This window comes from Polyodon spathula, chromosome 3, assembly GCF_017654505.1.
Source record: "Polyodon spathula isolate WHYD16114869_AA chromosome 3, ASM1765450v1, whole genome shotgun sequence".
In the NCBI taxonomy this organism is placed as follows: Eukaryota; Metazoa; Chordata; class Actinopteri; order Acipenseriformes; family Polyodontidae; genus Polyodon; species Polyodon spathula.
Window position 1 is genome coordinate 60,688,120 of NC_054536.1, and position 72,089 is coordinate 60,760,208.

General features: G+C 36.5%; 2 protein-coding genes across 3 annotated transcripts; one reads left to right on the forward strand and one right to left on the reverse strand.

Annotated features, from left to right (window-relative positions):
• Nucleotides 1-6,738: 6,738 nt before the first annotated feature.
• LOC121313272 (receptor-binding cancer antigen expressed on SiSo cells-like) lies at nt 6,739-19,339 on the forward strand. Its single transcript, XM_041245639.1, has 7 exons — nt 6,739-7,031; nt 8,642-8,738; nt 8,889-8,964; nt 9,055-9,213; nt 10,766-10,873; nt 11,232-11,323; nt 17,793-19,339. The coding sequence occupies exons 2-7, from the start codon at nt 8,656-8,658 to the stop codon at nt 17,908-17,910; spliced, it is 636 nt and encodes a 211-aa protein (XP_041101573.1). The 5' UTR covers nt 6,739-7,031; nt 8,642-8,655; the 3' UTR covers nt 17,911-19,339.
• Nucleotides 19,340-29,348: 10,009 nt separating this feature from the next.
• LOC121313273 (syntabulin-like) lies at nt 29,349-47,722 on the reverse strand. Of its 2 annotated transcripts, none has more exons than XM_041245641.1 (7): nt 47,249-47,722; nt 41,787-41,844; nt 41,161-41,323; nt 37,373-37,564; nt 33,283-33,385; nt 31,653-31,808; nt 29,349-31,161 (listed from the first exon to the last, which is right to left on the reverse strand). In XM_041245641.1, the coding sequence occupies exons 2-7, from the start codon at nt 41,808-41,810 to the stop codon at nt 30,027-30,029; spliced, it is 1,773 nt and encodes a 590-aa protein (XP_041101575.1). In that variant the 5' UTR covers nt 41,811-41,844; nt 47,249-47,722; the 3' UTR covers nt 29,349-30,026. The 2 variants fall into 2 exon arrangements, with proteins under 2 accessions (XP_041101575.1, XP_041101574.1); XM_041245640.1 differs by having other exon boundaries at nt 29,352-31,161; nt 41,161-41,329; nt 47,249-47,719.
• Nucleotides 47,723-72,089: the final 24,367 nt, after the last annotated feature.

Consider the following 72,089-nt stretch of genomic DNA (forward strand, 5'->3'; position numbering starts at 1 on the left):
CACAAGCAGGATCCCTGTTACAAGGGGTTTAACAAAGGACCTGCTGAGAAGTATTTTTCACAGGTCAGAGAACAGAACCCGTGGCCATGGATGGAAGCTGAAGAGCATATTCAGAACCGAGGGGAGAAGGAGCTTTTTCACGGAAAGGGTGGTGAACCACTGGAATAGAATAGACTGGATGCTGTCATGAACAATACTATATAACTCTCTCTGTGACCATAATAAGACTGTTGGCTAGCCACCTGGAGGAAGGGCAGTCCGTTTAGCCACGGATTCCCAGAGGTTTCATTTCCCCTACTAACTGGTTCAGGTTTTTTTTTTTTTTCCCCTCTCCTGAGTGCTAACAGATCAAGCTTGCACATAAGCAAGCGAGCATAGTTGGGCTGAATGGCCTTTCTTGTTCTAGAATTTCTTATGTTCTTATATTATCTGAATAGCAAGTATATAATGTGTTGTGAATAGATGTTTACCTAATATGTATTCAACATGAATTTAGTATGGAATTGTATGTGTTCATATTTAATTACATTTCATTAAGCAATATGTATCATAGTGTCACTTTGTATTAATGTTTTCTCTATTTCGATGTACACTTTTAAAATCAGAATTACTGCTGTTGCTTCTGAATTGGTTTCCGTTCGTTTGACCAAAAGGAACAAAGGGTTGTTGTGCTTCTATGCCTAAAATACATTAAGCAAACCATTTATTTAAAGTAGCATGAAAAATCTAAAGCACAACACTCTTGAATCATTATGCACATTGTTCTGCTTTTTGTATTATTTTATTAAGCATTTTTCTAAATATAATACTGTCAATTATGTGTGTGTTGTTTTGGTTTTGTAAAAATTTCACATTCTTTTTAAACCTGAAGCAACTTAACTGTGTGTGTGTGTTTGTGTGTATGGATGGATGGATGGAAATTATTCATTTATACTGAATCACACAATTCTACTTTTATAATTATTTGAATTCCACAGTTTGATTAATGAAAGATGATTCTTAGCAGATGATAGATGATTACATTTGTTTACATTCGTTGGTTATTCAAGACACAGAAAGACCACAATTATTGCAACCCATTCTTCTAGTGTAATAATGGTAGTCACCTAAATTGCAGTTACCTTCAACTGGGAACACCCTTTCAGAACAGGTCCATCGGTCCATTTCAACCTGAGCAATTCAAATGAGTGTACTTTCCTTTAAGCTTTTACAGAGTTGCATTTAATTTTGCTCTGAACATGCAATCTTAATCCTGCAGAATCCATACTCTAAAACATCTGGTTTTGGTTTACATCTGTTTCAGATTATCTGATACAGCACTGTTCACATAGCATAACCTATACAACGGAGACCATTTTCTCTGTTCTAACCATGGATACCTTTATGTCCCTGCCGTAGAAAACTTACATACACCCTAATACCAGACTCACATTGGACTCCTTCCAAATGCATATGTCTAAACAGAATAGAATATTACATGTTTATTTTAAACCTTACACCTATTTTAGGATGAAAACACCTAAATATAATATAACTATAAAATGTAAAAGTATTCTATTCTGTCTCTACCCATACACAATGTTATTAGTTGTAACCTTGAAATATTACTATAAAGTACCTATAGTATTAGTAATAGTACTTTCCAGAAAACCTCATTATACTGCAGTCAACTTATAACAACAATTATCCTTATGTTTGTGGTTTGCCCATGACAAGCTCACCTAGAAATACAGACAGAAATCACCAATAGTAAATGCCATCAGCATTAGACCTATACTACTGTTTTTTAAAAAAAAGCTGACAGGTGTATGACAGTCCCCTTTTCTATCTTATGGATGGCTGAATGCTTTTCTATAGTATGTGTCACACAGTACAGAATATTATTAATGGCCCATCTCAGGTGGGTCAACATAGCCTTCGTATTCACCTGCAGCATGTCATTACCATGTAATTACATGATATAAACATATGTAAAACTCCCTTACAGTTTCAATGCATATATAAATAGGAGGATAGGAAATTGTAGGCAATGAATGAGAGGTCTTTGAAAATAATAGGCACTAGCTTGCTGAGGTAAGTGTTTTTAACTTGTACATGCAGTTTTGGAGTTTCACCTTAAGCAATACAATTAAAAATGTTTGTTAAATGACTAATTAAGAAGAAAAGAAGAAGAATTTGTATTTATTTATTTATTTATTTATTGTGAATGATAAAGGTGTGCTGGACATGCCTGTCAGTAAAGGATCTCTTTGTTCCATAGCATTGTGGCAACAAATAAGTCTTACGCCGTTTATTTCACTAGCACCAGCCCTCAGAACCTTTGTTTAATGTTACTCAATGCTGATAGCAACAAGGTAAGTTACAAGTTAATGCAACCTGTTACCTCGTCACTATGCCAGGTGCCTCTGAATCTGTCCACTGTGCATCACCATGTTTGTTACTGTGATAGAGATTTCTGATTTGTATATCATTGTATGTTTGCGATCTGTGTCTCCTGTAGTTTTGTTTTTCAAAAAAAAACATTTGACACCTGTAAAGCTCATATTTTCATGGATTTGGTACTTTTGAGAAATATTACACAACTGGTAATGAATAATTCGATAGTGCTTAAAAGTGGGACTTATTTTATGAAGAATTTTTCGAGTTGTCCCTAAAATATGACCAAGTGAATGGTACAGTACACTGTTTATGAATCCAGAATGGCAAGGGAACCCCCTTCTGGCTCTTCATAAAAAAAATAAAAATAAAATAAGAGTGTGACAACACAGTGCATGGGAAGAGATGAGAGAGAGAGAGAACATGCTGTTCTGGCTTGCTAATATGACCTTATCCTTAACACATTCAGGAATGCACGACTTAGGGAATGAATGGGGAAAGCACAAATTATCTGAAGTAGACAAAATTAAAAGATTTAAATGTACATCAGTGATGCACAAATCAGGCCATGAAGGGCTGGTGTCCCTCCTGTTTTTGTTCTAACCATATGCTAAATTAGGTAATTGGATCAATTAAGCTTCTAATAAAGTACTTTAGGATGCAGTTGGAATAAAAACCTGCAGTGACACCAGCCCTCCAGGACCGAGTTGTGCACCACTGATGTACATGAAGACAAAAATGTAATTGAATTAATTTGTATTAATTGGGCATCTGTCTGTTACTGGAAAACTTAGCCATGCCATTTGGGTTCAATCTGTAGCGATTTCCAAGCCCATACCTTCAACCATTGACCCACAGTCGAGCCAGATATGAAGTTTATCAAAATTACACCAACTTTAAGTAGGGAGTAGGGAACTAACATATCAATGGGGATATATAAGTCTATAGATAATATATATATAGATAGTATATATATATATATATATATATATATATATGATTATAATCGCGCAGAAAGTTTTAGGCAGGTGTGAAAAAATGCTGTAAAGTAAGAATGCTTTCAAAAATAGACATGCTTAATAGTTTATATTTATCAATTAACTAAATTGAGATCAGGCAAAGTGAGTGAACAGAAGAAAAATCTACATCAAATCAATATTTGGTGTGACCACCCTTTGCCTTCAAAACAGCATCAATTATTCTAGGTACACTTGCAAACAGTTTTTGAAAGAACTCAGCAGGTAGGTTGGCCCAAACATCTTGGAGAACTAACCACAGTTCTTCTGTGGATTTAGGCAGCCTCAGTTGCTTCTCTCTCTTCATGTAATCCCAGACAGACTCAATGATGTTGAGATCAGGGCTCTGTGGGGGCCATACCATCACTTCCAGGACTCCTTGTTCTTCTTTAAGCTGAAGATAGTTCTTAATGACTTTTGCTGTATGTTTGGGGTCGTTCTCATGCTGCAGAATAAATTTGGGGCCAATCAGATGCCTCCCTGATGGTATTGCATGATGGATAAGTATCTGCCTGTACTTCTCAGCACTAAAGAGACCATTAATTCTGACCAAATCCCCAACTCCATTTGCAGAAATGCAGCCCCAAACTTGCAAGGAACCTCCACCATGCTTCACTGTTGCCTGCAGACACTCATTCGTATACCGCTCTCCAGCCCTTCGGTGAACAAACTGCCTTCTGATACAGCCAAATATTTCAAATTTTGACTCATCAGTCCAGAGCACCTGCTGCCATTTCTCTGCACCCCAGTTCCTGTGTTTTCGTGCATAGTTGAGTCGCTTGGCCTTGTTTCCACGCCGGAGGTATCACTTTTTGGCCGCAAGTCTTCCATGAAGGCCACTTCTGACCAGACTTCTCCGGACAGTAGATGGGTGTGCCAGGGTCCCACTGTTTTCTGCCAATTCTGAGCTGATGGCATTGCTGGACATCTTCCGATTGCGAAGGGTACGCTTCCCTGCTGGACATCTTCCGATTGCAAAGGGAAGTAAGCATGATGTGTCTTTCATCTGCTGCAGTAAGTTTCCTTGGCCGACCACTGCGTCTACCGTCCTCAACGTTGCCCGTTTTTTTGTGCTTCTTCAAAAGAGTTTGGACAGCACATCTGGAAACCCCTGTCTGCCTTGAAATTTCTGCCTGGGAGAGACCTTGCTGATGCAGTATAACTACCTTGTGTCTTGTTGCTGTGCTCAGTCTTGCCACGGTGTATGACTTTTGACAGTAAACTGTTTTCAGCTACCTCACCTTCTTAGCTGAGTTTGGCTGTTCCTCACCCAGTTTTATTCCTCCTACACAGCTGTTTCTGTTTCAGTTAATGATTGTGTTTCAACCTACATATTGAATTGATGATCATTAGCACCTGTCTGGTATAATTGTTTAATCATACACTTGAATATATGCCTACAAAATCCCTGACTTTGTGCAAGTGTACCTAGAAGAACTGATGCTGTTTTGAAGGCAAAGGGTGGTCACACCAAATATGGATTTGATGTAGATTTTTCTTCTGTTCACTCACTTTGCATTTTGTTAATTGATAAACATAAACTATTAACATGTCTATTTTTGAAAGCATTCTTACTTTACAGCATTTTTCACACCTGCCTAAAACTTTTGCACAGTACTGTATATATATATATATATAGATATATATATATATATATATATATATAATATATATATACTATAAATATGACACAACTGTTAAACCATCTGATACTTGTCACAGAGCAGGTAGCTGTGCAGAAAGGACAGACCTTTACCCAAAGCCATCCATAATGGCTGTGGATGCTAATGTAAGTTATACTGTATATCCCTATGATTTGTGATGTATAATTTATCTAGATGATGATCTTTTACAACCTTCATTTAAACCTAAAATTGAATACTGATTATAAAACAGGTAATAAGGTTTTTTTTTTTTTTTTATGCTGTAATCTAGTGAGTTTCTGGATTTTGGAATAATTTTTTGAATAATAAGTATCATAAGCATAAAACAATGACATGACAAGGTACTTTTAGTGTGGTACAGATTACGATCAGTACTCCAAACAGATCACTAATCATAACAAGGGTTGGTTTGTAAGACACACTAAAGGGTTTAACTGTTTTACCCATTTATTTTAAGACTGAAGATAACAATGCTATTATCATGCTATTTCCTTATTTATATGGGGAATTGTGTGTCTGTAGGTGTTACTACACTCACCCTTACAGCAAAACTACACACCTAGAAAACCAGTATATTTCAGAACTAAATGGAACAACCACTGTCCCCTTCAGTGGCTGCTGGGCTAATTACACAGACCTATTCCTTAGTGTCAGTGGTAAGTACACTATGGTTGTTTTCAAACACCCACTGATTTCATGACTGTAACCATCAGCCACCACATCAAGTGTGTATCCAATGTTATGTTATGATGCCCCCCCTTCACAAATTATTGAAAGATAATTTTTCTATTTTTATTAAATATATACATTTGTATATTAATGAAACTGGTGTTAAAGAACCGACAACATCTTCCTGAAGATCAAACTGTATTCTTACTGGATCATCAAAACATATTTAAAAATATACTGATATATATATTTAAATAGCTTTGTCTTCTAACTTTTGGTACTATTTTATTAGCTGCAACAGTGCCAGGGAGGGATTACAAAACAAGCATTGGTACATGCGCTGTAAAACTAGCTTTGAGTTTAACCTGCATACATTTACTTCTGTGTATTGCAAAGATTTCAGACAGGTATCTAGGATCGAGAACTTTTCCAGCAGTGTTAAAATATTTAATCAAAATCATTCTTTATTACATCAGTCTGGCGCGGCAGTGGGTTCCATATGTAGAGATTATCGGACACAAGAAAATCAACACTAAACCGCGAATTTAAATTAAACTTTTCGCTTTTTTACAAAAGTATTATTATTCTTTTTAATATAACGGTGTTGATCAAATAGAGCAGCGAGCTCAATTGCTTGGTACCATATTCTCCACCAAGTATGCCATCAGGGGAATAACATTTAAATAACCAGAGTGCACCCTAAACCCAACCTACTCGAACTAATCCTGCACCCGTTCTGCAATTGAAACAGCCATTTGAGCAATTTTTGACCAGATGTGCCATTGATTAACTTCGAATGAGGTTCTTTCCTGAAGTCGTCTTGCATGTATGCCTTTTATTTAATTACTTAATTAAGACATTAAACTGTTTTGTACCGAACATATATAACGTAATTGTACACACCCGTTTAACTGATAAATGTATATTTTTATTAATATAGCATGTGGCCTGCATGTGTGGAGTACCCAATTTCAGGCACAGAAATAGTGCTCAAAAGAGGGTCCTACGCTTGATCGCGCTTCCACTTCCTGAAATCGTAAGGATGGCAGTTGCTAGTCAGAGAATTTTGGTTTTCCAGTGAAAACAAATTGGAAATAAAACAAGTTAGCAGAATTATAAATACATGGGTGCAGATTTCTCACGTTACAGACATGAAACTGCCTAGACAGTGTTTAATTTTTGGAGCGGACAAAGAGTGGAAATCAGTTGGCTTTGCTGGCAGCTTGTGAATTGAATTCAGAGAGCCACGTCTGGTGGGTAAATAAATATATTTAGGACAGTGCACTACACAAGTGCGATATTAATGGTAAGTATCCCCATGTGACACTGAAACTGGCCCTTGATTAATTTCGGTGTTAATTGTCGTATAGATATGTTATACAATGCAAATTAAATATATATATAAAATATTGCATGCGAGAATATTTATATTTTGTGCTTCACGATGTTACTGCAATGTGTGCTAGGAAACGTTTCTAAATTTAATTGTTCAATAACTAAATTATGGACGTTTTTAATGCAATATGCTAAGTGATTAGGAAAGTTTCTGCTAATTACATAAATTAACCTGAAGCTTATTTGCACGTTTAATTGTAGTGCTTTTGTCTTTGGAGCCATCATTATAATTAATTAGTTAAGATTTTTTTGTTTTTTTGCAGATTTGTGTAAGTGTGTTTATGGTAAATACAGCTATCTAATAATATTTAAAGATAATGTTTCTGTTCACGTGTACAGCATTAAAGTTGTCATAATAAATCCCTTCCAAAACAGAAAATAACATTATACCACTACGCACTGCCATTGCATTTTGTGTGACATTTAGTTGTCTTTGAACAAACTATCTTATTGTTTGACTTTGGTTCTGACACATTTCTACTCGAAAGTGAAAAATACTGAGTACACTAGCAGTGTGAATGCAGTTACAATGCAGTTACAAAATTACTGTTCTGGGCAAATGCGGTGTGTATTTAATAGTTCAGTTTTTTTGATAATCCCACAGAAAATGTGGTAAGAGAGTCAGTGTAATTCAAAATGTAAGTACACAAATAAACCCCCTAGGTATGGACAGTTGGTAAGGGTGAGATCGTGTGCAACACACAAACATTTAATGTATTGTTTAGTTTTTAAGCTGAATTTATAGAACAGTACTCGCACACGTTTGGTCACCATCACAACTGTTACATGAAACTAGGGTTATCGTATTCTGCTAGTACTAGTACAGCACCTAATTTGTATTGGATGAGGGTGTTACCATTGTTACTGCACTCCAATTTCAAACGTACTATGCAGGCTTTTTTTTTTTTTTAAACACTTTGCAGAGCAATGTTATTGCTCAGTCATAAATATTGATTATAAGGAGAGGCAGATTTTTAGCGACCCCCCCCCCCCAATAAACAATAAATAAATAAATAAAATAAAATAATTCTCAAGCCCTGGACCAAGGAATACAATGCATTTTTTTGCCAGTAATTATTTTTATGTGCCTGGTGGCTTACTGGATAAGCAGTGTTTTTATGCTTTAGGTAATGGATTATCTTATACTGGGCAGAATCTCCAACGAACATGATACTGTATGCTGAAGGAAATAAACTTTTCAAAACAAAATGTGATTTTTTTAGGTGTGCTCTGTTGTTGGTGAGGCAGGAAAACTTTAGCTTTGTTGTGGTATTCAAAAAGAAAAACAAGTAGCTATTGTTTGCATCAGTGCCTTAGCCAAATCCTATTAGTTCTTCACTATTGCCTGGTCCATTTCTGTCTGCTGCACTTTCTAAAATCTTTAGTTCCCCATCTTCGGGGCATCCGTGAAAAAAAGATTCTGAATCGCTTACTACATTTTTCAGTATCACAAAAGACCCATAAAGGTTTTATGGATGAGCAAATATCTTTTTAACATTTATATTTTTGTCTTTACCACAGGTGTATGATCCGCTATGGCTGTCACCCAATTCCGTTTATTCAAAATTTGCACTTGCCTTGCAACAGTGCTCTCTTTCTTTAAAAGATTGATATGCAGGTAAATGTGTGTAGTTGGATTTATCTAACTTTTTTCCATCCTTTTTGTTAGTGTGCGCTTTAGAGTTTTTTTTTTGTTTTTTGTTTTGTTTTTTTTTCCTTTAAATTTGTGTTGCATGTGTGAATATAGTCCTCTCTGATTTACCTTCAGGTCTGGAAGACTAAGAAAGCTAAGTGGAGATCAGATAACCCTTCCAACTACGGTGGATTATTCTGCTCCCAAACAGGTGACATTTTACTAAGCTTAAAAAAAAATAAAAAATACAAATAATTTAATAATTTTATAGTGAACATTTTCTGGTATTATGTATTTGCAGCCAGAGGTGGAAGAATGGAGTTCTTGGGATGAAGAAGCTCCCACAAGTATTAAGATTGAAGGAGGCAATGGTAGTGTAGTCTCTCAGCAAAATGGTGCCGAATCAGATGAGCCTGATTATTTCAAAGACATGACACCAACAATCAGGAAAACACAAAAAGTAAGTTTGTTGAAATGTTAGTAGTGGTTGTTTGAGTACTGTGAAATGCTAACCAGTGATACACAAGCCATTTTTGTCAATTTGACCTGGCAATCAAAAAATGGCATCTTAATTAATTTTGCTAAACATGCCACACCACACTGGGATTTCAAAGAAATCTGTTTGCTGTAAACATTTTCAGCAGTTGTTGTAATCACATTTATTAGTCGTAGTTAGTTATTAATCTTCAGAATATGAACACGTCACAGCTATACTGCTTCACTGTTAAAACAATAGCTGTCCATCTCTATGAATTTCCTTATTCCCACCCTCCCGAGCCATTGACTTGTCAACATTCAGACTGAACCTGCTCCTGGGAACCCATAACAAACGGCTTTTGGTCAGAAAGCTGAGTAAACTTATGAAGTCTTGCATTCATTGTAACTGCACTGCAATGAGTTATTAATAAGGACAGTCAGACAACAAACAAAATTGTTTTCCTCAAACTCAGTCTCAAAAATGGGGGATCAACTTTTATGCCAGTGTGACCTATAAAACGATTTTTATGGTAGATGTAAAAAAGAAAAAAAAAATAACCTGGGCTGAAAGTGATTGCAACACAGAAATGGACCTGAAATATATCATGTGTTGATGCAAGAACTCCGTTTTGGAGGATCCTGATGATTTTCAAGAATTGTGTCCCTGTTGGCTTTGTTGGAAAACAAAAGACTAACAACACTACCCAGTTGTAAAAGTGCAGTAAAAGACATTTCATGATTGGAGAGTGATGGAGATACATACTGTAAGTGAACTTCTTACTGTATCGTGGATTGGTCAAATCATTTAAAAATGTGATTACATTTGCTACATTTTAACTTTTTACCGCATTTAAAAACAAGTTTGCTTGATGTGATGAGTGTGTGTGTGTGTGTGTATGTATGTGTAATATATATATATATATATATATATATATATATATATATATATATATATATATATATATATAATATTAGTGCCTTGCAAAAGTATTCAGGCCCCTGACCAATTCTCTCATATTACTGAATTACAAATGTTACATTGAAACTTCGTTCTGTTTTGATATTTTATTTTTAAACAATGAAACTCAGAATCAGTTATTGTAAGGTGACATTGGTTTTATTTTGGGAAATATTTTTAAGAAAAATAAAAAACTGAAATATCTTGCTTGCAAAAGTATTCAACCCCCACACATTAATATTTGGTAGAGCCACCTTTCGCTGCAATAACAGCTTTACGTCTTTTGGGGTAAGTATGTACCAGCTTTGCACACAGTGTCTGAGTGATTCTGGCCCATTCTTCTTGGCAGATTTGCTCCAGGTTGTTCAGGTTGGTTGGACAACGCTTGTGGACCGCAATTTTGAAATAGTGCCACAGTGAACGAAGTTTCAATGTACCATTTGTAATTCAGTAATATGAGAGAATTGGTCAGGGGTGTGTGTGTATGTGTGTGTATGTGTATATATATATATATATATATATATATATATATATATATCTATATATATATATTTTTGTTTTTTTTTTCCCCTTCCAGATTGTCCTCAAGAAGAGGGAACCATTAAATTTCACTTTACCAGATGGCAATACAGGGTTCTCTAGCAGACTCGCTGTTACACAGGATATTCCTTTTAATGCACCATCTGTAAGTGTCAGAATTCATTTACAAAAACTAGTATGTTGAAAGATGCTTTTTTTTTTTTTTTTTTTTTTTTTTTTTTTTTAACTCAAAACTCCAGATCACTCTGTACAGTAGTGTAAGCGAACGCCCCTTGTGGGCAAGCAAAGTTATATGACATGACTTTCTCGATAGCATTCCTGAACATTGTATCTCGCCAAATTATTCAGCTGTCAGATAATATACATATAGTGGCAAAAATAAATCTAAACCACTAAATAAATAAATCAAGGTTTAATTAAATTTTTTATGTTAATGGAAGACTGCTTTCTGAGTGTGGGATGATGCTAATTGGATTATTGGTTTGTGTTTTTTTGCTCTGTAGGCAGAGCTGGGGGATTTAGTTAATTGGAAAGAAAATTTAAATGCCTGGGAAGATGAATCTAACGCTACTTGGGAAGCTGAAGATGTATTAAGGTATTTTATATTTTCCTTTCATGATTTTGTTCTGGAAGTTCATCCATAACTTTAAACCAGGGCTGCAGAATAATTTGCTAATGCTCAATTGTAAATACTGTTTTTAATGTACAATTCCAACAATGTTAATCTGCTAGTTTTATCTGATGCATAATGGCGATTGACTCCTGTACCTCTCCTCCATTTCTAATGTTTAAATAGTTAGTCACATTTTGTTTATCATATTTAGTTTTCTCCCTGGTATTGTTTTTTTATACAATGGGATAAATGCTTTTGGCATTGGAGTAATGTGCCTATGTTAAAACAAAATAAACTGTAGTAATAGTGTAGTAAGTCCTAATGAGGCACAGTCAGTGATTTTTTTAAAATAAGTTTGTTGTATGATCATTATAGGTGTAAAAATCTATAAACTGCAGTATTTGTTAGTTATTTTTTTGCACACCTAATCAATTCTCTTATCAGATTTAAGTGATATAAAAATGTTAAGCCCATCATATGCATTTTGTTAATTATATATGTATACATATTTGGTTGGGTTAAATAGCCAAGATAGTTCCTTTATGAAGTTACAGTAACGTTATTTGCTCATTTAGGGCTTATTTGCTTAGAAAATACTAACCAAGGCAAGCCCTTCAAATTTCCGTAACATTTAGTATGTGCCCAAAGATTTGACGTTCTGCTACCCAGCTTTGAACACTCCTTAATTACTTGGCACCAACTATGTTAATTCAGCAAAGTAACCAAAAGAGGAGTCTACTCTTTGGTAAGCGGCAAACAGATCTAGGGAACCACTAATGTGGGGTGTTTGGAGGCAGCTGTCCACCTATCTGTGTGTCAGACATGACGATTTACTTTTGTGCGTTTTTTTGTGTGCTCTAATAAATGGCCTTAGGTGGGGGATGTTTGTCACTGACATACTTGCTTGATTTTTTTTTTACAAGTTTTCAGTCCAGGTACAATGATAGATTCTGACAATATATTGCAACTTATAAGATGTAATGACATAAAATGGTCAACAGATGGCATTTAAGTGTTAATAAAATGCAAGCAGGTATGTGGGTATGGTAGTGACATGTTTATTCATCAGTAGTGCTGTTCTGATCTGTGTCCTCAGCTCTCTTAATGTTTTCTACTTGATTAGAAAACAATTAAGCGGAGTAGGAAGAAGTTTTTGCTTAAACAAGACCTGGTAAAAATGTAAGTGCATTTAGAAATGAAAAATTATATTTATACAGTACTGTGCAGAAGTTTTAGGCAGGTATGAAAAAATGCTGTAAAGAAAGAATGCTTTTCAAAAATAGACATGTTAATAGTTTATATTTATCAATTAACAAAATGCAAAGTGAGTAAACAGAAGAAAAATCTACATCAAATCCATATTTGTTGTGACCACCCTTTGCCTTCAAAACAGCATCAATTCGTCTATTTTAAATCATTCTTACTTTACAGCATTTTTTCACACCTGCCTAAAACTTTTGCACAGTACTGTGTGTGTATATATATATATATATATATATATATATATATATATATATATATATATATATATATATATATATATATTTTCTAGTTAACATCATTAAGTACTTAAGACTAGTAATTAGAAAATATTTTTTTTCTGTTTTGATAGGTATATTATGACTAGCTGAGATGGGGGTACCCGGTAGACTCAGTTTTTTGGAAAGGGGTACGGGGCCTAAAAAGTTTGAAAACCACTGCTCTAAACAAAGGAAGTCACGTTAGGAAGTATTTTGAGGAACCGAATGAGAGAACCGTGGTATGTAAATAATTATGCCAAACAATATTACAGTACCACAAAAACACCAGTTCAGTGCTTCGCAGTTTGAAATGAAATATTCAGAATTATTGTGAATGGGGTTGCTGATGGCAATAAAAAGCAAACATCCATAACATTTGCTATAGATCTGGGCATGATCACGTTATCCCCGTATGAGGACATTGCGTGTGAATCGTTAATGCAGAAGTTTTTAAATCGATGTAAGATTATCCCAATACTGTGCCGACCCGTAAAACAATAATGCAGAGGCTGGAAAAGCTTAAAGAGAATTGTTCTGCAGCTGTTCATACAAAACTTTTAAAGGGAGAAAAAGTTGAAATTACGACTCGTGGACCTCATTCCCTAATCTTCTCATAGGTGGAAGGCTTTTTTCACTTGAAATTGTTCTGTAAGCTTTTCTATTTGTATGTTGGAACTGCCGCACTAAAATAAAGGACCACTGAGACACAGTTCAAACAGGTAGGCCAGGCATCTCTTTTTACAATTTAATGTATAGTTGTGTGGCCACATGAATTTGAATACTTCACGTTATTTAGTAACACGTGACCATATACAATTAACTGCACAAGAGAAACCTATTAATTTCTTAATATATTACTTGATTGTGTTAATTTGGCATTTAAAACAGGACTTGTGGCAATGTTTTGGAGGCTTACAGTATGTACACTTATACAATATGTAGAGAAGAGTGGCGTTTGATTAGAGTACTCAAATTGTAATGCTCGAGTACTCGTCGAGCAACAATAGATCTCAATCCCACCGCTACTATGACTGCAAACTTGTAAATCTCTGAGGCAGACTTTTTAATATCAGTCACAGTGCGCTTTAAAATTCCAAAATATTGTGCTATTTTTTCCCTGGTCCTTTTTTTTATTTTGGCTTAGCATGCAACAATAATTATTCAATTGGACGTATGCTATTAGTGTGTACGCTGTGAGACAGTGTGTTTAACTTTTAATTTTAATTTTTTTTAAACACTTTTCAAACACGTTACTGCGTTTTATAATTCTAAATGTGTTTAGGATTTAAACACCTTGTGGTGGTTATTTTGTAAATTCTAGGACGTTATTATGATTTGTAACACTTTTTAAACATTTGTACGCGTTTGTAACATGGCTGGTGTTTAAAATCTAAACATTAAACTTGGCAAAGTCTGGAACAATTGAGTTCCAAATGAGTAAACACCAGTGTTACACAATTACGTATATTAAAAAAAAAAAAAAAAAAAAAAAAAAAACTGTTGTTTAGGAATAGAGCACTTCTATTTTACTACACACACATGCCATTTTGATATTAAGTGTCACAAGTTCTTTGGTTTTACTGTAGGCTATATTGTGGTCATTTTGAGGACTTGTCTTATTTGAAAGAACTGAAAGAGTTCCTTTGCTATATTGTATTGTGACTGACTGTTCTGTGACACAGATTAGTGTGTCATTTTGAGATGTGACCTGCTGTGTTGATAGCAAACTGTATCTAAAATTACATTTTTTTAATTTTCCATTTTTCTCATTGTTTTGTCCGATTAATTGTTTTATTTCATTTTATTACAGATACACATTAATAGAATAATCAAATAGATGTATATAAATAAAAACAGTAAACCTCATGTTTTAACAATATACATTTTTTTTTTTTTAATTAAACATTGTCTGCTTTATATAAACGACCTAGCACAGAAAGAAAATGTACCATAATTTCTCATTGGTGGCAGTAATGGTTCTTTTTAATTAACTGCCTATTAACAGTAAATACTAGGGATGTGCATTTTAGTACATTTTTATGAACATTTAAATGCTATGGAGGGGTCAGTGTTTAAACCATATTTACATACATACATGCTCTATATTACATTGTGTACAGACAACCCTGGTTAGTATTTTCTAAGCAAAGAGACCCTAAATAAGCAAATAACGTTTAACATTGCATTGCCCCCGGCGGGGGCCCGCAGTGATTTTTTTAAAAAAAAAAAAAAAAAAAAAAAAAAAATGTACATACTGTAACTTCTAAAGGAACTATCTTGGCTATTTAACTTAGCAAATAAACTTATAAATAACAAAATGTATAGGTTAGGTTTAATATTTCTACAGTATTTCACTTAAATCTGATAAAACTTGTATGTGTCTTCTCTTAAACAACTGTGATGTTCTTAATGGGAATTTACAAAAAATGACATGCTGCTGTGGGGGGGGGGGGGATTTGATTTTACAGTTGTCATAGAAACCACTTGGAGCAGCACTTTAGCCAGGGAAGCTTCTGTCTGTGCGTTCTGAGGATCCAGCTGCAAACCTGTTTTCCTTCCTTGAACAGATCATCACATGCTAGAGCAAATTTTAAAGAAATTGCCTGTGGTTCATGAACCTAGACGCAGTCATTTAAAATGGTTTGTTTAACCCTTTCACACCGCAGGCAGGTGTAGCACTAAACCACAGGTCTGTGGTGTGTCCATACAATATTTGTAATGTAGTGATTTTAGTGAAAGGTACAGTTGAGGATGTATCTTTCTTTATGCAGTGCATCCAACTAGGGATGTGAATTTTGTACATTTTCATGAACGTTTAAATGCTATGCAGTGTCAATGTTTAAACTATATCTACATACACACACACTCTTTATATTCCATTCTGATGTACACTGAGAGCACTGGTTAGTATTTTCTGAGCAGAGGAACCCGAAATAAGCTAATCATGTTTTAACATTGCAAAGACTTAACTACAAAATAGACTTGTAGTCGAGTCCTCAAACCTAGAGTCTGAGCCACTATCTTTCAAGTTGACATTGAGTCAAACAAACTCAAATGAATTTTCATTAAACTAGTGGTGGTAGTGGAGGAACAGTTTTTATCTAACTGATGTTTTCTGATATCCCTCAGGAAAAATGTACAAATAATATTTGAGTTTTTCAGCTTTCAAAATAAGGGAGCTTTTGTAAACTGAAATCTTTCTGACCTGAATTGAGGTGAATATCTACATAAGACAAATGCATAGAATTATTCCACTTTTATTATTTGGTAGAATGATAGGTAGTGAGATGCTTTTTATCCTTGTTTTTTTAAAAAGGAAAGCTATCAAACAGAAAAACAACCATGATATGCTTCACAATCAAAACGAACTGTACAAGGTAACACCGCTCAGAAGTGAACATTTCATTTGTAGTTTAGAACAATAATACAGTACCGGTGTAGTGTTAGAAAGTGATGCATCGTCGGAGTACAGTAGCCATACCAAAACTTGACCTGTGTAATGTCAAAGTGGTATGTCAGATTTTACAGGTGCAATAAATTGCGATCTGATAGGTGTTTTCCTATTGTTAAGAGGTACAGTTTAACCATTTAGTTCTACATTATTTTTTTTGCAAACTTAAACTGAAAACAGTCTCCTTAAAAGAAAAAAACAATTCACGAGAAGTCCACCGCAAGGTTGCAGAAGTAAAAAATGTACAAGACCCAATGTATTGCATATGATAAGAATTTGCATACCATTTTGTTAATGGTGGAAAAAAATGATAAATTCAGTTAAAAGCTCAGCGCGCTGCATATCACTTTTTAATGCATCCTGAAAATAACACTACACTGGTACAAAATGAAGTAATAACTTATCAGCGCCTTTTCACACCTAGGTGTCTCAAGACGCTGTACAAAATTAAATCAAGCACAAATCAACATTACAAAACACAGTGAATAACAACAAATCGGTTAAATTCTATAGGTATAAAACCGATCGTTATAAATACAGTATAATCATAAGCAATTGCTTAAGGCATAAGCAATTAGGAAATAACACTTACTACCCAGGAACAAAACGGCGTTATAGATGTCAAGGATTTTTTTTTTTTTTTTTAACGAATGATTTGCGGAAAAGTGTACTAGTAAATTAAAGCCTATACATAATTTATTTACACTTATGCCTTCTCTAAATTGAAAAAAAAAAAATCCTTTTAAAATACTGTTATACGTATTCACAGGAATGTAAGGGTTAAATAAATGTCAGTCACCATCTGGAGTGTTCGGTTTATTATGGATGTTTGCTTTTTACTGCCATCAGTAGCTCCATCCACAGTAATTTCTGAATATGAATTTCGAATGGTGAAGCATTGAACTTGTTTTGTTTTTTGTGGTACGCCAGTTTTATTTGGGATAGTTTACATACTATGGTTTTCTCATCCAGTTCCTCAAAATCCTTCCAAACATTGCTTTGCCTTGTTCCTTTGTTTCAAGATGACGTTTTATTAAAAAAAAAAAATGTTTATGTTGGCTTTAATAAATTTATTAGTTAGGTATTATAGTTTTATCATTGAGATTGTAGTTGATTTGCTGGAATGGCTAATTTCTTATGATAATAGTTAGTATCAGATTCTTAATTGTCTGTGTGCATTAGTCACAGATCTTTAACTCTTGTGAAATACAGAAACCCAACAACAGTTAAGAAATGTTTGCTGAAAATAATTGACCATTTGAGGTACTGACTTTGTAATGTCATAAGTGCATGCACAGAACATATTCACGCTTAAAGGTAAACATAACCTTTTAAACAGATTTATGGTTTGTGAGACATGGTCCAAAAACTCACGGATGTCTTCATATTTAGTAAATACCTATATTATACATTGATGTTTCCAATAGCATGATACACACCCCATTCTAGTTTTTGACATTTTTTTAATACTTTGTTACAGGCAACAGAAAATGGCTGAGAGAGAGAAAAGAGCTTTGGAACAGCAAAGGAAGAAGATGGAGAAAGAAGCCCAAAGACTAACTAAAAAGGAACAGAAAATTGCTGTAAAGCTTTCATAACATTTAAGGATCCAAAAGACATGGTACATGCTTCCCCAATATGAACAGTTGTATTTCTGTAGAAAGAGTTTTATACAGTAGTTGCTGTTAATAACCTGATGTTCCTTGCAACCTGCAGTCCAGCAGCCAACTTTTATTTAAGTAATTTAAAGTTTAGTAGAAATAACTTGGTTTTAAAACATCATATACCTAGAACACAAGAACATTTTCACAACTGCAGCCATTTTCAGGAATTCCTGTAAATTTAGCACTGGATTGCTTGATCTTTTTATAATATTTGAAACATGGCAAACAAGAACTATTTTACCATGATGCAGTATTACATATTCAATTAATTTAACTGATATTCAAATTTGAATCTTAAGAATTAGAAATTTTTTTAAAATAGATTGAGCATGTGCCTTAGTAATACAAAACACTTTCTAAATGTACAAAATGTAGAGGGTTTTAACATAACCTCAGAGGCTGATAATGCCGTTGGCTTATGTAATTCTTAAAACCTCTTGTGACCTATTTTTCTTTTAGTTCTGATGTGCACATCACATCATCAGCTATTGAAATTTAAGCAAAAATATTTGGCTTTTAATTTCTACTTTTGACTGGGCTTTGGTGTTATAGCATGTCATTGCCCATTAGATTATTTTACCTATTTTATGCAAATGTATGAACTCGTCTGCTATGAAATTAGGCTCAAAGAAATGTTAAAAGGTTTAATGCAGTTATTGTACATTATACCAAAAAAGGTCAAATTGTGAAGGTTTTCTTAAAGCGGAAGTGAACTCTTTTATACAAAACAAGCTGTTAAATACACATTTGCTATCCGCTTCTATTTCCTTTCTATAAGGGGGCTGGCAATGTTAATGTGATTTTCTTTGGCTGTAATACTGTTCATTCAGGATTGTGTCCATAAGAAATATTTAATTGGTAACTTTGTACAGTAAAACCCATAACTTGGAAATGTACATTGTTTTTCATAAATTCATTTAATAAACAAACATTAAGGGCCATGTAGAATAACTCTAGCTAATGGATTTACAATGGCTACGCAAATGATTGTGTCTCGCCTAGCAAAAGCACTGCCATTTGGTGTGCAAGGTGTGGCATGCTATCATAGTTCAAATAATGTGGAGATTTCATATCCTGGGCACCTCCTTCTGAGTTGAGTTGATTTGTTCCTTAGGTTGAGATAAGAGGCAGTTGACTTGATCGTGGGAACCAAGGTCATTCTTACTAATATGTCAGTTCCTGGACTGAGGCCATGTTAAAAATCAAAACAAAAAAAATACCAAATAGCTAACATGATTTGATTGGGAAGAACAGGTGCATGCTGATCATAAATGTGTATTGATTTTATTTTTGCATTTGTGTTACACATTCGTTGATTTATCTGTTGTGAAAAAGCAATAAATGATCAATGTTGCTTACTGCAGGTATTGCATATGGAATATATAGCAGGATTATCCATTGAAGTTTGTATAATAAATGATAATTGTTTGTCAGGAGCTGCAGATGACTGGCAGCTTACAACAGAGCACACAAAATACTGACACCAGCTATGGCAGCAACAAACAACAAGACAAGAGGTTGGGATTTTATTGACCATTTTTTCTCACTCAGACCCCTTACTTACTAAATACCCTGGTATCTCTGAATAGATAATCGTCTACTCTTGAAAAACATGCTAAATATTTTAATGAGCAAGACATCTCAGTAGAATGGTAACCCGAAATGTCTTTTAAAGCGGGAAAACGTGTTGGAGTTTGTTGTCTGACTACTTGAATATCTTGTTATCCCTGAATAGAAAAGTGTCGTCGTCTTTAAAAATATGCAAGAGCTTTTAATGAACAGTCTCTCCCGGAAGAGCTGTGGTACCCCAAACATGATCCACATATTACCAATGTGAAATGACTGGGTATGACATTTTTTCTTAATTTTAACCTAAATGACTGCCAAGGACCACACTACATTGAATATTGAATATTATTCCAGTCTTGGTAGTCACCAATGGGTAAAATAGTAAATGAATCCCATTTAGGGTACCATTGAATTTGTGAAACGGATTGCTCATTAAAATCCTTCTCCTATTTTTCAAGAGGAGACAATTATCTAATCGGGGATACCAAGATATTTCGTGAGCAATCAGTCTGTGTAAAGTTATCCGGCAACAAAAACATCATCCCCAGTTGTACTGCTTTCCTTAAAAAAGGAGAACATTTTGGAGTATCGTTCTGTGAGGTTCTTGTGGGTTTTTTTGTTTTGTTTTTTTTTCATTATTTTTTAAAGAGGAGTAGTAAGAAAGGAGTCTGAGTAAGGAAAAGTGGGCATAATTGTTGCCATAATTTGTGCCAGTGCTATAAGTCTACAAGCTGCAATTCAGAGCAAGAAGATTACTGGCATCAGTTACATTTTCATCATGCATATGTATTGATGCTGTTTATGCATGTAAACAGTCTGTGCATGTGCTGGCCACATTTTACCCAGATCAAGCAACCTCCAAGCTTTTTTTTTTTCTTTTTTTCTTCCCCTGTGAACTGTTAACCTTGAATTCAGCTCTACCAATGGCAGGTAATCACACTATTTCATGAAAAGAAGATGAAAAGCTTTCATTCAAAAGGTTGACTTTTTAAGCACAAGCTTCAGTAGTCCATATGATTGTAATGGGGAGTAACAGTAAAGGGATATAGAATTATTTGGATTATTCTTTTAACACATCACTTTCCTTAGTTTTATTTCCTTGACCAAAAATGTAAGACATACATTGTAAATTGTGAAGGCACTATTGAAAACATGGGCTCTCTTGAACCTGTTAACTTTTTTAAAAAAATGTTTTATTGCTGTCCTGTACCAGGTGGAGGAACATGCCATGTATATACAACAGTGTGAATGCTGGCGCTATTAGTGTTTTAAAAAACATTTCAGGCACATTGTGCTTAGTCTTGGGACAACTGCATACAAAAATTTACAGAGGACAGCCACAGCGAAGGGGGGAGGGGGGGAGAAGACAGCAGTTCCCGTTAAAATCAAGTTCCTATCCACACAGAGTTCTTTTTTAGTTCATATCTTTTAAAACTTCACAGCAAACATAGCTAACACGTTTTGACCCATAGGTCTTCCGAGCATTGACAAGAAAGGTAAGTACATAACCTTTAAATAGTCATCATTCATTCCAAGTGAACACAAGGAAACATTAAGCAGATCACTTTTCAATTAGACACACAGGTATGTAATCCATAATGTGCTAGATTGGATATAACATTAAACATAATTAAACTTCATAGCAAGGGACAAAGATTAAACGCCTTGCTGTAAGTGTACATTTAAAATAAGAAAACACATTTCCAATAAATATGAAAACAGTCATCGGTTATCCATGAACACATTTTCTTCAATAGCAGCAACAGTATCTAATCTCTCATATCGGTGAATATAAACCTACTTTTCATATTAAGGGTAAACAAGTTCAGTTCCTTCTTAAATCCAAGTGGTCCTGATGTTTGTAATGCAAGTATCCAATATGCTTCTCTGCAATAGGAGCTTTACTAGACTTCCACCACGAGCGGGTACGTTAACCTTCTCCACACCCACAAACCATAGTGTGTGGCGAAGATCCATATTAAAAAAAATAAATAAAATTGTAGTGCTTGACAATAGAATTGTCTTGATTATTATTTCTAGTAGCTGCTTTATGTTTGGCAATACGTAATTTTAAAGCTCTGACTTAGCATATCAACATATAAATTACACCAATACTGTTGTAATTAATAAAAACCTTTATTGTTTTATTTTCGTACCAGATCTAGGATCAACATCCATATCCACATCACTTGATTAAAAATATACCAAAGCAAAGGGTATGTTTTTACACGTGCAAGAAGGAATTGCAGTACAGAATCGCAATTTGCTTATTTACCTTGATGACGTGCTGGTGCACACAAGCACATTTTCACAGACATTAAATAACTGTTTGAGAAAGTGAAGAAAGCGGCTTTAAAACTGAACCCTGCTAAATGTGAGCTGTTCAAAAAGAAGGTGGCTTATCTTGGACACGTAGTTAGTGAACAGGGTGTTGCTACAGACCTCAACAAAACAGCAGCAGTCAGCAACTAGCCTAACCCAGCAAATGTAACTGAGATACTCCACTTCTTGGTTTTATGCTCCTATTACAGGAATTTTGTTGGGTCCTTTGCAGACATTGCTAAGCCGCTGCATGTTTTGACAAAGAAGGGATAGATGTTCCATTGGAGTGAAGCATGTGAGAGTGCTTTTATTCACTTCAAGGCTTTAGGCTCTGCCCCTTTATTAGCTTACCCTCAATTTACCCTTCCATTCACCCTGGACACAGACAGCAGTGACGTGAGAGTTGGAGCTGTCCTTTCACATGTCCAGGATGGGGTGGAGAGGGTCACAGCATGCTACAGCCAGACCCTGACAGCACCGGAGAGGAACTGCTGCACCACTTGCAAAGAACTGCTAGCTGTGGTAAAAGGTGTCATGCATTTTCACCATTATTTGTATGGCTGACCTTTTGTTGTGCGTACTGACCACTCTACTTTACAATGGCTTTTCAGGTTCAAGCACCCAGAAGGCCAGATTGCAAGGTGGCTGTAACACCTGCAGAAGTATGAGTTTAAGGTGTTACACTGGCATGGGGTAAAGCATGGCAATGCTGATACTCTCTCTAGACGGCCCTGTTCTGGTACTAACTGCAGCTTCTGTTCGAGAGTAGAGCAGCGAGAGGGTAGCAATGTGGGAGGGTTACATGCTGCCACAGATAGGAAGGGCTGTGAGGGAGGTGCTGGAAAAGGGGACTCCCAGAAGGGCTAGTGTGAAAGTAATACAGTAATATAGTGTGAAAGTAACTGCAGAGCCACTGCCGTGTGCCGGTTAACACATGGAGCTGCTGCAAGGCAGACTGAGTACCTTATTGAGGGTCACAGTGCTGAAGAGCTGAGGGCTGCGCAATAAGCAGAGTCTGATTTTCATCATGTTTGGCTGGAAAGAGAAGTGTGTCATACCTCAGCTCAGACATCAAAGCATACTGGGCTATTTGGATAGTATAGAACTAAAAGACAAGGCTCCCTCGGGTGGGCACTGCAGGTATCAGCTGTTAGTTCTAGGGTCCCTGAGAAGTGCAGTGCTAACCCTGGCTCGCAGCACCCGAGCTAGTGGTCACTTTGGGGTAGACAAAACCCTGGGGAAGGTAAGGGAGAGCTTCCATTGGGTAATGTGTTGGCAGGACTGTGCAGCAAGGAAGGGTCAACGGAAGCGGGTCCATGCTCCAATGCAGCAGTATGTAGTGGGGGACCGGCTCCAGCGTGTAGCGGTCGAAATCGCTGGCCCATTTCCAAGGTCTGAGTCTGGCAATCAGTATCTGCTGGTTTCTATGGACTACCTAACTAAATGGCCAGAAGTCTTCCCCATTCATACTCAGGATGCCAACACAATGGCCCAGACACTGGTCTCTCAGCTGTTCACTCAGTTTGGCATGCCCAGTGAACTGCGTTCAGACCAGGGTAGCAATTTCAAGTCGAAGATTTTCTCCAGGGTGTGTCAGCTGATGGGTGTGTGGAAGACACACACCACACCACTGAGGCCTCAGTCTGACGGCATGGTGGACAGGTACATTCGCACTGTCAAAAACCAATTAGCCCTGTTTGTAGATCAGAATCAGTGGGATTGGGATACTTACATTCCCTTACTGTTGTTCGCCTATAGAACGGCAAAGCATGAAATGACACAGTGCACACCTGCACTAGTGATGTTTGGAGAGGAGCTCCGTTCACCAGTGAGGCTTGTTTATGGAACCCCTGACGCTTTGAGGATCCCCTGGACTATGCTGATTCCCTGCAGCAGTCTCTCGAGCAGGTAAACTGGTTTGTAAGGGAAAATTAGCTGCTAACCAGGTAAAGTGGCAGATATATGTAAGAGCTGTGGCTGACACTTACGAAATGGGAGACAAAGTGTGGTTTCATAACCCGTGCAGGTACAAGGGTAGATCACCTAAATTGCAAAAAGATTGGGAAGGGCCATACACAGTGTGTAAGAAAGTAAATTATGTGTTGTATGACATTAGAAAGATAACAGGGCCACCCCTAAAATGATTCATCAGGACCGCCGTTGGAGGTACAATGGGGAGTAGCCCTGTACGTTAAAATAAATAAATAAATCCATACAAGGGGAGCAATGCAGTGTGAATGCAATTGGTGTCATCGGGACGATTGACCCTTAAGGAGGGGGTATTGTTATACTAGTTGGGTCTAGTGTATGTGACTATCTCCTCTGTTTGTATTGTCGACTGTATGTATTGATTGTGTTTTATGTAATGAAAACCCCAAGCACTCCCTCTTCCTCAGTCTCTGAAGTTGTTACATTTGTGTGGCGGGAAGGAGCCTTTGCTACAGTACCTTGAAAAAGTTTTTGCCCCGTCTGATTTTCTGCATTTTTGCATATTTTTGACACTGAATGTTATCAGATCTTTAACCGAAATTTAATATTAGATAAAAGGGACCCTGAGTGAACAAATAACACAACATTTTGATACTTATTTCATTTATTTATTAAAGAAAGTTATGCAACACCCAATGCCCCCATGTGAAAAAGTAATCACCCCCTTAGACTCAATAACGGATGCGATCCTCCCAGTAGTACTCAAAGAAATGAAAGAAGTTATTTACAAACCGCTAACCAAGATCATGCAGCAGTCTCTTGACACAGGGGTGGTACCAACAGACTGGAAAATTGCAAACGTAATACCGATCCACAAAAAGGGAAACAAAACTGAACCAGGTACCTACAGACCAGTAAGCCTGACTTCTATTATATGCAAACTTATGGAAACTATAATAAGATCCAAAATGGAAAATTATCTATATGGTAACAGGGTACTGGGAGACAGTCAACATGGTTTTAGAAAAAGGAGATCATGTCTAACTAACTTGCTTGATTTTTTTGAGGATGCAACATCGATAATGGATAATTGCAAAGCATATGACATGGTTTATTTAGATTTCCAGAAAGCTTTTGACAAAGTCCCGCACAAAAGATTAATTCTCAAACTGAACGCAGTTGGGATTCAAGGAAACACATGTACATGGATTAGGGAGTGGTTAACATGTAGAAAACAGAAAGTACTTATTAGAGGAAAAACCTCAGAATGGAGTGTGGTAACCAGTGGTGTACCACAGGGATCAGTATTAGGTCCTCTGCTATTCCTAATCTACATTAATGATTTAGATTCTGGTATAGTAAGCAAACTTGTTAAATTTGCAGACAACACAAAAGTAGGAGGAGTGGCAAACACTGTTGCAGCAGCAAAGGTCATTCAAAATGATCTAGGCAAGATTCAGAACTGGGCAGACACATGGCAAATGAAATTTAATAGAGAAAAGTGTAAGGTACTGCACGCAGGAAATAAAAATGTACATTATAAATATCATATGGGAGATACTGAAATTGGAGAAGGAATCTATGAAAAAGACCTAGGAGTTTTTGTTGACTTAGAAATGTCTTCATCTAGACAATGTGGGGAAGCTATAAAAAAGGCTAACAAGATGCTCGGATACATTGTGAAAAGTGTTGAATTTAAATCAAGGGAAGTAAGGTTAAAACTGTACAATGCACTAGTAAGACCTCATCTTGAATATTGTGTGCAGTTCTGGTCACCTCGCTATAAAAAAGATATTGCTGCTCTAGAAAGAGTGCAAAGAAGAGCGACCAGAATTATTCCGGGCTTAAAAGGCATGTCATATGCAGACAGGCTAAAAGAATTGAATCTGTTCAGTCTTGAACAAAGAAGACTACGTGGCGACCTAATTCAAGCATTCAAAATTCTAAAAGGTATTGACAGTGTCGACCCAAGGGACTTTTTCAGCCTGAAAAAAGAAACAAGGACCAGGAGTCACAAATGGAGATTAGACAAAGGGCCATTCAGAACAGAAAACAGGAGGCACTTTTTTACACAGAGAATTGTGAGGGTCTGGAATCAACTCCCCAGTAATGTTGTTGAAGCTGACACCCTGGGATCCTTCAAGAAGCTGCTTGATGAGATTTTGGGATCAATAAGCTACTAACAACCAAACAAGAAAGATGGGCCGAATGGCCTCCTCTCGTTTGTAAACTTTCTTATGTTCTTATGTTCTTAACTGGTTACGCCACCTTTAGCAGCAATAACTGCAACCAAATGCTTCCTGTGCTTATTGATCGGTCTCTCACAACGCCTTGGAGGAATTTTGGCCCACTCCTTCAACTCAGTGACATGTGTGGGTTTTCAAGCATAAACTGCTTGTTTCGGGTCCTGCCACAATATCTCAATGGGGTTTAGGTCTGGACTTTGACTATGCCATTCCAAAACTTTAAATTTCTTGTTCTTCAACCATTCTGATGTAGACTTGCTTGTGTGTTTTGGATCATTGTCTTGCTGCATGACCCAGCTATGCTTCAGCTTGAGCTCACGGACGGATGGCCTGACATTTTCCGGTAGAATTCATGGTTCCTTCAATGATGGCAAGTCGTCCAGGTCCTGATGCAGCAAAGCATCCCCAAATCATGACACTACCGCCACCATGCTTGACTGTTGGTATAATGTTCTTACTGTGGAATGCAGTGTTTGGTTTTCGTCAGACATAACGGGCCCCATGTTGGCCATAAAGTTCCACTTTTGACTCATCTGTCCATAGAACATTGTTCCAGAACTCTTGAGGATCATCCAGGTGCTTTTGAACTTGAGATGAGCATTCATGTTCTTTTTAGGGAGCAGTGGTTTCTGCCTTGCCACTCTGTCATGAATCTATTTTGCCCAGTGTCTTTCTGATGGTGGAGTCATGAACACTGACCTTAGCCAAGGCAAGAGAGGCCTGCAGATCCATGGATGTTGTTCTAGGGTTCTTTGTGACTTCCTGGACGATTTTACGCCTTGCTCTTGGAGAGATTTTGGCAGGACAGCCACTCCTGGGAAGATTCATTACTGTCCCAAACTTTCTCCATTTGGACAATATGGCTCTGACTGTGGTTGGTGGCGCCCCAGAGCCTTAGAAATGGCTTTGTAACCCTTTCCAGACTAATATGCATCAACTTTTTTCCCGGAGGTCTTCAGGAATTTCTTTTGATCGAGTCATGATGTGCCTCTAGAACCTGTGTGCTGACAACTTCATTCTGATGGTAAGGGACAAAGTTAGTCAGATTTATATTGGGCAGCACTGGCCCAAATCAGGCCCGATTGTTAACCAAAGTATTCAAACAGCTGACCCTAATTATCCATTTAATTGGGGTGAGATAACTAGGGGGGGTAAGAACTTTTTCACACCTGAAGATTGCATGTTTGATTACCTTGCACACCAAACAAATCAAAGATGCACCAAACTTTGGTGTCATTTTTTTTCTCTCAGACTCCCTCTATGTACTACTACAACCTACAAAAAGATCTGACCAAATTCAATGTGAAAAATGTGCAAAAATGCATAAAATCAGACAGGGTGCAAATACTTTTTCACAGCACTGTATATAAACTCAGAGCGGGAGTACTCACATGCTCTGATTTCCAGCTGTGTTAGAGAGAGGTACTGCTGGACTGTGCTACTGTGGGAGTGTACGGCACGGAGGGCCTGAGTGACAGGGACAGACCCTGCAGTGCTGACTACAACCTCTGCACTGTTGCTTTGTTTTGTTAATAAACCGTACTATTGGTTTCAGTTAAACTGGCTGAATCGGTGCCTTATTTTCCGCCGCCTAATAAAGAAAGCCTTTGGTCCCCATCCACCCTCCAACGATCTGTGAGACTCGAGCAGCAACCTGCCAGGGAGTAATCTGACTGAGATGGATGGGCAGGAGGTAACAATAAGAAAGAAAATGTTTTTAAAAATTATACACAAGGTTAAAAAGATTAAAAAAAATCTTATTTTCGGGACGTTTCCTGAAGCTGTTTAAAAAGAAAAGTAAACGCAGTGCCAAAAAAGTGGGCCAGTTTTGTTAGTGAAGGGTGTTATAGCAAGAGTGTACTGTGTGTGTGTCTATATTCTATATATATGATATATAAGAAGCCCTGCAAGGATATATATTTAGATATCATAGACCAGGTTTGCTTATATAATATATATATCTTATATAGTATTATATATATCATACGGCGGGTCCTGAGGCAGGCTAGAGAGAGGGGCGGGGCCAGCGCACTGACTGACCATCACCAACCGGGGGCGTGGTCAGTGTATACTTCTCCACTGAGCGAGGTTACCAGCAGTCATACTGGGGCCCCGACCCCTCCCTTTTAGAAGGTTCTATGGAACCCTGGGCTGGGGAATTTCCCCACAGCTGCCAGCCTGGGACTTTCCAGCCAGGTGAGGTATCTAGTGCTGGTTTGGCTGGAGCAGGCACTGCTTCCCTCCAGCTCACCTATAAAAGAGAGTGGGAGCTGGATACCAAGGTGGAATTGAAAAGAAGCAGCAGTTGTGGACATGACCGTAATGCGACTTGTTAGAGAAATAAAAATGAATTTAGCCCTTGAATTTGCCTTGTGTTTTCCTTCTTGACAAAACGGCTCTGTTTTGGGCTCATTCTCTGTGATTACACCGAATGATTTGAGTACATTACTAATGCAGAAGAAATCTATGTTCATTGAATCTGTTCATTGGATCCAGTTCTTACTCAATTCCTTAAAGATGCATTTAGTTTTTTTGCGTAATGTTCCTGCTTCCTTCAAAACTGCTTTGGTTAAGCTTTTACTTAAAATATCTAACTTAGATTCTAATGACTTGAAGAATTTTAGACCCATTTCTAAGTTGCCTTTCTTTGCTAAAGTTCTTGAAAAGGTAGTAGTCAAACAACTTAATACATATCAATGTCCTTGAAATATTTCAGCCAGGGTTTCGATCTACATAGGCTGCCCTTGTCAGTGTGGTGAATGACTTATTGATTAGTGCTGACTCTAACTCCATATCCATTCTAGTTCTTTTAGACCTGCATGTGATACTGTGGATCATGTTATTTTAATTGATCGTCTGAAAAGCTGGGTTGGCCTGACAGGAACTGTTCTTGTTTTAGAATTGGTCATATCTAACTAACAGACAGTATTTTATTTCTTTAGGGGAGTCTGTATCAGGGTTATCCAATATTGCTTGTGGTGTCCCCAGGGCTCTTTTCTTTGTCCAATATTATTTTCTTTGTATATGCTGTCACTGGAGGAAATCATTCATAAACGTAATAGAAATATTTCTGTACAGCCTGGTGACTCTACTGTTATTTCAGTCTTACTACAGTGTCTTGCTGACATAAAAAGTTGGATGTCTCCATTTTTTTTGCAATTAAACTCAGATAAGATGGAAGTCCTGCTGTTAGGTTCTCAACAACTGGATGATTTGGGCAACCTGACCGCTAATATAAAATCTGATGTAAGAAACTTGGGGGTTATATTTCATTCTGGTTTGAGCTTTGATGCACATATTCAAAAAATTATAAAAGTGTCTTTTATCACCTACGTAACATTGCTAAAATGAGGTCTTTTCTTTGGCTGATGCTGAGAAACTAATTCATGCATGTCAGTACTGTAGCTTCATAAACTGTATCACAAATGTATTGTAGTAACCCTGTGTTGCAATAAGCCCATGTTTGCACTTATGAAAGAATGATACTGTACATGGTTTTAGCATGTTTTAATAACTATTTTTACATTTGATGTAAATAAAATATTGCACATGACTTGAGCACATTGACGGGTTTCATTTGTACTTTAAGCATCTTAGCATTTACATGCACAAATACAAATAGCTGAAATACACAAGCACAAGGAACTATAGAAATCAATTTCATCACCAAAAATGACAACAGCAGGGTTTGTTCATTTTTACACAAGGACATCAGAAATTCTTAAGTTAATTTGAATTAATAACAGCTATAATTAAAACATAACCATTTATCTAGTATTTGAAATCAACACACACCACAATCGGACTTATGCACATATAACTAATTTATTTGTTTTAGGTATTGCAACTTTCCAAAGCAGTTATAGTATATAAATGAAGCAGTGCAAACACTTTACAGGGTGACAGTGCCAAAAAAAAAGAAATATCCTGTATTATATAAAACTTTGCTTTAATATGTAAGTGCGCTTGATTAGCCTCGTGCATTTAGTGGGTGTTAGGGGTTTGAATGTTGGAACGATACACAGTGGAAAGAGAACGACGAAGAGTGTGCAAGCCCAAAACACAGCATCCACGCAGCAGTGCCCCAATGTTATAAACTGGATCAGTTCCTCCTCTTTGGGTTGCAAATAGCCATGCCACTGTTGGCACAACTGGAATGGCTACTGCCAGAAGATCCAGCAAGAAACTTCTGCTCCAGTATTGCCTTTCCACAACTGCTGTGGTCTGCTGTTTGCTACTAATTGACACCTCATGCAGTGAATCAAAATCAAGTTCCTTCATAATGTGGTTCTCAATGGACTCTGAACAGATGCCTGAATCCTCTGATTTTTCACAGGACGCCAAAATAGCAGAATTGGGATCACTGGGAGTTAAGTCCAGTACTTCTTTGGGGTATTCCATGAAAGAATGAGCTGCAGCTGGAGGAAATGTGGCGATATATTGCATTTTCATCAGATGCAGGAGAAGGTTTTGCATATCAGGAGCACAGGGGACAACATTGGTCTGAATGGGTTTTTCAGTCACCACCGTTTTACCTTCAGTCATGAAGACATTACCACAAGGCAGGGCAGGTATCATCTTATATGTTGCGCTTTTAACCATCTTGGAATGAGTTGCACTGAACTTTATTTGGGAGTCATCGATTGGTTCAATTGTAGAAGACATCATCATATGCTCAAAGAAATCCGTCCTGTTTGCCATCTCGTCATTCACAAGCAAGCCACTATCTGCCATCTCCTCAGTCGCTTGGTCCTCCAGAGCCACGCCCTCTTCCATCTTTGTAAAGACTGACTTGCCGGCTAAGGATTTGCCTGGCGAAGTACAAATGTAGTCAAGAGTCGGCTCATCTCCCAAAGATCCTTTCTGAGCTGACTCCATGCTGCGCAACAGAGATTCTAGCTTCTTGTTTTGAATGTTAATGTCAATGAAGTATTTCTGAATCCCTTTGTCCTTTTCCAGCAGGCTGTTCTTCATGGTTTCAACCACCTGTCTCAGCTGCTTTATTTCCTTTCTTGCTTCTTTAAGGGCCAACTGAGCTTCAACTCTATGACACTCCTCCTCAATCCAGTCGTCTCTCATGCGGCCCAGTTGCGACTTCAGTTCTTCGATCTCAGTTTCCCTTAAAAAAAATGTAAGTTGCATAATCTTAAACAGAAATAACTGAATACCACTAGTGTATCAAAAGGATACAGTAAATTAGTGATGCAATTCATATTTCAGTTTTGATTAAGAGGCCCATAAATAAACTCTGGTGGTGAACACCAGTAGGATTAAGAGTCATCACAGTGGATCTTTAAAATAACTCCATTAAATTATAAAATAGTAGATTGCAATACACATATTCCACTACATACAGGTAGCATTAAAGGGCATTGCGCCAAATTTTAGACATTTTTCTACGGCAACTAAAACTCAACTATCCAAAAATAAAATGAATCCGTTTACAGCACTGGTTACAGGTTATCGACTGGTCTTCCGTTATGCAGTGCATTAAGTTTCGCATAGAAGACTTGCAGTAGCAAATACAAGAGGTGTTGTAAGAAAGCTGACTAGAAAAAAAAAAAAACTGGCGCTCTACATTAAGTACTGCATTTAAAGAATAATAATTACTTTTCATGAAGCCTGGTCTCAGAGTCCTTCAGTTTAGTTTTAAGATGTCTAATGGCAACCTCTTTTTGTTGCAGAGGAGTCAAGTACTGCTCAGGTGCTGGTGGTTTAATGCCATGGTGGTCACCACAGGAAGCATATCTACCCGTGCTTGTTCTTCTGTAATATAAAATACACACTTTAAAACTCTGGCATGTCACGTCATTAAAGAAATGCTAAACCTGAGTTGGAGTATTCATTCCAGCATGTTCTGCACTGGGTTTATCAGTTACAGACCTGCTGTTTCCTTACTAAGATGGAGACATGTAGATATCCCATTATCCCCAATTGACTGCTGTATCCCCCCTGAAAGAAGAAACTAACAGCTTTTCTTCTGTATACATGTAACAGCATAATTAGAAGTCTGTTGTGCTACGTACAATGTGCAGAATAGCCTAGCAACAGTGCATCCTACAGCCTTTGAATATGAGTGGGCAGCCACTGAGACTTGAAAATAAACAACATGTCCAATGAAGCAGAACAGAATAGAAAGATTCATAAATCTTTTTACCTTCTCTATGCAACCATGACAGGCATTTTAAAATGATTCACAAGCTTGTCATTTCTTACAGCTTCTGGGTCACTTCCTTTATGTATTCAAAAGGTTAACGAAGGTAGACCTTTGGCAAGGTTTACACAGTCATACCTTTTCAGCAGGCTGATTTAGAGCCGATGAAGGAATTAACTCACAGCTATTTTTCAAAATCAGTTATGAAAGTTTTGATTCTGAAAGTTAGATCTTTGTTGTTACCATCCATTTTAAAAAGCATATTCTACAGGCATTACAGATGCCACGATGATAAGAGATATAATACATTAAAAAAACAACATCTAGTGGGACTGGTGTCACTTCCTTTGTAAGAACCAGAATTAGTGCTGCTGCTGTGCGATGACGCTGTATGTGGCTGATTTCTGTGGAACATGGATAACAGTGCCTTATCACTTGCTGCAGTTTGGCTGACAGCAAACTTGTGCGTTGAGCGGTTTGTCCTTCCATGAGGACCACGGCTACCAAAATGAAAAAGGTGTACTTTTATAATATTGTACATTTGACATTAACACTAAAATTCAAATTCTAGTAAAGTGCAGAAAACATTGCGTGATCAGAGCACTACATTGCTTCAAACAATACAAAACAGACGTACAGCTCATTCTGTGGAAGCAAATTCAGGGGAGCCCCCCACCCCCCACTCCATAAACATACAGACACACAAAGAAAATCTAAGCTTTATCAAAAATAATCAGGCAATAAACATGTGACCGTAGTATGTAGAATGCAAGAAGGTCGGAATTCAGACACTAAATTAAGAATATAATGTAGATCCACTCCCTTCTGTAACTTTACAGAAATCCAATGAAGCACTTCCAATACTGGAGGGACAGATTTGCTATGAGTGATAAAACTGCATTTTTATTAAATTAGATAATTATGCCGTTGAAAGACTTTATTGCTTAATTCAAATAAATTAGTGACCGCTGTATATTCAACTATTCACACATTTGTTACCAGGATTATGTGGACAATGAGAAATGCTTAGATGAATATTCAAGGCAATCTCTCATATGTCACAACTTAATTCAAGAAGATGTGTACCTGCGGGTAAGAGAGGACTTCTTGCTTCCTGGTGCAGTCACAGAAGCTTCTCGTGCTGAAATGCTACCTGTACTGCTTGAGGAACTAAAGTCCGCTTCACTGGCTACACAAGACAAACACAAAATACAATAACACATTAGCAAATCAGATTTTATTTCAATGCAATTGTAGTCATGTGTTCTTAACAGTTCTTAAGTATCTGGTACATATTCACAATCTGTGGTTTGCAGTAAATAGCACAAACCAGCAAGTGTACTTTTTACATTTTGTAGTAATAAACAAAACGGGCTTGTATGTGTTAAGTGTAAAACCTTTACAGAGCACTAGTATTTCCTCGAGAGAATTTGGCTGAAAATCACTAAAAGCAGTAATGCAAATTGCAATCACCCTCCCTCCCCTCCCCCTCCTCCTAATATAATAAACTATGGCAGATGTAAAGGCTTTTGTATAATCCGATTTCACCAGCTCAATCTGAGCAGCTTCTCTGTTGAGCCATTTTATCTGATTACAGACTTGCCATGACTTAACACAGCTCCTACCACACTCCAGATGTTTTGAAGACATGCCCTGGCAGTGTCAGCTTGTCATCATATCAGAGGGCTGCACGATTCCTACCGTTTACCTAGCTCAGGGTTGTCATATCGGTTAACTGAGCAGTCTTCACCCTTTCATCAGATGTCCTTGAAATATTTGCAGTGAATACTTTAAAAGCGAAAATCTTTCACCAAAGCAACCTTCCTTATTCATCTTTTAGTCTTGTTTTTGATCAAATAATTACCAATGGCGTTTGGTATATAAACCTGACATTTCTTCATCTTTAATACAGAGATGGCATTATCAAAGTTTACAGGAAGAAAATATTTATTGTGCATGCTAGATACATTTAAGGAGAGTTTAAATATTGATGTGTGCTGAAAGCAGTTCTAGCGTTGCCAACTATATCATGTATCTCTGATCCCTTTAAAAAATGCACATGAAATATTTATGAAAACTTCATGGGGGAATTACTAAGTGCATTTCCATATTCATGCAGTCAAGGTTTGGAAGTCTGCTGGGACAGTGCATACAAGAGCATTTATGCAGCAGTACATATTTTGAAGATCAGTGTTAGTAAATGGCAGACATTATCTGCATGCAGAATAAAAGAAATTAACATCTTCCAGCAAGCTCAAGAAAATGTCAACAATATCTACAAATAAATTTAAACAAATTTGATGTGTGGACCTTATTTCAGTCATGGTATTCAATGCCAACCCTGCTGGCATATAAAACAAACAGAGTCTGTAGACAGCTGCCACGAAGAGCACATTCAGTGCAAATGCAGAGACGTTGCATAACCACTGAATGCATTCCAGCCGGAAAAAAACACACACCCACACTTGCATTGGATAACAGAAACAAAAGGCTGCTACAATGTGACATAAATGACAAATTTGAATGAGCTTTTCTAGAAACAGCACAACCATAACACTCCAGCAACAAATACAGCTTTTGCTATAATTGTAAAGAAACCAATATTATATACAAGCATAAAGACTTACCGTGGAAAAATTGAATATGTTTAAGTCAAAACCGTTTTGCTTTGTATAAAATAAATTAAACACACTGCTTAATAAAATTACTCACCTGTTATCAATGGCACTTCTTAATTGGCAAGCTGTTGTCAGCTTTTTCAATTAGATATTCAGTGCTCCCTCACTATAAGGCTCTCGATTATAATGCGCCTCGGATACATGCTCTTACAGCATGTCCCACAATTCCCTATACTAGTGATTCATGTAATATTTCTACAGTAAATATAGTACTGGTGTGGTTCAAACTGTAAACAACTTCAGAGTCTAACATCTGTTTCTGTCTCTCCCTTTTTTATACAGTATCTAAACTGAAGAAAAGCTGCGCTGACACTTTATAACACAGACATCTTATTCAGCATTCGTTTTATAACTAAATAAGTATTATGCCTGTTATGTGGTTATCTTTCGTATTTACACTTCAGCCCCAGTCCACCAGCCAAATCTGGGGCGAGTCCATTCCCTCATCCTCCCTCACACGACCCCGCTCTCCTTCTCGCACTTGGTTTGCTTGTCTGTCACTTCGAACAGACTGTTTATCGAGGCTATTTATAGTTTAAAAACTACTAATTAAAATGATCCAACCAGTGGGAATGTTACCTTTTTTTTTTTTTAAACATATAGCGTTGATTACATGGTGCTTTATGCATAGTTAATTCACAGAAAGTTACTTTATTGTTTCAGTATATGTGCATTATAGAGAGGGGATTATTTTATTTTGTACTCTAGTCAGATGTCTGTTGTTGTGTGTCTCGTGATGCCCCCCCCCCCCCCCCCCGTCCCGCGTTTATAACGCTCTTTGGTTATAACGCTCATATTGCATCTCCCCGAGACCGACGTTATAGTGAGGGAGCACTGTACACACTTTGACTCGGGTTGAGCAAAACAAAGTGCTCGATGGCTGTTAGCATAAATTCGAATTAATCCTCTGCATACTTGCCAATATACATATGAGACCATAAGACTAACATATTTTGTATTTAAAATGGAGTAACACTCCTGACATTTTGCCTTAATTTGCAAAATAAAAAGTCACTATGCAGTAAAAAGCATTTTACCTACTTACAACTGTGTTAATGATACATTTGTATTATGAAAATGAGTTTGAGTAAAATATGTGCCTTTGTGGGTAAATAGTATTTATTTTAAGTATTTTAATCTGTAACCAAGCTTTTGTTCTCCATAGAAATAACAACTGTGTAAGTTAACTTGTTGTAGTTTTGTGTAACTACATTTGAATTCACAAGGCTATTTACAGACTTTTACAAATATTACACAGTAACGACACAAGTCAGTTATGATCGGTTCAGTGTTTTTGATCAACGTCAGCTATTTCTGACGTCCAAACGGTTTTCAGTGAAACCAAAATTAAAGTTTAAAACCGAAAAAATGAACTGCATTTGTGCAGCCAAAGGGAATGGGACTTACCACTATTTTGTCGTTTTTTTAACTGTGACAAAAAAGCTCAATATAGTGTTATTGCATCAACCATACCAATGTATTCTACAATTACATGCAATATCCCCTTTTACTGGCATGCTCTGCCCAGGTCAGAACCTACCCGGGCTGGACCCAGTGTCATGCTACATGATTTCACACTGTTTTTGACAAAGCAGGATTGACCTGGGTGACAGACGTAAGTAAACGATATGTGTATCAATGCCCCGGAAGCAGCTTGTTACTGATGCTTCCATTCAAGCTTCTCTGGATTGAACCGTCGGCCCAAATGTTGATTAGAGCAAATGTTTCTACATCACTGCTGCAGTCTGGCTCATGCTGCGTCTCAATCCACAGAAATATAGCTCAACAGAATGAACAGAAACATTTGTTGCAGAAGTGAAACCTTCACACAGGCTTGGCTGTTTGTTATTGTGTTAACTCACAAAGAGTCATCAAGCATTTTGTATCGCTCAACCCTGGTCAAAGCGTGTCAACCCATGTCCTGAGATAACTCGGGTAGGATCCAGGTACATAGTTCACACTACGCGGGATTGTGACGCAGGTAGCCAGGACCCAGGTCTGGATCTGGGTAGGAGTGCCAGTGTGAAAGGAGCAAATGTAGACATAATAATGCATTACTAGATATAGACATAGTTCCCGCGGTCGATTATTAGTGGAAAATTTGCACGAGTCGAACTCCAGCTCATGTGATATAACTCTTACACTTAAATTCAATCCATAAGTAGACAGAATGCAGCAACAAAGTTATCAGACAAACGAAACTAATTTCAATAATACTTAGCATCATTATTACATTTTGTATTAGGTCCAGACAAAGTACAAAGTAATTTAAGAGACTCGACTCAAGTGTTTGTGTATGCCACTTTTAAGGAACTGAGAACAATTAAAAAGGTTTAATTAAGCAAATTATTAGTTCAATTAAGGGTCTAGTTAAGACACATTGGGGTCCCCAGAACCAGGGTTGGGAAGCTCTGCTCTAAGCATTATCAAATTTAAAAAAAAATGTGTGTCTAGGGGTTCAGTGGGTTACATATCATCAATATCATCACTCCTCCTACCTCTTTGTAATGGACGTGGCCATGGTTCCCTCTTGTAGCGTCTAGGAGAAGCATTCCATTCAGCCATGGCATTGGTTTTTGTTTTCTTTACATTTTTCTTTTCTTCACCAGGAGAAGGGAACCCTATTGGGCTGATTTCTGTATCTGTCTTAGAAGGGGACACTGATTGGCTGCTTGGGCATCCAGTGTCATCTGGGTAACACAAACAGTTAAATTATTCAATGAAGCCTGTCGTTTGTTACATAAATTATCTCATCCCGAAGACATTATAAATAGGATACAACATAAAAAAACATCTGCCATAATATTCTCTAATATTGTGTACAGCCATCATGAGCAGCTAGGATAGCACAGATTCAACTTAAGAAGTCTCTAAATTGTTGTGGAGGGATAGTTGACCAATACTCCTTAAATATCATCTCTATTTCCTTCAGAGATGGAAAATGGCAGCAGTCTGTTGTCCTGAATTCACATCAAAACTGTTCATGAAAAATCTGTTACTTGTGCAGACTTGGAATATGGAAGCACCTGCCAAGAGAGCTCCTACTATTAGTCTTGCATAGTCTGTGATATCTTCCTGTTTACATAAAAGTGTGTGCTATAGCTGGCAGGCATTTCAAGTTTCATGTTCCAGCCCTGCTGGCGTGGACAAGAAAGAAATGCATAATTAACAAAGTAGAACTGCAGACCCATTATTTTCTTTCTTAGTTGCACAAAAAATAGGGTCATATTTTAGCTAAAAAAGACAACAAAAGGCAAAAAAAAGGTTAAAGATGCTTGTTATAACATTATCAACAATGTAATACATAGTTAAAATGATAAATGAACCTTCCTTTTGTTTTGCTTAACAGTTGAAACTTCAAACTGGAGCAAAAGTTCTGCAATCTAATTTGCTAGTTTTGTTTACCAATGTTCAAATCTGTAAAAAGTGGACATTCGTCCACATTATAAAACTATCACACAATCAACACAGTATGCAGATTCAGAGAAAAGCAGAGACTTAAGAGATGCAGAACAACCTTCTTGCAAGTCACGTAGTGATTTTGCTGTAGACTGTTTAGTTCCAGATTTTGGTTTTCACTTTGACTCTGGTGCAGTCCATTTATCCTGCCACAGCAGCACTTAAATTCCTAGGTGGGGTCCTAATATCTGGTGCGTGAATTACAAAACGAAAGTTTGGAAAACTAAATGTTGTAAATAAGAATGATATGGGACTTACAATACATTTATGCTATGAATGAGAGGTAAGACCATTAATTCTGAAGTCTTGGTAATTAACCCTTTAAGATTAATACTTTTTCATAATAACACATTTAATAATATGTGTGAAACGTGTAAATCTAAGGTGATTGTAGCTAGAGGTAATATAATTTATTATCAAGCATGAACTGGTTATAAACCTTAATAAAGTATTGTTATTGGGTCACAGAAGGTCTAAAAATAAACTTACAGTTGCAGACAAAAGTATTGGTACCCTATGCGTATTATACCATAATTCAAGGTAACACAATACACAATTTCCAATAATTTAACAAATAATCTTCATAAAAAAAACAAACAAACATATTTCATTTAAAGTATACGTTCATGACGAGTATTGGCACGCCTTCTTTAGTGTTTAGTGTGTCCTCCTACTGCTTTTATTATGGTTCTCAGACATTTATGATAATTCTTAACTAGTATGTTACATCTTGTTGGTCAAATCTGGGCCCTTTCTGTCTTGCATATTTCCTTCAGTTCAAACAGATTGCTTAGCTACATATTGCTTAGCTACAGTTTTTTTTTTCAGATCAGTCCAAAGCATTTCTATTGGATTGAGATGTGGCGATTGAGAAGGCCATTCCAGAACTTTTATCTTCATTTTCTTCAAGAATTCCAATTGACTTAGCCATATGCTTTGGTTTGTTGTCGTGTTGGAAGATAAACTGCCTGCCAATCAGTCTATAAGGCATCACTGAACTTTGTATAATGTTTTGATACATGGCTGCATTTATTCGATTTTCAATTACAAGAATGTTTCCAGTCCCTGAACTGCTAAAACACCTCCATATCATGATCGAACCACCTTCATGTTTAACTGTAGGTACAAGGTTTTCTTCCTTGAAGGCTTTCCCTTTTTCCCAAACATTTTTGGGGAAAAGTTATATTTTAGTCTCACTGGACCAAATAACTTTGTTGAAGAATGCTTCAGATTCCTATTCATATTTCTTGGCAAAATGAATATGGTTTGTTTTATGAATTTTATTTAAAAGTGGTTTGCAGCGAGGTCTACATGCAGTCAACTCTTCTGTGTTCAGGTGCTTTTGTACAGTTCTTTCGCGCATGATTATATCTGATGCTTCTAAATCTTTCTTTGTCCTTGCTGTAGACTTTTCTTTGGATGTCCACTTCTTTCAAGGATTTCAGTTGAATTTGTTCTGTGGTACTTATTGATTATTGCTCTGATTGTGGATTTTGGCATTCCATATTTCTTTGACACTGTCTGTATGTTTCTCATAAATGAATCCAACTCCTTTGTCTAGCTGTATTGCCAAAACACTCTTCTCCAACAGATGCTGCAAATAATTACCTCTTTTTCTGGCTTTTGGCTTTATAATGCAGCTTAATTATGGTGTAAAGGTTTTCAAATAATGAATATACTTTTAAATGAGTTCTATTAAATTTGTTAAGACTTTTAATGTAAAGGTGCTAATACTTTTGTCATGAACACATATTTGAAATTGCTTAAGTGCTTTTGTTTTTTTAATAAACTTTGTTAAACTACCAGAAATTGTGTATTTTGGTCTTTGTCATATTAATTACTGACTAATGTTTGCTAAATGTATTTACATGTTTTCTTGAATTATCTTACATTAAGTGTAGGGTGCTAATACTTTTGTCTGTGACTGTATTTATAAAACATGAAGTAAACAGAGACAGTATGTGAAAAACAAATCTGTATCATTGGTTACAGAGGTTAAGACAATGTGGCAGTGAAATGGTTCATTTCTAGTGGCACTTGATTGGGAATCATAAAACGCAGCTGTGTAAACTGTACTGACTCTGTACTGCAGAAACATGAAGTTATATTAGGTAAATTCTAGTGTACATTGTGCAAATCAAGTTTCCAAATCACTGAAAATATGAAATTGCAAGTAATATGACTTATGAGATATTAGCAGTAGCAGCAGCTAAGGGGGTTCTTCCAAAAACCTTAGTTAATTTTGACCAGGATCAGACTATATAAAACCTAAACTATTTGAGGTTGGAACATAACAGGTTGGAACAGCACAGAAAAGATTTCACAGCTTTTACTTGGCCAGCAGTTTATAGCTGCATTTAGGCTAATGTTACTTAACGACCAATAGTAATCTTAAACTACATGTTCCACCCTATTTTTTTCTTTTATCTCAAAATGTTCTGAAGTACAAGCGGAAGTACACAGTACACAGCACACAGTACAAGTACACAGCACAAGTACACAGCTTCAATAAAACAATAAAACAACATGATTTATTCAGATGATTGGCATCATAATGCCGTTCATTACATTAACACAACACAGTGTATCGTGTATGGGGAAGGCAGCAGCAGGACTGGTAGGTGGCGAAATCACATACAATGACATAAGCGCGATACACGCTCTTTGCAAAGGAGACGACTCTTTTGTACAGCGGTATCGGCGCTATGTTTTAGTGCGAGAGGTCCCGGGTTCGTGCCCGCCCCCTTCGCCCGTGTTTGGAATTGCCTCGCCCTGTGTGATTCAACTGTGAGGTACGCCACAATATTATTAAAAATAAACAGTTTACCTGAGGAAAAGCTATTGCTGCTAATGGTTCTTCCAGAATGCCCAGAACTCTCCTCTTCTGAAAATAGGGACTCTGACATTGGTGATCCTTTCTGTTCAGGGCGGTAGGGGCGGAGGACAAGGCGAGGAATGCGACTGCGGGGGGTTTCCTTCTCTTGCTCCTTCTGTTCCTTTAGACCAGCACAGTAGGCATATGTATTGCGTTATGAGACTAAAACACAAACTAAACAAACTGAAAATGGCTGAAAGTGGTTCAAAAATATAATTTAATCTGTTAAAAATAATTTAGTTTTTTGTCTGCTTATTGCACAGGATCTGCATACATGACATACCACCAAATCTCTGAGATACGCTGTTGGTTGTATTCAATGTTTATGTAACAAAAAATTTGCTGAATTTACTTTTTACTCTATTTCCAAATTACTCATAATAAATTACTGAATTATTTAATAATAACATTGCATTGTATGGAAATACACGCAAAGTCATAAACAAACATTTGATTTATGAAATTTGTACCTATGTACTAACAAAATATCCACAGCAAAATACCCATCGTTTTACATTTAATTAAAAAAGTGCATCATTATGTGATTATTTTCCTAAAGTATCAAAGACTAGTGGTACCTCAAATTCTTGGAAAGGTCCCATTCCGCTTGAAACAACAGTTTTTTTCCACAGGAACCTATCAGAGAAGAAAAGTGAGACCTCAGACGTGTGCTTCACTGAGCAGACACGTGGCATTGGACACAACAACAGCTCTCCCTGAGGTTACGTGAATAGACACAGTACACTATGTAATTGTATCTATTTATTTTGATTGGAAGTTTTAAACATTTAAGCACAGAGAAGAAACGCTTGTTAGGCAGGGCCCACTGTTTTTAAAGCCCAAATGTGCAGTTCATGCAACTTTATTCAATAGGTGGTTAATTTCTGTTTAGAACTGTATATCCTATGACTCATTTTAAAAACATGTCTTAAAATATATGTGAATTGGGCCCTGGATGTTGGGAGTTGGGGATACAGGGCCCATGGTTATTGAATATGGTTGGGCATTCAGCACCAAAAATAATTATTACAAAAATACCCATAACAAATACAGTAATATAATCAGTATATTATTAAAATCAATCATTAAAATCCAGTACCTCAACCAGGTTACTCATGTTTTTATTACAAATCAATGTCAATTTCCCAATCGCAGGCCTGTGTCAATGCTGTTACTAGGTTATCTTCCATAAGTATCATGCACAGCAACACATGAATCTATTTCATTTAGTTATCCTCCATTTTGCATCCCGCAATTTGTTATGTACGTTTACAACTTCATTTCCCCACAATACCAACAGCCTTCATTATATAAGAAATGGACTACTGCATTTTTTCTCATGTTGGAAATGTTGTCAATAACTTCCCTCAGTGGTTTTTCATGGTTCATGGATTAAACTGCAGCTTCTTGTGTCTGATCTCTCTCCCTGATGGAAACAGCCTTGCCAGCAGTGTTGTAGTCCTAAATCCAAAAGTATCGATACGCCAACAAAATTTCTTAAACAAAAATGATACAAATTCACATTTAATAGGTAATGCATGCATCTCATGTGACTTTTACAGTCAGTTCTGCCAAATTGTCAGTATTCCAGCCAAATTTGTCTTGTTTTGAAAGCATCTTGTGGGTAAATACAGTCTTTTGTGGTTTGGTTATTTTTATTAGGCATGTTCTATTTCTATTCCTTTCGATTATGAGGTCATCATCAGCGCAGAACTTCAATCACTACAACATCCTAATGTGTAGCACTTATTTATGCTTTTTGTAAAATATATTAAATCTTAAATGAAGTGCGTTTTTTGGCTGCTTTAAAAAACACAATTTGGCTACTTCATCAGCATTTTTACTAAAAAAGGAAACATTGTTAGTCTTACTAAACTTTAGTACTCTAGTTTGTAATATAAGTTTCTAATGTTCTCTTCATTGCATCATAAGGACGACTGACTGAATCGTACAACTGTGCAGGAATCAGGAGATGTGTGCGACTTGACGCTGCTTTTAAACATTTAAAATACATGCCGGTTATCGGAGACGGAGACTCCGATTCGTGTCCCATCAGTAGTGGCACGTAGGGAATTTGGTTCCTAATACCTACTCAATTGCATGGTACAGAAAGACTATGCATGCATTGAAATTATTCTTAAATAAGGTTCTGCCTATTGAAAAAAGTACCAGAACGCCATTCCAGCGCGTTCCGGCTCAACTACACCACAGATTGCCAGTGACGCTACCCTACCCCACCAGTCACAAGGGTTTTTTCCTGATGTCTGATAATGTGGTGTTGTTCAGATTTTAATGTTACCACTTGGGAATTTCTCTAATCTAACACAGTTCTAAAATATAGGCAGACTTGTTTCAGAGTAAGAACATTTGAATATTCTTCTGAATGTTGAAATAATTGTCCCAACACAAAAAGAAATAGCCGAGGTGCTTGCAAATAAGTTTTATTTACATGCACTAAATATCAATTGAATTTTATACATGACACAAATAAAACAACTACAACAGAATAAAACTAGCATTACATTAAAGTTTACAACTTGGGTTCAGGAGGATGGACAAACCCCAACACATTTGTCACTTCATCTAATTGAATCATATTATCTAATTCAGGGGTTCTCAAACCCCAGTCCTGGGGACGCCCTGTGTCTGCTGGTTTTCATTCCATCTGAGCTCTCAATTACTTAACTAAACCCTTAATTGAAATAATTTGCTTAATTAGACCTTTTTAATTGCTTCGGCTCTTAAACAGTTACAGAGTTGAAGTTACTTATAAAATGTTATAGCTAACTTGAACAAAAAGATCTAATTAAGCAAATTATCAGTTCAATTAAGGGTATAGTTAAGTAACTGAGAGCTCATTTGGAATGAAAACCAGCAGACACAGGGGGTCCCCAGAAATGAGTTTGAGAAGCCCTGACCTCATTGAATCCAAAGTGAATAATTACCGCGAGCATAAATAACCTGTTTACTCACCCTTCCTTTCACATTTCTTTAACAACCCACCACCGGCCCCCATCTTCTACTTTAAATTTCTAAGTACAGTTCTATGGGGGTCTCCTGCCTCGCCCAGTGGCAAGATAGGGGATCTTCCATCCATGTAGGTCTGTTTCCATTTGCTTCGCATACCTCATCAATAAAGTTTGTTTATCTAATCATTGTGTTGTGGGCTTTGTCCTGAACTACTGAACTACTTGGTTGTAGTAGATTCTAGAATCTTTATATCACTGAAATTTGTTTACTACACTGTGAAAAAAAATGATTACAGTGGATAATGCTGAAGGATACTGGTACAGCAATGTTATAAAGGTAGATAGATATGTTTTTTTCTGTTTGACTAGGAAACATTCAGCTAGTCTGTCAACTTATTCCAACATTCTTATACCAATGGATGTATTGTGAGGTGAAACCTGATAACACTGAGTGTCAGATCACATTGTGAGCAATTAAAGCAGACAGCCAAGAAACTGGCCTTCAGCACACAAAGGAAGTACACACGCAAACATTAAAACACTGAAAATGTGGCGCACATGGACTCTGTTGTAAGATTACTGTCAAATCTTGACCTCAAATGTACACAATGTTTGGTCAGCCTTTTAAGATGGACATTTTCTGAAGCTTAACAAAGGTTCAAAATAAATATTTGTCATAATATGCATTTGCCAGGGCATCAGGATCTCTAAATGTGTATTCCAAGATTGCTTTATAAAAGGACTATATACCGTGTTAAGACTTATACATCATGGAAATGCTATATGCACCTAATAAATCCATTAGAAAATGTCACTTTATGTAGGCTTAAAACCATTCACATAAAGATGCACTCAGACAATAAAGCAGGGAGTGTGATAAATTATTTAGATTTGATTCAGCAGTGTGCAGTGGCAGAGTATCATGCTTAGCAACTGACTTAGCAACAGGAAAAAGGCACTGCATCAACAGCACTGGTGCTAAAAGTGCAATACATATGCTGGAGTTGTTTTCTGTTCAGAATGAGGCATGCCCTATTTTATTTGCCAGAATATTAAAATGTGATACTGGTGAGTTTTTTATTGTTGTTTTTTTTCAGTCAAAGTACAAAGTACTTTACAAAGCACTCTGAAGACTAAATCCTCATTGCTTCCCTAGAAGACTGAAAGGTTCATCTATATATGTCTTTCCATCATTTGCCTTTCAAATAGAATGATAAAATGCATCATACAAACGTTTGTGCTTTATGAAATGTAAACCTCTACCCATTATGGGCTTATTTGAAACCATAAAAACTAATTTCACATTGTAACCGAAAGAAAATATATAAATGTAAGTTACATTTTTAAACTGTTGAATATGTTTTTTAATAAAAAGTGCACTGGACTTCATATTTATAGTAGTTTTTATCATTTTGGTATTCTTGACAAAATCTTTATACATGCATGAGTGTTCTCAGGGTAAACAACTTTTTAAAAAAAATTTTGAGGTTGAGTTTGTGTTTACATTACTTGACTTTAATAGTTATTTGCAACAGATGCCACCCACATCCTTCCCACAATTGAATGATAGTGATGTTATTTTTAGGGATGTGAAATTACTGCTGTCTGTTTCTGGTCGTCTTGCCAGGACACTTGTAAAAGAGGCCTTGGTCTCAATGAGGTTTTTCCTAGTTAAAGAATGAATACATAAAACAAAATAAATAAAATTAAAATAAACCACTGTGTTTTTTAATAAGTGGTGCACAAGCCTATGATTTTAAAAACAATCCCTACACATCATTTGAATATTGTAACAAAGAAATTAGCTGTGTCAGGAGCAACTTATTAACACAAGTGTTCCAGAGAGTGAAAACAGGCACACCTCATTTATAAAGATACTAAAGTCTGTTATATAGCTATTTGTTTATTGATAAAACAAAGCACATGGAAAGGATAACTGTTTTTGCGTTATTTTTCAGTTCCCTCAACTTGTCCCTTCATTATTTTCTAAATCTGGGACTTTTCTTGGAATACTTCTTGGACTTTCGTGATGGAGGATTCAATTTTAACGAACTAATATTATTGCAACAAAAATCAAAAACCTGTTGTTTACAGTGGAGTGCTAGACTAAACGCAGGCTGCTGGTTTGCTCATTAGAACAGATCCATGGATACAGTTTTGACCTGTCGCAATTTGTTTGGTCCACATGTGTGTTTACATAAAATGTCACTTTAATACACATTTTTAATTATGTCTAACAATCAGATTTAAATTCCATTCTCTTAAAAAATGAGCCTATATTATCAACCATAAACTTCTAAAAACTGAAACGATTGTGGGTTAATTAGTTTTTCCCCTGATCTGAAATTGTATTATAATACAGTAAGTTATTCCAAAACACGCCTCACATGTTGACTTGCCAAGTAAAACAAGCTTAAAACCGATTCATTGATGTGCGCATGATGGATTTATATATATATATATATATATATATATATATATATATATATATATATACACACACACACACACACACACACACACACATTTTTATATAAAGGCAGTCTATACTTCCGCCACACCACACACACAATTTGTGACATGATGTCATGCCTGCTGACATGAATTCCAAAATGATGCACCTGCTCAAAATGGATATGCCAAATTATTGTAAAATTATTTTCAATTACCATTGCAAAAAAAAACCCCAAAAAACAAAAAAAACACTACATTACAGTTAGCCCAACTAAAATAACAAAACAATGGCTTAATTATGTAAGGTTCAGTATGCATGCATGCATGTGTTTGTTCCTGTATGATTACTGTTCCATGACATATTACCAAAACAGCCATTGTTGCCTAGTAAATTTTACAAATTATGTATACCATTAAATAAACATTATTAAACTACATATAGAGTAGTAACAGAAAACAATTAAAATCGCAGTGTTCAATGATATAATCATATTTCAAGTGTATGAATTATTATTATTATTATTATTATTATTATTATTATTATTATTATTATTATTATTATTAGTTACTGGCTTCAAAACATATAAATAGAAACCATAGTTAAAATTCAAACTTGCCTGTTGAGATATTAGTAGAAATGTCTTTCAACACAAATCCACACTGATTGGTTATGGATCTTCGTATCCGGCCAGAATGCAATATACAGTTTCTGAATATTCCTAATAAATAGGCTGTTTTATTTGGTAAAACTGCGCGAAGGTATGTAAAGTAAAATGAATCGATTTCCTTCGAGGAGTGATCTGCATCAGTCTTCTGGTCCTAGCGCTCTGGCACTTGATTGTGATACTCCAGCAGTCGAGAGCAGTGATGGGATTGGACAAACAGCCAAAAGCAAAAACATCACTGGGACAACAGAAACCAAGGCGTAAACATACGACTAATATTCCCTGGATTATATAAACTGAGAAAATACTTAGCCATTATTTGCACTGTATGTTCAGGTGCAAACTGTGGGTAAAGTAACCGAGTGCACTAAATCAAAACATTAACATCTTTTTATCTCTAAGGGACTGCTCTTTACCCCAAAACATAGCTAACAGAACCGTACCAATTTTAATAGTGACCTTTCCGGAACTACGATAGCCGATCAAGTTATGTTAACAACTATATCCAGAAAAAGAAAAAAAAAGTGTTTTACAGTTTGTCTCATAACATATAATTTAGCTAGATATGTTTCTGTAGTGATAAACGTACCCTTTTATCAACACACCGTATTCGTATATATTAATAACATATTTAAACCACGTTGTCTTTTAGTTTCGAATTATCACTCAGTCTTTCTTGTACACAACAAATACAACTCTGGTAAAACGCTATTTTATAGTATACGTTACAGAAAAAAAAAAAAAAAAAAATGACCAAGTTGCTGCTTAACGCCTCACGTAATTTGGATAAACTCAAATATCTTCCTGGTGGTTAAAAAACAAGTGTAGTAATAAAAGCAATGATGCGCCAGCTGGGGCAGATTAATACACGACTGTAGGCGACAGTCTTTTGATTTATGTCAATAGTAATACATATCCTTGAATAAATATTCGTCTATGCTCTACAATGAAAAAGAAGCATTGCTTATTAAATAAATTGATAGCCCATATCCAAATACATTCACGTGATGAGCAATCTGTCCCACAAGTGCGGTTGTACACCAGATATTATTTATTGACTACCAGTAATGAAAGATAACGTTAGAAAGCTATATCGTATCTTTGTCACTGAATCTTACACTTTTCCCATTAGTCCTTGAAGACTGTCAGTCCCTAACTGAGAATTTTACTCACAGCACCAATTAAAGGATGAGCAGATGGAGAAGTAAATAGTCATATTCAGTTTAAATAAACATTCTCAGATATGAAAACTAGGAACAACAGGATTGCCCCAGTAAGATTAAGATTGTGTAAGATTGTCCCAAAATTGACATGGATTTTATATCAGCACATTTAAGCTTACCAACTCACTTGCCAGAAAGATTTCGCTTGGAGCTATGTTATTACTTTATTCACAGAAAGCTGTCAGTTCTTCTCCTCACGACAAATATTATTTGCAATATACAGCTTACAATTAATACTTTGAGCTATCTTTACTGTAACTGATTGAGATTTTTAAAATGAATTAAATTTATAATTGCATTTTGCTAGTCTCAGAATTTGACCCAAATTCTCTCCTTGCATTTTAGTCAGCAAGTTGCTGAAGCATACACATGGTTCAGTGCTATGCTTCACCAAAAGGCTTCATTGCACAGTGCAAAACTAATATGCTTTCCCACTTCACTTCAGAAAATCAGCCTTAAGGTGTCAGTGGCAAAAAGTGGAGCAGAAACAACAATTGAAAATACAGAATACACAGTAATATATAGTACTGAACATTGTGGCTGCTTCAGACTGGTGGTTTTCAAGGTCCCCTTATTTGTGTCTTAATATATATAAGATGTTTGAGAATATTTATTTAAAGTACAGTACATTGATATTGATGCAGTATTTTGAGCCTTTTCCAATCATTCTCATTCTTGTATTGTGACAAAGATGGCTGTAGTGGGGACGTCGGACCAGAAGAAACATACAGTACAGAGAGGAAATGATAAATAGATGCGCTGCTGCCCGGTTTATTATTATAAAATAAAACAGTACAAAAAACAGGGCACGGCACTTGACGCCAAAATAAATAGACAAATAAAACGGACTAACACTTAAACAAACAGTGCACTAACAGACAAACACAGTGAGTCAAAACAACAGTTACATATTTACGTTTAGTTCTCTTTTAAATTCCACACCCGTTCTCCACTCACCGAACACACAACACTGAGTGAGTAAAAACATGCTGTTTTTATGCAGCTGTAGCGAGACTCGATTGCTAATCAATCATTCAATTGGAGCCTCAGTACAACTGCACATGAATTAATAAAGTGCAATTCCCTGTGCTCACATATTATTACATTTTACTTGCACGTGAAGTGCTGTGCAATCCTCGTACCTAAATGCAAACATACATTTTAAACACTTGTGTTACACAGACCCATTTATATCCCCTGTACCAATTATTACACACCAACATTAACACACTACACATAAAACACAACACAAATAGCCCAGGGGCACTTTACCACAAGTATCCATGGACAATAATCATTTATTGGGCAATGCAGTACTTTCATTTTGTGTCAATACAGTTGTGACCCTTTATATGATGCCCTTTCCAATGGTATTGTGTGTTTGGAGGGGAGGTCATTCTGGCTTACACTACTTTCATGAGTTGTGTGGTTTCTGACCCATTTGAGCAACATGGGGTAATGTAATTTAATTGCTGAGGACGTTTTAAAACAAATATGCTTACAACAGCACAGTGCAGATGTTAGTTACTGACAGTCTGTTCCTAGCAGTCAGCAGCAGGGACCTTTTTATGTTGCTTATCATTAACATGTATACTAACTCCATGCGCTGCACTTTAAGCATTAAGTTTGCACGGCACAAGGGAACTATGTATTCTGAACAGTATATCAATGAGTGTGCTCATATATGTTTCAATATGATAATATAATACATACGTTACATAGTTCAATACAATATTTTAGGAAGCATAGATGATATATTTTAATGTTTTACTGTATGCATTTTGTTAATAATATTTCTCATGTGAAACGTTTCTCTTTTATGGTACAATATGTGTAATGTCCACCCGAAACATGTATTACTCAGTTGCTGACAAAACATCATACAGTTATTTTTGTTTGGGATTGGTTTTGGAATCCTTGCATGTGGTATAAGGTTAGTTTATTATACATGACTCCTTGTGTGAACCTAGTATGTTGATTTATATACTGTATTATTAATTTATACATTATTCAATAGTTTAGTAAGGGAACCGGTCTAATTAAAATGAATGTGGACTACAGCAGAGGACAGTAAGCTAAAAAGGAAACTTCATTTGTTTTTACTGTAAGTGGAAGAAACTTGATGGTGTATAATAAGTCTTGCAAGACCCTAACCATTTCATGTAGTTTTTCAGTTTGAATAGGTTGAAGGCCATTCATCCTGCCACAGCACTGTTCGTTCGTCCCTGTACAGATGGTACTAGGGTCACATCTGCACCACTTAAAGTACTGTGTGCAGCAAAGGGAGTTTCATGTTTCTGATGAGGTCTAATACCATTTGTATTGTGACACTGCAGCATATTTATGCTTATTGCTGTTATAAAGTAGAATAGCATAAAAAAAAATAAAAATTAAAAAAGAAAACCTGTTATGCACATCATTGCGTGTATAACACAGCACAGCCATTAAAATGATCTTGCTCACTGTTTTATTTTTTGGTACAGTACTTCTTCAGACTATCTGCTGTATAGATATAATTTTCATAGCATGGTTTACTTCATAAGAGCTCACCCCAAATATCTAGTCTGATCCACATTAAGATAACCTTTACCTCATCTCCAGTGAGCCTTTGGCAGAGTTTTGTCTGCCAGATGATGATGCATGGAAGTAGTTTACTCCTTAAACCCACAGGCCAGTTACCCATCTGCACACATTTCAACATGTCAACAAGGGAACTAAAGTGTAGACGTAAATGACAATAAACTGTGATGAAGGCAAACAAAAACAAGTCAGAGCAATATTAATATGATAATCAAAAAGGTCTAAAAGATTAATCATACTACAATACAAGGCAGTTCTTCTTTCATATCGCAGCATTTTAAAAAAGGCCAAATGAATGTAAAATAACAACTGGGCAAGTCAACACGAATAGCTCACAACAGTATTATTACAGTATGTATAGGGGTGTGCAGCATTGGGCAGGGCTATGTGACCACATTCACGTCTGAATCCTGCTTAATGTCTGATTACAGTCAACCATTAGGCCCATTTCAGAATGCCAAGTTTTACAGCAGAAATTAAAACATTTTAGATATAATTGCATAACTGTAATTAGTATTTACTACTCTTAGAACAGGCTCTCTCCAGTGCAATGTGAACAGCCAAGTTGCATCTTATTTAGCTAAGCCAATTTAATATCTATAAGATTGGTCCTTTTATGTAAAACTTGGTTGTTTCTGTACATATTAAATATTTTTAGACTGAAATAAACCACTGGGATTCCCTTGTATCTAGATTTTTCATATCCAAACTTGGCATGAGACACAAATGTGGTTTCTTATCCTATCATTCCAAACAAGTATAGGGAGTTTCATTAAGATCCATCTTCATTTACAACAAAAATAAGATGAACAAGAACAGCAAGATTCTTTCTACTTTTTAACTGCCTCCTAATATATCCACATATATTAAACCATTGTTTTGACTATGATGTTAGTTTTACAAGCTGTTGTTGCAGTGTGCCCTGCCCCTGTGCATATTTTTGTGTTATATGTTGTATGTATTGTATTAATGTTGGTGTATTGTAGTTGGTACACAGATATAATATGGGTTATGAAGACAAGTGATTTAAAATGTATATTTGTATTTAGGCACAAGGATTGCACAACACTTCATGTGCAGGTAAAACGTAATAATATCTGAGCACGGGAAATTGCACTAGATTAATTCACGTGCAGTTGTACCGAGACTCCAACTGAATGATTGATTAGCAATTGAGTCTCGGTACAGCTGCATAAAAGCGACATGTTTTCACTCACTCAGGGTTGTGTGTTCAGGGCAAAAGAATGGGAGAGAGACGAAGAGAAAAAGTAAAGTAAATTAAAATAATCAATTGCTACGTCGTGCTAGAGGACCAGCACGGTACTTGTTTGTTTAGTGTTCTTCCCTGTGTGTTAGTGTCTGTTCGTTTTGTTTGTCTGTTTATTTTGGCATCTGTTTGTTCATTTATTAAATGCTGCGCGCCAGCAAGCGTTCAGCTTCACCAAACTCCATGTCTGTCTGTCTGTTCAGTGTTGGTCCCTGTTTCTGGTCTGACGTCACCCACTACAGCCTTCTTTGTGACAGCTGTCCAGAAAAAATATTTGAATGGTGAAACATCTTGCATAGCTGTAGCACCTTCCTAGAGTTTCGATCAGATGGGGCAGGAAGGACAGTTGCATATCCTTAGTGGTCATGAAGGCTTTATAGCGTAGATTTGGGGATGAATTAAATCCCATTTTTTCACTCCACAAAAGGAGAATTATCTCTGTTATCTTTTAAAAGACTATCAACACTGCATGTGCATCTCATCTCATCTCACCAGATTACAGTTGGAGATGTCATTAAATTATTACCAAGATGCAGCAGCAACATTCTAAACTACAAAATACAAGTAAGGAACCAAAACATCTTCAACAGAAGAGTGGGATGCTAGTGCTAATAACAGGAAAGCATTAATTTATTGAGCTCCTAATTAGATTTATTTGGTGGGTTTGTTGCTCCAAAAATACAATCAGTCTATATATATATATATATATATATATATATATATATATATATATATATATATAATATATATATATATATATATATATACAGTGCCTTGCAAAAGTATTCAGACCCCTGACCAATTGTCTCATATTACTGAATTACAAATGGTACATTGAAATTTCATTCTGTTCAATATTTTATTTCAAAACACTTAAACTCAAAATCAATTATTGTAAGGTGACATTGGTTTTATGTTGGGAAATATTTTCAAGAAAAGTAAAAAACTGAAATATCTTGCATGCATAAGTATTCAACCCCCACACGTTAATATTTGGTAGAGCCACCTTTCACTGCAATAACAGCTTTAAGTCTTTTGGGGTAAGTATGTACCAGCTTTGCACACAGTGTCGGGGTGATTTTGGCTCATTCTTCTTGGCAGATTTGCTCCAGGTTGTTCAGATTGGTTGGACAACGCTTGTGGACCGCAATTTTCAAATAGTGCCACATATTCTCAATGGGATTGAGATCAGGACTTTGACTGGGGCACTGTAGGACATTCACCTTTTTGTTCTTGAGCCACTCCAATGTTGCTTTGGCCTTGTGCTTGGGATCATTGTCCTGCTGAAAGGTGAATTTCCTCCCAAGCTTCAGTTTTTTAGAGGACTGAAGCAGATTCTCTTGCAGTATTTTCCTGTATTTTGCACTATCCATTCTTCCTTCAATTGTAACAAGATGCCCAGTCCCTGCTGATGAGAAGCATCCCCACAGCATGATGCTGCCACTACCATACTTCACTGTAGGGATGGTGTGTCTTGAGGCATGGGCAGTGTTAGGTTTGGGCCACACAGCGCTTTGAGTTTTGGCCAAAAAGCTGTACCTTGGTCTCATCTGACCACAAAACCTTTTCCCACATCGCAGCTGGGTCACTCTCATGCTTTCTGGCAAAATCCAGATGTGCTTTCAGATGGTTCTTTTTGAGTAATGGCTTCTTTCTTGCCACCCTCCCATACAGGCCAGTGTTAAGCAGAGCTCTTGATATGCTTGACTGGTGCACCATTACTCCACTCCCAGCCACTGAACTCTGTAGCTCCTTCAAAGTGATTGTTGGCTTCTCTCACAAGTCTCCTTCTTGTTTGAGCACTGAGTTTTGAGGGACGGCCTTTGTTTGACAGTGCCTGGGTGGTGTGATGCAGCTTCCACTTCCTGATTATTGATCTAACTGTGCTCACTGGGATATCCAAACACTTGGATAGTATTTTATACCCTTTCCCTAATCTATGCATTTGTATTACTTTATCTCTAACTTCTGTAGAATGCTCTTTGGTCTTCATTTTCCTTCAGATTCACAGCCTTACCAATGATCATTCAACAGTGGGGTTTTTTATCCAGAAAATGTGACAGCAACTTTAATGGTTCACAGGTGGAGGCCAACGGTAAGGTAATTGTGTCCTCATTAGGGCAATTTCTTTCATCGGTGCAAACTGGGAGCTTCCACACCACAGGGGTTGAATACTTATGCAAGCAAGATATTTCAGTTTTTTATTTTTCTTAAAAATATTTCCCAACATAAACCAATGCCACCTTACAATAATTGATTCTGAGTTTCAGTGTTTAAAAATAAAATATCAAACAGAACGAAATTTCAATGTACCATTTGTAATTCGGTAATATGAGAGAATTGGTCAGGGGTCTGAATACTTTTGCAAGCCACTGTGTGTGTGTGTGTGTGTGTGTGTGTGTGTGTGTATATATATATATATATATATATATATATATATATATATATATATATATATATATAAACAGCTCTGGAAAAAATTGAGACCACTGCAAATTTTTCTTAAATCAGCATCTCTACATGTATGGCAGCCATTCCATTCCAGTGTCTGTTGAATTCCAACACAGGCACACCTCATTCTACTGAATGAGGTACTGATTAGGGGATCACCTGAACCAAATCTTATTTAATGAGGAAAAGTATAAAAACCACTCCTGTGGTCATCACTATCCTCTTGCAATAGGACCAGCTGGATGGCAAAACAGTGCTAGTAGTACCTCAAAAGTAATTGGAATCAAAAAATAACTATTGACCATGCCCAAAGAGTTGAAAAGGAAAGTTTTGAGTGAGGAAAAGAAGGGTTCAATTCTGGCTTTACTGGCAGAGGGATACAGTGAGCGTCGGGTTGCTTCCATCCTTAAAATTTCAAAGACGGCGGTTCATAAGAACAAGGTCAAGCAGCACACATTGGGGACAACAAAGCTACAGACCGGCAGAGGGCGAAAACGACTCTCCACTGACTGGGATGACCGCCAACTCATTCGAATGTCACTCAGCAACCGTAGGATGACAACAAGTGACCTACAAAAAGAATGGCAAACGGCAGCTGGGGTGAAGTGCACGGTGAGGACGGTTCGAAACAGGCTCCTAGGGGCAGGGCTGAAGTCGTGCAAAGCTAGAAAAAAGCCCTTCATCAATGAGAAGCAAATAAGAGCCAGGCTGAGGTTTGCAAAAGACCATAAGGATTGCACCATAGAGGACTGGAGTAAGGTCATCTTCTCTGATGAGTCCAATTTTCAGCTTTGCCCAACACCTGGTCGTCTAATGATTAGACAGAGCCCTAGAGAGGCCTACAAGCAACAATGTCTCGCACCCACTGTGAAATGTGGTGGAGGATTGGTGATGATCTGGGGGTGCTTCAGCAAGGCTGGAGTCGGGCAGCTTTGGCATGAATCAAGCCAAGTACAAGGTTGTCCTTGAAAAAAACTTGCTTCCTTCTGCTCTGACAGTGTTCCTCAACTCTGAGGATTGTTTTTTCCAGCAGGACAATGCCACACAGCCAGGTCAATTAAGGTGTGGATGGAGGACCACCAGATCACAACCCTGTCATGGCCAGCCCAATCTCCAGACCTGAACCCCATTGAAAACCTCTGGAATGTGATCAAGAGGAAGATGGATTTTCACAAGCCATCAAACAAAGCCGAGCTGCTTGAATTTTTGTGCCAGGAGTAGCATAATGTCACCCAACATCAATGTGAAAGACTGGTGGAGAGCATGCCAAGACGCATGAAAGCTGTGATTGAAAATCAGGGTTATTCCACCAAATACTGATTTCTGAACTCTTCCTAAGTTAAAACATTAGTATTGTGTTGTTTAAAAACGAATATGAACTTATTTTCTTTGCATTATTCGAGGTCTGACAACACTGCATCTTTTTTGTTATTTTGACCAGTTGTCATTTTCTCCAAATAAATGCTCTAAATGACAATATTTTTATTTGGAATTTGGGAGAAATGTTGTCAGTAGTTTATAGAATAAAACAAAAATGTTCATTTTACCCAAACACATACGTATAAATAGTAAAACCAGAAAAACTGATAATTTTGCTGTGGTCTCTTTTTTCCAGAGCTGTATATATAAACTTAAAGTGTTATTAGAGCTTAATTTAAGTCCTAATAATAGATAAAGATAACCTGATTAAACAAATGACACAAAACATGATACTTTTTCAACATTTACTTATCCACAAATGATTCAACATTCAATATCCATCTGTGAAAAAGTATGTGAACCTTTAGATTCAGTAACTGGGGGCACCTCCTTGAGCAGCAATGACTTAAACTAAGCATTTCCTGTAACTGTTGGTCAGTCTCTTCGGTTTTGAGGAATTTCGGCCCATTCCTCCTCACAGAACTGCTTCAACTCTGTGACATTTGAGGGCTTCCTTGCATGGACAGCTCGCTTCAGGTCCTGCCACAACAATTCAAGGGGGTTTAGGTCCGGACTTTGACTAGGCCATTCTAAAATGCAGAAAGTCTTCTTCTGCAGCCATTCTTTTGTAGATCTGCTTGTATATTTAGGATCATTGTCTTACTGCATGACTCACTTTTGGTTCAACTTCAGCTCATGGATGAATGGCCTGACATTTTCCTCTAGAATCTTCTGATACAATGCAGAATTCATGGTTGTGTCAATGATGGCAAGTCGTCCAGCTCCTGAGGCAGCAAAGCAGCCCCAAACTATCACACTCCTATCACCATGCTTGACGTTTGGGATGAGATTTCTTTAGATTGTGGCATGACATGTTTCCACACACGTGCATGGTGAAGACCAAAATCACAAAGTTTCTGATCTTTATATAGAGTGGAGCCTTCCAAACTCACCCCTGAAGATCTACCTACTTATTTAAATACCTGATTCTAATTAAGCCCTTAACTGATCTGATAAAACCAGGGGTTCACTTACTTTTTCACATACACTGAATCTTAATTACTCATTGTTTGTCTAATTCATACATCATTTTGTTTCAGACCAGTTTTGAATCAAGAAGGCTATCATGGTAAAACTATGGACTGTCCCAAATTATCACTGGGGTTCACAAACTTTTTCTCAACACTGTATATATATATATAGTAGATATATATATATATATATATATATATATATATATATATATATTATATATATATATATATATATATATATATATATATATATATAGAATATCTTTTAATGCCTTTAAAAAGGCACCACCTGCCGGGTCAATTAATTGTCATGACAGAGCAGCAGAGTACCGGTTCTTACAGTGGTCATTGATCAAATCAAAACGATGGTATTAAATGAACCAACTCATTATTTTGAAGAATGATTTTGTACAGGGATTTAATATATTAACCCACAAAATGCTGCAGGTACCCTGTTTTGATTTGTAGGATGCCTATTTCTTACCCTATTTCAATTGACACTTGCTGTCTGTAATTTCTCAACTTTACCATTAGAGGGAAGAATAACGTCTCTAGAAGTTTTCTTTCTTATATAGAAAAGTCAAGTGTTTATGGTCATAGTTATCCTGCACAACACCAGAAGTATGCATTCAGTCCATATATTTTGTAGCAATGTTATTAGATTGTTTACTGATGAGGAACAGAACTGCTAATGACAGCTACAGGCATAAATAAAGATTCGCTTTCAAACATTTTACAAACCACAAAATGCTATTAAACCCCATACCATATCAACCACTTCCTTGTGTATGCAAACCTGGGATGACTCAACCTTCATTCTAGAAGAGTAATTGTTACATGAATTAACTACTGGTATGCCTGTGTGTGTGTTTACGTGTAAATGTGTTAATAGCATACATCTTTCAATCTGCAGCAGAGACAGACAGAGTTGAGCCATGGCTTGAATGCCTTTTTATGATTAAAAGATTTATACATTCTTTATTACTATTCCAGTTTGTTTACATTTGCTTTACTGAAGTCCAAAAGACATCCTGCGATGGGTTAGGCTCTGGCTCACCGCAACCCTTGGATTAAGCGGTTACCGATAATAGATGGATGGATGCAGTTTGATGAGGTTCTTTGCAATGGAGCATTGTGCCTTTAAGAAATGAACAATTGGAATGAAAGTAGGTGACAAGAGATTGAACAGTAGCCTACATGCCGTGGACTTAAAAATGTAAAAAAAGTTTGTCGTAGACACCACAAAGACAAGAAATAAAAGAAAATATATCAGAAACGCTTTACAATCAATGAAAGAAACATTGCTCCACGCAAAGCTATCCAAGAGTAGAAAAGAGTTTATTGTTTGTACGTATTAAAGACATAATACGTATTGCTTTATTAAACATTTAACTCGAACTGTGTCAAAAAACAAAACAACAAAAAAACTAGTAAAGAAGAAAACGGCCTTGTGCGTATTTTTTCTTGTGTTTTATTAACGTGTGCTTTTGCGTCCTAGTTGACTAACTGCTAAGTTTGATTTGGTCTGGACCAAAGCGTATTTAAACACAACAAATGTGTTCTCATCCTAATTAATGAATATGTTTGTGGTCCTTAAGGCCTTCTGGTATTGTTGAATCCGCTGGACTGAGCGGCCCTCTCTCATCAGGACTTGCTCAGGTAGCTGATGGCAGAAACGGAAGTAGCATTTCTCCATGGCTGAAGCTATAGGTAGTAATGGAACTGAAGTCTCTGATTCGATTCAACCTGAACCAATTGAAGCAAACAGTGTTACGAAGCAAAGCTTCATGTGGTTCATTGAACCACTAGGTCATGTGATCCGTGAACGGTGTTTAGCAGGAGCTGATAGGAAGGAAAACTATTTTTTTAACCTAATACGTACTTTTTTTTCAAAATGAACAACAAACAAAAAAGTATTAAGTATTGTGGCAAAGTGCCCCACCCCTGGGCTATTTATTTGTGTTGTATGTTGCATGTAGTGTGTTAATGTTGGTGTATTGTAGTTGGTACACAAGATATAATATGGGTTATGAACACAAGTGATTTAAAATGTATATTTGTATTTAGGCACGAGGATTGCACAGCACTTCACGTGCAGGTAAAATGTAATAATATGTGAGCATGGGGAATTGCACTTTATTAATTCGCGTGCAGTTGTACCTAGACTCCAATTGAATGATTGATTAGCAATCGAGTCTCGGTACAGCCACATAAAAGCAGCATGTTTTCACTCACTCGGGGTTGTGTGTTTGTGAGTGGAGAACGTGTGTGGATAGGAGAGTTCAAATAAAATAAGTAAACAAAGAACAATTGCTAAGTCGTGCTGGAGGGCCAGCACGGTATTTATTTGTTTAACATTCGTCCACTTGTTTTGTCTGCTAGCATGTTTTTGTTTAACTTTTTATTTTGGCCGCAAGTGCCGCGTCCTGTTTGGTGTTGTGTTTTCTGTTCAAACCTTTTATTTCTGTTTAAATAAACAGACAGCAGTGTATTCATCATATCATCAGTCATCGCTGTATTACTTCCTTGTTCTGATGTCACCACTTTACTGTCATTTTGACAAGTATGTACAAACAAAGCGTTCTATGAACATTTACTGGTAAAAAAATATATATTTCTTCCAAGCTAGTATAAATGATATAGAGTACACAATTTCTTTAAAAATGGAAATGGCAGGGATTCAAACCCACTATTTCCCACCTCTCTACTTCAAAGTTAGATCTATACTACATAAGCCACCGAAGAATCTACTTGTAAGTATGAATCAGAACATCCAACACCATCTTACACATGGAGTACGGCTGCTGAAGCCTCGTTAAATTTCGTGTCTTATTCCAAGCAACAAACGCTTGATTTCAGTTGACGACAGTTTTATATTTCTATTATGATTATTTAAGAAGGTTTTATTGGTTAATCGCATGTGTGGTTAATTTGTAAATATTCCAGGCAATTTCAAGAAAAGGCAACGGCCAAGCTCTGTCTTTAGAAAAAGCACTGAAATGTTCCTTTACACTGAAACGATTGTTTAAATTATACATGCCCAATTAATCGAGAAAATGAAAAATGAAATTGCATTTCAAAAGTGTATGAAATGTCACTATATAACAACAATTGACTTCTCTGAGCATTAGTGCAATTGTCCACTTTGCTAAATGTCTTCTCTCTGGAGATAGGGGGCTGTCTTCACTCTCAATATAGAGTTGTGCAGCTCTACCTTGAGATGGCACTGAAAAGCATGAAATGCTTCATGTGCTTTGGCTCAGTGAATCTTTTTGCGACCCAAATGATTCAGAGGGTTCAGTGGTTCAGGAGGCTTCTTTGGGTTTTATGGGGCTTCTTCTATCTGGGTTTGGGTGGTCTCTTGTCTTCAGCAATTAGGATACAATGCTAGTGGGAGCATGTTGATTCTGCTTCCCAACCATCCCAGAGCATGTTTGGGACATTGTACCTGCTTGCCATTCAGGAGTGAGACTTCTATTGAGAGCAGTGGAAAAAATGCTATTTGAAACTGATACCAAATACATAAAGATACACTGTGTACACATGATCTCTACTAGGTGTATTTTGATATTTTTGTACAATGGTTAATGTAATATGTATGTGTTGTCATTGAAAATTCTGTAATTGATTGTTAATTGTATTTTATTGTTACTTAGGAAGCAAAAAGGAAAACATTAACAATAAGACATTGTTGAGGAGAATAGTCAGAGTCCCATCTAGCTACAGTTATGACTTTGTGTTACACTATGTGCCATGGAAAATATTTCCACCATTATCAGCAAATAAAGGGCTTAATAAACAAATATTCCTGGTACCTGGGTGAATGGACTTAGCACATTATTTTCAGTATTTTTTTTGTATTATGCTGTGCATGGTTTTGATACATTTTAAAATACAATCAAAACATGTATCATATAAAAAAAGCATTTTTATACAACACACTGTCACAATTAGTATACTATTGCTTTGTGTCGATAAACAACAACAGTAATAATAATTTGAAAACACACACACACACACACACAAAGCAAATTGTCAGGTATTAACATAGTGTTGTTTTTGTTTAGAAAGTGCAAGTCTTGGTCCTTGTCCATTTGAGTAAATGCCTAACTAATTTAAAGAAGTAAAGCGGTTTGGAAATGTGTGGTAGTAAAGCCTGGTATAATTATAAAATATAGGCTATGACATTCACCGCTCACTAATTGATTGATCATTTAATGGTTTATCCTGTATTGTTACATGTTTGTACCCTTATGAATAACACACTAGAACAGCACTGACATTACCTTAGATATGTGTTACCAGAATCAGCTGCTACCTTTTAAGAACATAAAGTTAACAAACAACAGGTGGCCATTTGGCCCATCTTGCTCGTTTGGTTGTTAGTAGCTTATTGATGCCAGAATCTCATTCTTCTTGAAGAATGAGATCCTTGAAGGATCACAGGTTATCAGCTTCAACAACATTATTGGGGAGTTGGTTCCAGACTCCCGCAATTCTCTATGTAAAAAAGTGCCTCCTATTTTCTGTTCTGAATGCCCCTTTATCTAATATCCATTTGTGACAGGTCGAAAAAGTCCCTTGGGTCGACACAAATTTTGAATGCTTGAATCAGATTGCCGAGTAGTCTTCTTTGTTCAAGACTGAATAGATTACATTTTTTTAGCCTGTCTGCATATGGCATGCCTTTTAAACCCGGAATAATTCTGGTCGCTCATCTTTGCACTCTTTCTAGAGCAGCAATATCCTGTAGCGAGGTGACCAGAACTGAACACAATATTCTAGATGAGGTCTTACTAATGCATTGTAAAATTTTAACATTACTTCCCTTGATTTAAATTCAACACTTTTCATTATATACTGAACATCAAAAGAAACTTATCACTATTATACAAACATTTATTTTCGAAAAAAAAAAAAAAGGTATATAAATGATGGACATTGGTGAAATGTTTGTGGTTTCTTTTTAATCACTCAATCATTCATCCTTGACCATGACACGCTTGAGTGACTAAGTCTGAAGCATACACACTTAATCCCCTAATTAGTGAGACGGTTGATTGGACACTGGATATGGAGTGATTTCAGCTGATGAATTGCATGCTTGAATAAAAGCAATAAAGAAAATCACAGAAAAAAAAAAAAAACATTATGCCACGTTTGTCAAGAGAGCAGCGCCTTCATTCAATCGGCGTGTTGGAGGCTGCACTAGGGTGGCGTACTGTGGCTCGCTGTCTTGGGTGCTCACAGCCAGCAATTTCAAACCTAGCAAGACAGTATAACCAGACACACACTGTCAATGACAGGCCACGAACTGGGAGACCAAGAGTCACAACACCTGCCCAAGATAGACAGATCAGTTTGCAGCATCTTTGTGATGTCAGTTGTTAATAAAAAGTCACTGCACCTGCTCTAAAACAGAGTTTGTCATTTTTTGATCACATCTAGTGAATTTTATCCAAATATATAAGTGATAAGTTTCTTTTAATGCTCAAATATAAGTGATACATTTCTTTTGATGCTCTAATATAAGTGATAAGCTTCCTTTGATGCTCAGTATATAGCCAAGCATTTTGTTGGCCTTTTTTTATAGCTTCCCCACATTGCCTGGATGAAGACATTTCTGAGTCAACATAAACTCCTAGGTATTTTTCATAGATTCCTCCTTCAATTTCAGTATCTCCCATTTGGTATTTATAATGCACAATTTTTATTGCCTGCATGTAGTACCTTACACTTTTCTGTATTAAATGTCATTTGTGTCTGCACTGTTCTGAATGCTGTCTAGATCATTTTGAATAACAGTTTATGCCATTCCTCCTATTTTTGTGTCATTTGCAAATTCAACAAGTTTGCTTACTATACCAGAATCATTAAGTCATTAATGTAGATTGACAGTGTCAGTGTCCTTTACAATGCATACCCTATGACAACTATTATGTTAATACTATACAATATTTATTTTTAGTATGTTAATATATAAACAACCTTACTATACATGATCAGAAATGAAGCAGAAACATCAATAAATAAATTAAACAGAACAATATGATTGCAGGTTGTGTATTATCATTCTTGACCAATATATTGCACCTAAGCAAATTTAGGCTTGCAATTACAAAGGGTATGAATATTTTTTTTATCTGATAATTTCCGTTTTTCATTTTTAGTAAATTGGTGAAAGCTTTTTGGATTTTTTTTTTTATTTATTTATTTGACATGGTGCTCAAGGCTTTGTAGATCACTGGGAAAAAGTCCTAATTTAATCTATTTCAAATTCTGAATCTCTTAAATGTGAAAAAAGGGATGGGGGCTGAATACTTTTTCAAGGCACTGTATATTGAAAAACCTGAAACTAATTTGAGTGCATTTTAACTAATTTGGTCTCATACAGACACACCAATAATGCTGGCTGTTTTGTTGCATATTAACAAAATTTGTTAATATATTTTTATAGGGGGCTGGGCGAAATTTGCCATGACATCGTCACTGGTGTGAAAGATAGTGTTGCAGCAAAAATACCATTTTATCAGAGGACAAATCACATTGTGTCCAGTGTTTGGAGACCTAAGACATAATGAAATAGGTGAAATTATAAGTGCATACGTACGACATGTGTCCATATTAGCACAGGCTTCTGTAATATGACAAAGACCTATCATTGGAATATTATCTTTTTTTAAGTTAGTTAAATACAGTTGAACCTCATTTATCCATACCCCATTCATCTGTGACTCTTTGACAAGTTTTATCTGGGAAATACAGTACATTGTTGTCAATATAGACTTAATGCCTGCGGTGCACACACACAGCGCCCAAATGGACAACAGTAACCGTGATGATGACAGTGAGGAAGAAGAGACCCCAAAAACCTGTGGAGTAGAGGCCAAGACAGCAGTGCTACAGACGCGAGGATTCGTTTCTTCGCATGAACAGCAGAAGGATGCTGAGTCTGTAAAATTAGTTCTCCTGAGACAATTACTTAGTGAGTACCAGCAAACATATTTTGCCTCACTGAAACAAAATACTATGCTTAATAGATATGAATATGCTAGACTAGTTGTCAAGGTTCGAAAGAATGCAGCGGATTGTTTTTTAAAAAAAAAAAACTTTTAATTTTAAAAGTAAAACTCATTTAAAAAACTGTTCAAAATTCTTTTGTAAAAACATTTTTTGTAATAATTGTATTGCATACATCTCTCTCCAGTAAATGTAGAGAGAGGTGGTTTACATTACTAGTTTTCTGTAATGATTATTCATAATGCCTCATTTATCAATGGATTTCAGTGCGGACAAACTTGAGTTCCTCCACTGTGTGTGTGTGTGTGTGTGTGTGTGTGTGTGTGTGTGTGTGTCGCTTATAAAACAGATCAGGTCTAGTCCTCCGGAGTGGCAATCACACACATTTCAGACGGTTTGTCAAAGTTGAAGAAGGACCCTGGTGCTGTATCCATAATGATGGTACCTGACACGCATAGGTATTGTCATTAGACATTAGGTTAACAAGAGTCACCAATGTTCTTACTCAGCAGTCTAGAATCATTCAGTAATTATTTTTTCAATAAATTTGGGACTTTACTGTTCATTTTACATATATACAAATTATGATATATAAAGTATACCAAACTTTATTTTTAGCCAGGTAATAACAGACCATACTAGTTAATAATGACAGAAAGATAGACTCCTCCATATAGACAGTAACATTTGGTAAACAATGTTGTAATCAAGTTCCATCACAACTGGATATGTTGTTCGGTAGATATTAGAAAAACAGTTCTCAAAATATAATTAAAAATGTATGTGTACCATACATAATAAATACATACATAGACAGATGGACAGGCCCCCTCCTTATATCCCTAGATTAAAATTCTCAAAATAATAAACCCATTCTTACTGTTATCTTGTTAATATCTAGATGTAAGTAAAACTGTTTCTGATATATGTACATACAGTACAGAGGCCACTATGGTATATCCCCATCACTAATATTCCATTGCCAGCAGGGGAAATAACCTTGTACAGGAGCTGATCCTTGGAGGCTAAAGAGATGAAAACCTGCCTCTGGCGTGTGTGTAACTCCATTTATGCATTTTATTGAACTCATTGGAATATATATTCTAGAAATGTTCCAATTGAAAAGAGAAGTCCGAAATAGTATCATTTTTTAAAAATGATTTTTATTTTTTATTTTTTATTAAATGTCCTACTTTCTGACCTGAATGAAACAAATTAAAATTAAACAGCTGCACATCCAAAAATAGCAAGGATATAAACCAGGCTACAAACTATTTAACCCATTTACTTCTAAACTACTAAGCAAGCACTTACATCTCTGACAACTAGTTTCACAGACCTAGATTAGCACAGGAGGTAAGGTCGTCCAAGGCAGGGTTAATTGGGGTCTATGAAACTGTACTATAATTCTCATGAAAAAGGCATGCATTCTATGCACTATAGTATCAGCTGGAGTGCAGTACTTATATGATTTAGAATTTTTTTAGGCTATGAGCTTGGTCCTTTTACATTTCCAATGCAGTCTACAGTACAAGTAAAAAATAGACACATTAAAAAAGAAAATTGGGTTGAGTTTCATGGCCTTATCTTCATCAACTGGTAATTTTCCCAAGAGCATTGTTGTGCTTTAAAATGTACACTGCTTTTAAAGTAAAACTATCAGAGAGGCTTTTATAGTTTCACACTGAGAAATACTATACAGTACTAATATAGATGCAGGTTACAATCTGAGGTCAAACATATTTTCTGGTGAATAGGAACATACATTGTGCATTTCTCAGAAACATGTTAGGGACATTTTCAAGGAGAAAATGAAGAATGAAGTACTATATGAAGAACAAAACACACACTTGTATATTTTACTTGTATTGAATGAGAAAAATGTTTAAATAAAATAATTAAATAAAACGCACTGCCCTCAAATAATTGCCCCAGTCAGATCCCTTGCTTAACCAGAGTAAATAAATAGATAATTGTTACAATTTAAAAAACATGCAAAGGATTTTAATGATGAAGTGTAGTGGTACCCCAAATATTATCCATTAACTACTAGTGTTTTATTTCTATGCATATATTAATATACAACCCTCACTGTAGAAAAAATAAATTGGTGCTGTATCTATTGCAGTAAATTCAAATGACAATTGGTTAAAAAATGAATATACATTTCATGAACCTGGTTACAGAGTTATACCTGAACCCTAGTTTTATCAGACCCAAAGCAGAAGACTAATTGATGGGGCAGCTGTAAACTGGTGCAAAGAAGTTGATTAACATGTAATACATTTTATTATCCAGGCAGTATTGTATGTGTGCACTGAATCAACTAACCATAGTGAATGTAATGATTTCAAACAATAAGGTTGGATTGTACTGGTATTACTGTGGATATGCACTGGTATTTTATGTGGATACCCTGCACAATCCTTCTTGAGTAGTCTTTTAATTATTGAAGCTATATGTTAGCCATATGAGTTTTCATAATGATTCAGTTACAGATAACCCCTTGTTCGTGTTTGGTACACCTAGATAGATAGTCAGAAGACAACATCTCTCACCCAATACAAATGCCAGCACTTAATTTGCAAAGACGCTCTGTTGAAGAAAAGTAGTTTTTAAAGGGAACTTCTGTGTTCATGTTTGCAGTTCATGCACTGATAAATGTTTAGATAATATACAGTACGGATATATATTACAAAAGTAAAAAAAAATTCAGCCTTTGAAAGGAGCACTAAATTGACAGATAACATTTCAGCAACAGTGTTATAAACAAAATAATCAGAATAAGATTCTACGTCATGTTTTTAATGGCAAAGAAATATAGTGACCGCAGAATATTTGCAAAAAAAGAAAGGATTTTGACCTTCACTTACAGTACCCATTGCTTAACACTAGGAAACTAGGACATGGTCACAAGCACAGACCTGAGTATGTGTGAAGCTAAGAATATTCTCACTCAACTTCTTCAGTTGATAAGTCACACACTTATGCACTGAGGGAGATGCGTTCCACTATGAAGAAAGATGGTGCAACTGCATATCTTTATACAGGAACAATGCTGCAGAGACAAAGCACACAGATAAGAAGAAAGAAGGCACATTGAGGGGTTAGTGGGTGAAAGGGGGCTAATCCCCCACCTGAACACTTCCCCAAGGTTATTATAATTAGGCAGGCAGGTGTTTGCTACAGGACGTTTTTTCTCTTAATGTAGCGAGTAAGAGATCTAGATCAGTGGTTCTCAACCCTGGTCCTGGGGACTCACTGGGTCTGCTGGTTTTCATTCCAAATGAGCTCTCTGCTTAATTAGACCTTTGTAATTGTTTTCAGCTCCTAAACAGTTGTACAGTAAAGTCTACTTTATCATAAGAGAAAGATTCAACCAACAGCAGAACTGAACAGTAAAAGTTTTAAATTGTTTTTTTTTTATTTTTTATTAATGTTTGTTACTGAATGTAAGAGCTAATGGTAATGGTTTATCTAAAAAAAAAAAAAAAAGGCACCAATTGTCAACTGATGAGAGCTATCAATAAGGCATTGCTTTTAGTGTTTTTTTTTTTTTTTTTTTATATGTGTGCATTTGTACAAGACTGACAATTTAAAAATTTGATGGCATTGGCGTTTTTGTAACTGAACTGAACCGCCCACTCAGCATTTGACAGGTTGCATAAAATGTCAGTTTATCAGCCGAGATGATTATTAGTTGTTAGTTGTGTTAGAAATTAACTATATCCTTTGGTTACTTAGTAAAGCCCGGCCATGCAGCACTTGATAGGCTGCACAAGACGAATAAGTGGGTTTGTGAGATGATATTAAGAGAGGTAATTTCTCAAAGAATCTATGGTGCATGGCGAGCATTTTTTTAAAAATCGTGATGCAGGAAGTACGTTTTAAGAAGCACTTGCACACAGAGGGGAAAAAAGAAATACTCACTTAAAATTAAAAACACCATAATCCACTCACTGATAACACACTAACCCTACCTGACCTGACCCAAGCCTGAACTCGATTTCCATGAGAGTAGATGTTGAAACGTCATGCTGATATTGGACTCGCCAAGATAAGCACCAAATAAGACATAGCTGTTTTAACTGTAAACTAATGTGATCCATCTGTGATGTGGATAACCTTCTGCCTGGTGTTGATGGCTAAAGTGTAATGCTGGCTCCAGGGATCAGCTAAGCCCAGCTTACTTACCTTCCTTTACAGCAGCATTACTTGCTTTCTACAATGCTTGAGGTCCCCAACCAGTCTTTTCGTCTTAACCAGAGCCAGTTACTGCTCCTCTCTGCTGCTTCAGACAAGTTCTTCACTATGCATCACGATTCTTGACCACTGAATCCGATGTCTCTGAGAAACCAGGTTGTGGAGTGTGCCACAAATTCTTGACAACCCACCTCCACTGGATAAACCTGGACTCTCCATCTTCGCTGTTCCGCTTCAGTAGCCATTTGAGCATACCAAAGTTTCTTCATTTCATATGCCTCATCTACAGCATCCTCCCATGGCACTGTTAACTCTACTAGCTGAAGGCGGCATGCTGATCCAGACCACAAGACAGTAACAGGTTGAAGGTTAGTGGTGGTAAACTCAAGTGGGAAAATAAGTCATTGTCCGACATCTGCCAACATTTTCCAGTCTGTAGCAGCTTAATGGCATACCAAAGTGACTCCCCTGTTGAAAGCAGAGCTGCACAATGAGTCAAACAGTCAGGGGAGTATAAGTTTGAATCCTGGCTGTGTGAAGTCATAACTCTTGTTGGGGATTGCACAGGGAGTACTACATTGGCTCTGGCACATCCACAGGTTACAGAGGCAAACACAGCAGGGAAGTAAGATTTTAGGGCAAAGTTTGCAAACTTCTCCCCTTGAACTGTTCTCCATGTCAACTCAACTTTGTTCTATTGCCATTAATTCCCAGAGAAGGGGAGTGTCTTATTTAAATTACCGATGGTACCTACTCCTCGGTAGTTGATCATGCACTTTGGCCAATTGTACATTGTTCCAAGCTTTTAAATATGTTTTTTCCTTAAAAATGATTGCAGGATGTTTTTATTCATGGGACAGGAGCAACGGCTGCAATTGAGAATTGAGAATAGGAGAGAAGTGCTTTGTGACTTAATATAGAGTACAGGATTTCCTCTTGGCTGGCAGAGAGCTGCACTGGCGGATGTGAGACCAAACCAATTGACTTCCAATGCTGAGAAGCAACCATTACTTCACCCAAGAGGAACCTAGAGTGGGAAAGAACAGGAAAATGAAAGAGTGTTAGAAAATATTTTGACAATAGTCCCCTCTGGCTGGCGGAGAACCTTCCTGGGTGATGGACAAGACCAGCATGACTTGGCCTCTAAGGCTAGGATGTGAGCTTCACTTGTTAGGTTGATATTTACAGTGTTTGAGGGAGGTAGCCTCTAACATAACTGTAAAAAAAAAATTAAATTAAAAAATTCCATAGTCAGAGAATGTTTCATCAAAAAATACCAACAATGCAGGTGTAAAAGGGTGACCTGTTACCAAGGTTATTTCAATTGCAACTTTTTGTTAAGTTACTATTTCTATTGCATTTTTTTTCCAATTTCAGTTTCAGTTTAGTTAGTAATATTCTTAACAATTTCTATTTCAATTTTTGTTTTAATAATAATTCCAATTTCAGTTTCAGTTTAATTAATATCAGTTTCAGTTTTATAGACTTAGATTATAATTAGTTTCCGATTTATCTTCAAAAACACTCTTTGCTCCAGAGATGTATCCATCATATTACTTAAAATGAAAATAGCTGTCCGTACACAAAGAAGGTCCTCTGAAATGCTTGGGATGCAGGGGCTGCAACAAGATCTTCTGCAACTAGTGCAAGCTTTGGGTACACAACCTCTCTATTTTGCCAACATTTCAAGGGAGTATCAGTCTCAGTGCATACTTTGCCTTGCTTCATGTCTGAGATGTATGTAGAAAGTTCACAGTGTGCACTTCCTGCAATGCCAGTGTTGCCAGATGTTAGAGTGAGTTCAGCCCCAACCTTGGAAGCCAAGAATTTGAACCTCTTTAGCACTGTTCCGTGTGCATTAGCCATGGTAGCGCACTGGGGGTTGACACTGGATTCTTGCTGTGACACTGAAAGGCTGCCGTAGTGTGCAGCATGCTGAAGGACAAAAGATCTTGCTGCTTTCATGAGGGGCTCCATCTCTGTTGTGAAAAGTGCAAATGTAACTGTTGGGTCCACCAGGCAAGCTGCTGCAGGTGCGGCATCAAAATCTGCTGATTGAGGGTTCAGTATTCAAGCAAAGTGTTTCTGAAGTGATTTCAGTATAATCTGTTCAAGTTCTTTTGAGACTACTGATGACTGTGAGTGTGCTTCTAGATTCAATAAGCAGGACATAGCTTCTGACAGAGAGTGGCTGTCAGTCTGCAGCTGATCTGTATGTGCTGCAAATGGCTTAAGCAACTACACAAGCTGCTCCAGTTTGGACAAATCACTGGTGAGCAAGGTGTCAATGCAAAGCTCATCAAGAACTTGATTTAAAGCAACCTTGGTCTCCAGAAGTCTCTTGAATCATGTTCAGATTACTATTCCAACATGACACTCAGTCTTTAATTAGTGTTTGGCACACACTTAGAAATCATTTTATCAGTGGCTACTGAAGATTTAAGTACAGTATTCACTAGCCTTCTAGCTCTGCTAATTACATGTTCAGTCCTGGGATGTTTGAAGACATCCTTCAAAGTGAGCTGCCGGGTGTGTGCCAGACATGGCATTCTTGTGTACTTTGACAGATCAACATCCTCAAATAAGTCATTTTCAGCTGTGTCAACAGCAGAATCCATACCTGTAAAAACACATTTTAACTCTTAACACCTGTTCTGCATTTAGCTAACATAAACATTCATGATTGCAATAAATTCCATTAAGAAAATGTAATACGCAAAAGTTTTCTTCAAACATATTCAATGATACATATGTGAACAGAGCACTACTAAATGGAACATCTGTTGTGAAAGTAATTTGAAACTAGCATTAAAAAAAGAAAATACTAACATTTTTTGTTGCTTTTTTGTCACAGTGATGAAAAAAAATCTTACAGCTGTTGACATTTGGTAGCTGTAGCAGCGTACTTTGCCAGCTTACTGAAATCTCTATTACGTTTAAAACTTCTATTGCGTTGTGATAGTGTTTAAATAACAATACATTATAATTAAAAGTGTCCTTTTAATTGTTTTATGTTTCCTTGACTGGTTATAGGCTGCTACTTTTATCAAGCTGTGTGTTTATAATAAGAAATTAAATATGATCTTCCTTATCATGGGCACCAATTTGATCCATGCCTCGGCCCATTCCGTTTGAGTAAAAAATAAACCTAGAAATTATCAGCAATTTAACCTGCCCAAAAGGACACTGATTGTCATGGGAAAAAGCAGGAAATCGACACATTTTTTAACAGCCTTTCCACTTTCTGATTTAAACACTGCTTTATTTCTATAATTCATTTAAAAAATCTATCTATACAGTAGTTCATAGTTTCAAACCTAAACAATCAGAGGATTACAATTACTGATCAAGCAATAGTTTGAATAAGGTGTGAGATCGTTTTACTATTATTATTATTATTATTATTATTATTATTATTATTATTATTATTATTATTATTATTGTTACCCATGTATGTTACCCTTTTTGTGGGTAGTATAGTATTTAGAAAAATGCACCTATATAACAGGATTTATAGCTAATGGGATTTTTTATGAACATTAATTGATATTTTTAATTTGTACAAGTTACAAATTCTCTTATTGTATGACACATCA

What these genes read in the sequence shown, in the direction of transcription:
- LOC121313272 (XM_041245639.1), top strand. Translation starts at nt 8,656, where the DNA reads ATGGCTGTCACCCAATTCCGTTTATTCAAAATTTGCACTTGCCTTGCA. An exon ending in CAATCAGGAAAACACAAAAA is followed by an intron (nt 9,214 to 10,765) that starts GTAAGTTTGTTG and finishes TTCCCCTTCCAG; the next exon opens with ATTGTCCTCAAGAAGAGGGA. An exon ending in GAAGCTGAAGATGTATTAAG is followed by an intron (nt 11,324 to 17,792) that starts GTATTTTATATT and finishes ACTTTGTTACAG; the next exon opens with GCAACAGAAAATGGCTGAGA.
- LOC121313273 (XM_041245640.1), bottom strand. Translation starts at nt 41,810, where the DNA reads ATGGGACCTTTCCAAGAATTTGAG. An exon ending in CAGCAATAGCTTTTCCTCAG is followed by an intron (nt 37,565 to 41,160) that starts GTAAACTGTTTA and finishes TGTGTTACCCAG; the next exon opens with ATGACACTGGATGCCCAAGC. An exon ending in AAGTCCTCTCTTACCCGCAG is followed by an intron (nt 31,809 to 33,282) that starts GTACACATCTTC and finishes TTTATATTACAG; the next exon opens with AAGAACAAGCACGGGTAGAT.